Here is a 72,089-nt window from a genome sequence, read left to right as displayed (position 1 = left end):
ACATCATAAATAATTGAAAGTGGGCACCTAAACCTCTGATACATCATAAATTATTGAAAGTGGCCACATACACTAATACATCATAAATAATTGAAAGTGGCCACCTAAACTAATACACCATAAATTATTGATATGTGCCACATACACTAAAACAACATAAATTATTGAAAGTGGCCACCAACACTAATACATCATAAATAATTGAAAGTGGCCACCTACACTAATACATCATAAATAATTGAAAGTGGCCACCTACACTAATACATCATAAATAATTGAAAGTGGCCACCTACACTAATACATCGTAAATAATTGAAAGTGGCCAACTACATTAATACATCATAAATTATTGATAGTGGCCACCTACACTAATACATCATAAATAATTGAAAGTGGCCACCTACACTAATACATCATAAATTATTGATAGTGGCCACCTACACTAATACATCATAAATAATTGAAAGTGGCCACCTAAACCTCTGATACATCATAAATAATTGAAAGTGGCCAGCCTACATTAATACATCATAAATAATTGATAGTGGCCACCTACATTAATACATCATAAATATAGTGGCCACCTAAACCTATATCATAAATAATTGAAAGTGGCCACCTACACTAATACATCATAAATTATTGATAGTGGCCACCTACACTTATACATCATAAATAATTGAAAGTGGCCACCTAAACCTCTGATAAATCATAAATAATTGAAAGTGGCCACCTACACTAATACATCATAAATAATTGATAGTGGCCACCTACACTAATACATCATAAATAATTGAAAGCAGCCACATACACTAAAACAACATAAATTATTGAAAGTGGCCACCTACACTAATACATCATAAATAATTGAAAGTGGCCACCTACACTAATACATCATAAATAATTGAAAGTGGCCACCTGCACTAATACATCATAAATAATTGAAAGTGGCCACCTACATTAATACATCATAAATAGTTGATAGTGGCCACCTACATTAATACATCATAAATAATTGATAGTGGCCACCTACATTAATACATCATAAATAATTGAAAGCGGCCACCTACATTAATACATCATAAATAATTGAAAGTGGCCACCTAAACCTCTGATACATCATAAATAATTGAAAGTGGCCACCTACATTAATACATCATAAATTATTGATAGTGGCCACCTAAACCTCTGATACATCATAAATAATTGAAAGTGGGCACCTAAACCTCTGATACATCATAAATTATTGAAAGTGGCCACCTACACTAATACATCATAAAATATTGATAGTGGCCACCTACATTAATACATCATAAATTATTGATGTGGCCACCTAAACCTCTGATACATCATAAATAATTGAAAGTGGGCACCTAAACCTCTGATACATCATAAATTATTGAAAGTGGCCACATACACTAATACATCATAAATAATTGAAAGTGGCCACCTACACTAATACACCATAAATTATTGATATGTGCCACATACACTAAAACAACATAAATTATTGAAAGTGGCCACCAACACTAATACATCATAAATAATTGAAAGTGGCCACCTACACTAATACATCATAAATAATTGAAAGTGGCCACCTACACTAATACATCATAAATAATTGAAAGTGGCCAACTACACTAATACATCATAAATAATTGAAAGTGGCCACCTACACTAATACATCATAAATAATTGAAAGTGGCCACCTACACTAATACATCATAAATTATTGATAGTGGCCACCTAAACCTCTGATACATCATAAATAATTGAAAGTGGCCACCTACACTAATACATCATAAATTATTGATAGTGGCCACCTAAACCTCTGATACATCATAAATAATTGAAAGTGGCCCGCCTACACTAATACATCATAAATAATTGAAAGTGGCCACCTACACTAATACATCATAAATAATTGAAAGTGGCCACCTACACTAATACATCAAAAATAATTGAAAGTGGCCACCTAAACCTCTGATACATCATAAATAATTGAAAGTGGCCACCTACACTAATACATCATAAATAATTGAAAGTGGCCACCTACACTAATACATCATAAATAATTGAAAGTGGCCACCTAAACCTCTGATACATCATAAATAATTGAAAGTGGCCACCTACACTAATACATCATAAATTATTGATAGTGGCCACCTAAACCTCTGATACATCATAAATAATTGAAAGTGGCTACATACTCTAATACAACATAAATTATTGAAAGTGGCCACCTGCACTAATACATCATAAATAATTGAAAGTGGCCACCTACACTAATACATCATAAATAATTGAAAGTGGCCACCTACACTAATACATCAAAAATAATTGAAAGTGGCCACCTAAACCTCTGATACATCATAAATAATTGAAAGTGGCCACCTACACTAATACATCATAAATAATTGAAAGTGGCCACCTACACTAATACATCATAAATAATTGAAAGTGGCCACCTACACTAATACATCATAAATAATTGAAAGTGGCCACCTACACTAATACATCATAAATAATTGAAAGTGGCCACCTACACTAATACATCATAAATAATTGAAAGTGGCCACCTACACTAATACATCATAAATAATTGAAAGTGGCCACCTAAACCTCTGATACATCATAAATAATTGAAAGTGGCCACCTACACTAATACATCATAAATAATTGAAAGTGGCCCGCCTACACTAATACATCATAAATAATTGAAAGTGGCCCGCCTACACTAATACATCATAAATAATTGAAAGTGGCCACCTACACTAATACATCATAAATAATTGAAAGTGGCCACCTACACTAATACATCATAAATAATTGATAGTGGCCACCTACACTAATACATCATAAATAATTGAAAGTGGCCACCTACACTAATACAACATAAATTATTGAAAGTGGCCACCTACACTAATACATCATAAATAATTGAAAGTGGCCAGCCTACACTAATACATCATAAATAATTGAAAGTGGCCACCTACACTAATACATCATAAATAATTGAAAACAGCCACATACACTAGACAACATAAATTATTGAAAGTGGCCACCTACACTAATACATCATAAATAATTGAAAGTGGCCACCTACACTAATACATCATAAATAATTGAAAGTGGCCACCTACACTAATACAACATAAATTATTGAAAGTGGCCACCTACACTAATACATCATAAATAATTGAAAGTGGCCACCTACACTAATACATCATAAATAATTGAAAGTGGCCACATACACTAATACATCATAAATAATTGAAAGTGGCCACCTACACTAATACAACATAAATAATTGAGAAAAAGCATTATCAGATTGAAAGGCCATGTGATCTATTGGCATACCATGGTTTCTATCATCCATCCATAATTTATCCAGCAAATTATTCTTAATCTACAAATCACTACTTGTCATGAACAGATTTTGACCAAATTTAAACAGTGAGTCTCTGTCCCCTGGAAAAGGAGGGGCAGGGCCCAATATTGGAAGTATGGCAAATTCTTAAAAATCCTACTTCTCCTGCAAGAATGATTCAGTCTAAAGTAGGAATGTTTTGGCAGACCTTCTAAGGACAGAGGGTTGGGGTCAAATGGAAAAACAGATATTTTTTTTTGTGTTGTTTTTAGCCTGGATATTTTTATTTCCATTTCCTTTGGTTTTAAAGAAGCAATTTCAGCAAAGGAAAGCCAGGTCAGTGATCTTGGATTCTGACAGATGAAGTTTTTTCTTGACAAGAACAGAAGAAAAGATTTCTCAAATTTGATGTGCATGTTTCTCTTGGTATATAGTTATACCTAGTCAGTTTTGTGTCTGGCCAAGAAACTTTGGACCATATTGGATTTTGAGATTTGAAATTTGTTATCGTTATTTCTCAGAAGGCCCATGTTAGATCTTTCTTATAGTTGATATTTAGGATACTATTGTTAATGAATGAAAGAATAGATTTGGTATCTATTGTTCCTTTAAAAGACTTCCTTTATATAACCAAGAGGCCAACAGTGATCATGTATGACTCTAATTTCCTAGGATGAAGCCAAATCAAATTTGTATATAAAAAGAAATTATTTTGACCCATAATGCAAGGTCACAGGGGCCAAATTTGTTGAAAGAACTTCTTCTTGTGAACCAAAAGTCTAAAACCATGATATTTGTAGGTTCTAGAGAAAAAGCATGGGACAAAATTTGAGAAAGATATGACCTTAGGTCAAGGTCATTTGGGTCCAATGTCTAAAACATACTGTAACAACCACTAATGATTGAACAGAAGGCCTTCAATCCAGACACTGAAATTTCTATCATGACATTGAGATTTTCTATCTTAACATTGGGATATTCTATCTTCACAATTAGAATCTCTATCATGACATTGGATTTCTATCATGACATTGGAATTTTTTTATCATGACATTGAGATTTTCCATCATGACATTAGGATTTTCTATCATGACATTGTAATTTTCTATCATGACATTGGGATTTTCCATCATGACATTGGAATTTTCTATCATGACATTGGGATTTTCACATCATGACATTGGAATTTTCTATCATGACATTGGGATTTTCTATCTTAACATTGGGATATTCTATCTTCACAATTAGAATCTCTATCATGACATTGGATTTCTATCATGACATTGGAATTTTCTATCATGACATTGGGATTTTCCATCATGACATTGGGATTTTCTATCATGACATTGTAATTTTCTATCATGACATTGGGATTTTCCATCATGACATTAGGATTTTCTATCATGACATTGGAATTTTTTTTATCATAACATTGAGATTTTCTATTATGACATTGAGATTTTCTATCTTGACATTGGAATTTTTTTATCATGACATTGAGATTTTCTATCATGACATTAGGATTTTCTATCATGATATTGTAATTTTCTATCATGACATTGGGATTTTCCATCATGACATTGGAATTTTCTATCATTACGTTGGGATTTTCCATCATGACATTGGAATTTTCTATCATGACATTGGGATTTTCCATCATGACATTGGAATTTTCTATCATGACATTGGGATTTTCCATCATGACATTGGAATTTTCTATCATGACATTAGGATTTTCTATCATGACATTGTAATTTTCTATCATGACATTGGGATTTTCCGTCATGACATTGGAATTTTCTATCATGACATTGGGATTTTCCATCATGACATTGGAATTTTCTATCATGACATTGGGATTTTCCATCATGACATTGGAATTTTCTATCATGACATTGGGATTTTCCATCATGACATTGGAATTTTCTATCATGACATTGGGATTTTCCATCATGACATTGGAATTTTCTATCATGACATTGGAATTTTTTTTATCATGACATTGGGATTTTCCATCATGACATTAGGATTTTCTATCATGACATTGGGATTTTCTATCATGACATTGTAATTTTCTATCATGACATTGGGATTTTCCATCATGACATTGGGATTTTCCATCATGACATTGGAAATTTCTATCATGACATTGGGATTTTCCATCATGACATTGGAATTTTCTATCACGACATTGGGATTTTCCATCATGACATTGGAATTTTCTATCATGACATTAGGATTTTCTATCATGACATTGGATTTTTTTTTGTCATAACATTGAGATTTTCTATTATGACATTGAGATTTTCTATCTTGACATTGGAATTTTTTTGTCATAACATTGAGATTTTCTGTCATGACTTTGGAATTTTCATTGATGCCCGCCATCTTGAAAACACAATTTCGAATTCTTCTCTATTTTCACCAGTGCGATATAGCCAAAACTTGCATGAAATGATTATGACATGGCACAGACCAAAGTTTGTTAATTTCAGGTCAGTCTAAAATTCAACATGGCCGCAATGGCCGCCATTTTTAAAATACATTGAATACACATTTTCAACTCCTTTCAAGTTCTAACAGTGACATTCAACTGAAACTTACCTGAAATGATCGTGACATGGTCCTGACCAAAGTTTGTTAATTTCGGGTTGGTCTGAAATCCAACATGGCCGCCATGACTGCCATCTTGAAAAAACATTTTTGACTTCTTCTAAAGTTCCACCATTGCAATTGAGCCAAAACTTGCATGAAATGATCATGACATGGCACTGACCAAAGTTTGTTTATTTCGTGTCAGTCTAAAATCCAACATGGCCAACATTTTTAAAATACATTGAAAACACATTTTCAACTTCTTCTCAAGTTCTACCTGTGACATTGAGCTGAAACTTACCTGAAATGATCATGACATGGCACTGACCAAAGTTTGTTTATTTCGGGTCAGTCTAAAATCCAACATGGCCAACATTTTTAAAATACATTGAAAACACATTTTCAACTTCTTCTCAAGTTCTACCTGTGACATTGAGCTGAAACTTACCTGAAATGATCATGACATGGTTCTGAGCAAAGTTTGTTAATTTCAGGTTGGTCCAAAATCCAACATGGCCGTCATGGCCACCATCTTGAAAACACATTTTCGACTTCTTCTAAAGTTCCACCAGTGCGATATAGCCAAAACTTGCACGAAATGATTATGACATGGCACAGACCAAAGTTTGTTACTTCATACATCCTCTGAATAACAAGGGTGATGATATTTGGCCTGTAGCATGCTGAAATGAAGGTTTTGTTGAAATGAATAACCCTAACCCACTTTTAAGGTGGTGGCTAAGTGCCCTTGATTCTTAAATCCAGGTGAATAAGTTCAAAATTTGAAATCTTGTATTTTCTGTCAGATGACTGTTAAGGCCCATGGGCCTCTTGTTTTATCATGACATTGGGATTTTCTATCTTGACACTGGAATTTTTTATCATGAAATTGGGATTTTCGATTATGACATAGGGATTTTCTATCATGACATCGAGATTTTCGATCATGACACTGGAATTTTTTTATCATGACATTGAGATTTTCCTCCATGACATTGGGATTTTCTATCTTAACATTGAGATTTTCAATCGTGACATTGGAATTTTTTTTATCACGACATTGAGATTTTCCATCATGACATTTGGATTTTCTATCTTAACATTGAGATTTTCCGTCATGACATTGGAATTTTTTTATCACGACACTAATATTTTCCGTGATGACATTGGAATTTTTTTATCACGACACTAATATTTTCCGTCATGACATTGGGATTTAGGATTCCTTTATTAATGTTACCATCCTGTAGCAATAACTTACCTGTATGTAGAAGTGGCGCATTTACACAAAACATGAAAACCTTTAGCTTGGTAGTAGGCATGAAAATGAAACCGTCAAACCAGTACAAAGTCTTTGACCAAAAAATTTACTTATTCACTGCCGTTTCAAATAACAGATTAAACTATGCTGTTTGCATTGAGTGCCAGGTGATTGATGTAGGCATTTGGGCCTCTTGTCTTTTAACTTTTAGAAATAAATAATTTCATGCCGGAAATGGCTGAAGATGGAATGGTTGCCTTGGCAAGCGGTGGTGACATGGATATTATTATGGAGAGAAAAGACGGGGCAAAGATTGGTGGTGATTCGACAGAACCTGTACGGAAAAACTTCCCTGAGACTTGGATCTGGACAAATATCACGATTGGGTAAAATTCACAAACACTATCATCATCTTCATCATGTAGAAATAAAAGAGACAGAATATACTGATCCTCTGTTTATACTGACACAGTATATACTGACCCTCTGTTTATACTGACACACAGTATATACTGACCCTCTGTTTATACTGACACACAGTATATACTGACCCTCTGTTTATACTGACACAGTATATACTGACCCTCTGTTTATACTGACACAGTGTATACTGACCCTCTGTTTATACTGACACAGTGTATACTGACCCTCTGTTTATAATGACACAGTGTATACTGACCCTCTGTTTATAATGACACAGTGTATACTGACCCTCTGTTTATAATGACACAGTGTATACTGACCCTCTGTTTATACTGACACACAGAATATACTGACCCTCTGTTTACACTGACACACAGTATATACTGACCCTCTGTTTACACTGACACACAGTATATACTGAACCTCTGTTTATACTGACACACAGTATATACTGACCCTCTGTTTATACTGACACACAGAATATACTGACCCTCTGTTGATAATAACATACAGTATATACTGACCATCTGTTTATAATGACTAACAGTATATACTGACCCTCTGTTTATACTGACACACAGTATAAACTGACCCTCTGTTTATACTGACACACAGTATATACTGATCCTCTGTTTATACTGACACACAGAATATACTGACCCTCTGTTTATACTGACACACAGTATATACTGACCCTCTGTTTATACTGACACACAGAATATACTGACCCTCTGTTGATAATAACACACTGTATATACTGACCCTCTGTTTATAATGACTAACAGTATATACTGACCCTCTGTTTACACTGACACACAGTATATACTGACCCTCTGTTTATACTGACACACAGAATATACTGACCCTCTGTTGATAATAACACACTGTATATACTGACCCTCTGTTTATAATGACTAACAGTATATACTGACCCTCTGTTTATACTGACACACAGAATATACTGACCCTCTGTTGATAATAACACACAGTATAAACTGACCCTCTGTTTATACTGACACAGTATATACTGACCCTCTGTTTACACTGACACACATTATATACTGATCCTCTGTTTATAATGACACAGTATATACTGACACTCTGTTTATAATGACTACCAGTATATACTGACCCCTGTTTATACTGACACACAGTATATACTGACCCTCTGTTTATTCTGACACAGTATATACTGACCCTCTGTTTATACTGACACACAGTATATACTGACCCTCTGTTTATAATGACACAGTATATACTGACCCTCTGTTTATAATGACACAGTATATACTGACCCTCTGTTTATACTGACACACAGTATATACTGACCCTCTGTTTATAATGACTAACAGTATATACTGACCCTCTGTTTATACTGACACACAGTATATACTGACCCTCTGTTTATACTGACACACAGTATATACTGACCCTCTGTTTATACTGACACAGTATATACTGACCCTCTGTTTATACTGACACACAGAATATACTGACCCTCTGTTTATAATGACTAACAGTATACACTGACCCTCTGTTTATACTGACACACAGTATATACTGACCCCTGTTTATACTGACACACAGTATATACTGACCCCTGTTTATTCTGACACAGTATATACTGACCCTCTGTTTATAATGACACAGTATATACTGACACAGTATATACTGACCCTCTGTTTATAATGACACAGTATATACTGACACAGTATATACTGACCCTCTGTTTATAATGACACACAGTATATACTGACCCTCTGTTTATAATGACACAGTATATACTGACCCTCTGTTTATAATGACACAGTATATACTGACACAGTATATACTGACCCTCTGTTTATAATGACACACAGTATATACTGACCCTCTGTTTATAATGACACAGTATATACTGACCCCTGTTTATACTGACACACAGTATATACTGACCCCTGTTTATTCTGACACAGTATATACTGACCCTCTGTTTATAATGACACAGTATATACTGACACAGTATATACTGACCCTCTGTTTATAATGACACACAGTATATACTGACCCTCTGTTTATAATGACACAGTATATACTGACCCTCTGTTTATACTAACACATTATCTACTAACCATCTGTTGATACTGACACACATTATCTACTAACCATCTGTAGATAATGACACACATTATCTACTAACCATCTGTTGATACACACACATACATTATCTACTAACCATCTATTGATACTGACACACATTATCTACTAAGCATGTGTTTATACTGACACACATTATCTACTAACCATCTGCTAATACTCACACACATTATCTACTAACCATCTGTTGATACTCACACACATTATCTACTAACCATCTGCTAATACTCACACACATTACTAACCATCTGTTGATACACACACACATTATCTACTAACCATCTGTTGATACTGACACACATTATCTACTAACCATCTGTTGATACACACACACATTATCTACTAACCATCTGCTAATACTCACACACATTACTAACCATCTGTTGATACTGACACACATTATCTACTAACCATCTGTTGATACTGACACACATTATCTACTAACCATCTGCTAATACTCACACACATTACTAACCATCTGTTGATACTGACACACATTATCTACTAACCATCTGTTGATACTGACACACGTTATCTACTAACCATCTGTTGATACTGACACACATTATCTACTAACCATCTACTAATACTCACACACATTACTAACCATCTGTTGATACTGACACACATTATCTACTAACCATCTGTTGATACTGACACACATTATCTACTAACCATCTGTTGATACTGACACACATTATCTACTAACCATCTGTTGATACACACACACATTATCTACTAACCATCTACTAATACTCACACACATTACTAACCATCTGTTGATACTGACACACATTATCTACTAACCATCTGTTGATACTGACACACATTATCTACTAACCATCTGTTGATACACACACACATTATCTACTAACCATCTGCTAATACCCACACACATTATCTACTAACCATCTGTTGATACACACACATACATTATCTACTAACCATCTGCTAATACTCACACACATTATCTAACCATCTGTTTATACACACACACATTATCTACTAACCATCTGCAAATACCCACACACATTATCTACTAACCATCTGTTGATACACACACACATTATCTACTAACCATCTGTTGATACACACACATACATTATCTACTAACCATCTGTTGATACACACATACATTATCTACTAACCATCTGTTGATACACACACACATTATCTACTAACCATCTGTAGATAATGACACACATTATCTACTAACCATCTGTTGATACTGACACACATTATCTACTAACCATCTGTTGATACACACACACATTATCTACTAACCATCTGTTTATACTCACACACATTATCTACTAACCATCTGTTAATACTCACACACATTATCTACTAACCATCTGTTGATACACACACACATTATCTACTAACCATCTGTAGATACTGACACACATTATCTACTAACCATCTGTAGATACTGACACACATTATCTACTAACCATCTGTTGATACTGACACACATTATCTACTAACCATCTGTAGATACTGACACACATTATCTACTAACCATCTGTTGATACACACACACATTATCTACTAACCATCTGTTGATACACACACACATTATCTACTAACCATCTGTTGATACACACACACATTATCTACTAACCATCTGTTGATACACACACACATTATCTACTAACCATCTGTTGATACACACACACATTATCTACTAACCATCTGTTGATACACACACACATTACCTACTAACCATCTGTTGATACTGACACACATTATCTACTAACCATCTGTTAATACTCACACACATTATCTACTAACCATCTGTTTATACACACACACATTATCTACTAACCATCTGTAGATACTGACATACATTATCTACTAACCATCTGTTGATACTGACACACATTATCTACTAACCATCTGTTGATACACACACACATTATCTACTAACCATCTACTAATACTCACACACATTACTAACCATCTGTTGATACTGACACACATTATCTACTAACCATCTGTTGATACTGACACACATTATCTACTAACCATCTGTTGATACACACACACATTATCTACTAACCATCTGTTGTTGATACACACACATACATTATCTACTAACCATCTGCTAATACTCACACACATTATCTAACCATCTGTTTATACACACACACATTATCTACTAACCATCTGCAAATACCCACACACATTATCTACTAACCATCTGTTGATACACACACACATTATCTACTATCCATCTGTTGATACACACACATACATTATCTACTAACCATCTGTTGATACACACACATTATCTACTAACCATCTGTTGATACACACACACATTATCTACTAACCATCTGTAGATAATGACACACATTATCTACTAACCATCTGTTGATACTGACACACATTATCTACTAACCATCTGTTGATACACACACACATTATCTACTAACCATCTGTTTATACTCACACACATTATCTACTAACCATCTGTAGATAATGACACACATTATCTACTAACCATCTGTTGATACTGACACACATTATCTACTAACCATCTGTTGATACACACACACATTATCTACTAACCATCTGTTGATACACACACATACATTATCTACTAACCATCTGTTGATACACACACACATTATCTACTAACCATCTGTTGATACACACACACATTATCTACTAACCATCTGTAGATACTGACACACATTATCTACTAACCATCTGTTGATACTGACACACATTATCTACTAACCATCTATTGATACTGACACACATTATCTACTAACCATCTGTAGATACTGACACACATTATCTACTAACCATCTGTAGATACTGACACACATTATCTACTAACCATCTGTTGATACACACACACATTATCTACTAACCATCTGTTGATACACACACACATTATCTACTAACCATCTGTTGATACACACACACATTATCTACTAACCATCTGTTGATACACACACACATTATCTACTAACCATCTGTTGATACACACACACATTATCTACTAACCATCTGTTGATACACACACACATTACCTACTAACCATCTGTTGATACTGACACACATTATCTACTAACCATCTGTTAATACTCACACACATTATCTACTAACCATCTGTTTATACACACACACATTATCTACTAACCATCTGTAGATACTGACATACATTATCTACTAACCATCTGTTGATACTGACACACATTATCTACTAACCATCTGTTGATACACACACACATTATCTACTAACCATCTGTTGATACACACACACATTATCTACTAACCATCTGTAGATACTGACACACATTATCTACTAACCATCTGTAGATACTGACACACATTATCTACTAACCATCTGTTTATACTGACACACATTATCTAATAACCATCTGTTGATACACACACACATTATCTACTAACCATCTGTTGATACACACACACATTATCTACTAACCATCTGTTTATACTCACACACATTATCTACTAACCATCTGTTAATACTCACACACATTATCTACTAACCATCTGTTGATACACACACACATTATCTACTAACCATCTGTAGATACTGACACACATTATCTACTAACCATCTGTAGATACTGACACACATTATCTACTAACCATCTGTTTATACTGACACACATTATCTGATAACCATCTGTTGATACACACACACATTATCTACTAACCATCTGTTGATACACACACACATTATCTACTAACCATCTGTTGATACACACACACATTATCTACTGACCATCTGTAGATACTGACACACATTATCTACTAACCATCTGTTGATACACACACACATTATCTACTAACCATCTGTTGATACACACACACATTATCTACTGACCATCTGTAGATACTGACACACATTATCTACTAACCATCTGTTGATACACACACACATTATCTACTAACCATCTGTTGATACTGACACACATTATCTACTAACCATCTGTTGATACACACACACATTATCTACTAACCATCTGTTGATACTGACACACATTATCTACTGACCATCTGTATGTGTATACATGTAAAGTATGTGTAGATGTTTAGGTCTCAGGGTTATCTATCGTGAATTTTGCCCGTTGTCATAAATCAAGCGTTGTTAACTTTTAAACTTTTTTTTACTTCCTCTGGAAAACTTCTGAACCGATTTCAATGAAAGTTTACCAAAATCTTCCGTGGCTTAAGGTCTACCAAAAAGGTCAATTACATGGTCCTCAACTCCCAGGGGCCTGAGGGGTGGGGCCAAAAAGTGTCAAATTGACTGAAATTTCAAAAATTCAATGTATAGCAAAATCAAGCATGGATGGAAAGGCCTTCAGATGCTTTACCAAAATTGTATATTTCATGATTTCAGGGTCTCACATGTTTCTCAGGGGAGGGATAAAGTTTGTTTATTTTCTTTCAGAACTATTTCAAACTTGGTTAGATTTTATTTTGTATTAGTTAGCACAAGCTGACTGTTTGATGAGATGCACATATTGATCTTGACTGACCCCCAGGGGCTGATGTGAAGTTCCAATTGACTGAAATTTCAAAGATGTTCTACTGTTTCTGGATGGAAGATTTTATATAGGAAAATTCAAATCTTAAGTGTAATTTCTTTTAATTCAAACTTGGTTAGAAGCCTTAGCATAGGACAGCAGTTATTGTATACACAGTTTATATTTACATTATGTGTACAATGTAGTTAAAGTTATCTGACTTGTACTAACAAAATATTTCTCTGACATGTTAAAAGAACCATTGTGACTCAGGTGACCATTAAGGCTCTAAGGCCTCTCGTTTTTTCAGAAAGAAAGAACGCGAGAAAGAAAGAATTGATTGAAGTTAAAAGAATACAACCATTCAATGATTTTTTTTTACCTTTACCTTACTGTGCTAGTCATGTGCTAATTTGGTATCACAAAAGAATTTTTTATGAGGTGTGTTCATGCCAAAAAAATCAAAATTATCTGGATTCTGCTTCTTTGGTTATGATATCGATCCAAACTCCATTTTAGGTCGAATAGAATGTTTGAGGTCTTTTGGTCCTCACTGGACCTCGATAAGTTTCAGTATCACCAAAATCTGGACCAGGACAGTTCAGCTCATTATTATACCCTAAAGAGTGTCAAGCATTCTTCAGACTTTCACAGATGACAGTTCCCTCCACCACTGATGTAACCAACAAGGCGGAACTTATATGTAGCAAGGGAGATAAATTTTTGTAAACCAGAACTATCAGAAATCTGTCATTTATTTAATGTGGTGTACAAAAACATGGAACTGCAAATCACAAGATTGCTTAACCTCAGTCCTAATAGGCAGAAGCTACAGCGACGTCACATGATGTGATGAATCCTAACTTCCTGAACCATAATGAATCTGTCAGTGGATGAAGAAATGGAGTACAAACACGTCAGTGGATGAAGAAATGGAGTACAAACACGTCAGTGGATGAAGAAATGGAGTACAAACACGTCAGTGGATGAAGAAATGGAGTACAAACACGTCAGTGGATGAAGAAATGGAGTACAAACACGTCAGTGGATGAAGAAATGGAGTACAAACACATGACCACCCAGACCTGAAATGACCTGGTAACAACATTGGCCACAACAATGAGGAATTTGAAGAATGTTTTTAATGTCATCAATATAAGCTTGGTGAGCTTTTCTGATCAGTCTTCGAAGTCCCCTTACATTTTCACATTTCCGACTTCTATTGAAAACTGCTGCATCAACTGCAATCAAATTTTATGAAAATATTCCATAGGTAACATTGTGAATTCTATGATTCCCATCCCCCATGGACCTGAAGGCAGGTGCAAAGGGGGATAATTCACTAATAGTTCAAAAACAGAGCTTGTAGGAAACCAAAATTTGGATCATCATGAAAGGGAAAGTCCCAAAATGCTTTGTCATCTAAATAGTAAATTTCATAAACCTTGCATTCCCTGTTACCCTCTAGACAGGGGTTAAGTCTATACAGGAAAACATAACACATTCTGGTAATTGATTTACAAGGCTAACCACTGGTCACTGGATATGTCTACAATACTGACCACTGGTCACTGGTTATGTCTACAATACTGACCACTGGATATGTGTACAATACTGACCACTGGTCACTTGATATGTCTACAATACTGACCACTGGTCACTGGATATGTCTACAATACTGACCACTGGTCACTTGATGTGTCTACAATACTGACCACTGACCACTGGATATGTCTACAATACTGACCACTGATCACTGGATATGTGTACAATACTGACCACTGGTCACTTGATGTGTCTACAATACTGACCACTGGTCACTTGATGTGTCTACAATACTGACCACTGGTCCCTGGATATGTCTACAATACTGACCACTGGTCACTGGATATGTGTACAATACTGACCACTGGTCACTGGATATGTGTACAATACTGACCACTGGTCACTTGATGCGTCTACAATACTGACTACTGGTCACTGGATATGTGTACAATACTGATTACCGGTCACTTGATGTGTCTACAATACTGACCACCGGTCACTTGATATGTGTACAATACTGACCACTGGTCACTGGATATGTGTACAATACTGACCACTGGTCACTTGATGTGTCTACAATACTGACTACTGGTCACTTGATGTGTCTACAATACTGACCACTGGTCACTAGATATGTGTACAATACTGACCACTGGTCACTTGATATGTCTACAATACTGACCACTAGTCACTGGATATGTCTACAATACTGACCACTGGTCACTGGTTATATGTACAATACTGACCAATAGTCCCTGAATATGTCTACAATACTGACCACTGGTCCCTGGATATGTGTACAATACTGACCACTGGTCACTGGATATGTCTACAATACTGACCACTGGTCACTGGATATGTCTACAATACTGACCACTGGTCACTGGATATGTCTACAATACTGACCACTGGTCACTGGTCACTGGTTATATATACAATACTGACCAATAGTCCCTGAATATGTCTACAATACTGACCACTGGTCCCTGGATATGTGTACAATACTGACCACTGGTCACTGGATATGTCTACAATACTGACCACTGGTCACTGGATATGTCTACAATACTGACCACTGGTCCCTGGATATATATACAATACTGACCAATAGTCCCTGAATATTTTTTTTTTTTTTATTGTTTTTTTATTGTTTTTTTTTTTTTTTTTTAAAGTTTTCAAATATAATACATATATAAACATATTATCATAAACTTTCGCACAAACTTACATACACTTACATAGTGTTGTACAGGTGATTACCTAATTATGATCAATGTCTAAACAGGAAACACAACCTATTATAACTAATCAATTATGAAATTTCAACCTTGATGATCGGTTTCAAAATAATAACCAGTGATGTTAGGTTTACTGTTAATATCCGATCATCGATGATGGAATCTCAAAACTGATTCCCTATACTACACTTACATGGACATACACACACAGATGCTCACATACCATTCGCTCATGAGACAAAAAGACAAACAAGACAGACAGAATAGGAAAGGGTAGAAAAAAGGAAAGAGGAAGGAGGGTAGAGAGGAGGAGGTACTGTTTTCTTCATACACACACACATATATATATTGTATAATGTATTCTGCATGTAAATAAAGAATATTGAAATTATAACAGCAAATCAAGAGTCGTCGGCGGAGTTAACATTATGATTAATAATTACAACAAAATAAATATACATGTACAGAGATAATTAGAGCCAGTGAAATAATATCAAGGTTAAGAACTTATAAGTCTAATAAGGGCTTCCATTTTCTCCAACCTAACTCAAATTGCATTTTAATATGATTCTTTTGACTATTATTTATATATTTTTGAACTACAAAATTATCTTTAATTTCATTAATGAGAGCATTTATATTCAAAGAGTTACTAATGTGTACATACTGGTCACTGGATATGTGTACCCTGAATATGTCTGACTGACCACTGGTCACAATACTGACCACTGGTCACTGGATATGTGTACAATACTGACCACTGGTCACTGGATATGTGTCTACAATACTGACCACTGGTCACTGGTCACTGGTGTATACTGACCACTGGTCACTGTCACTATGTGTCAACTGGATACTGACCACTGGTCACTGGATATGTGTACAATACTGACCACTGGTCACTGGATATGTCTACAATACTGACCACTGGTCCCTGGATAGGTCTACTATACTGACCACTGGTCACTTGATGGTCACTATGTGTCTACAATACTGACCACTGGTCACTGGTGTGTCTACAATACTGACCACTGGTCACTGGATGTGTGGTCACAATACTGACCACTGGTCACTACTGACCACTGGTCACTTGATGTGTCTACAATACTGACCACTGGTCACTTGATGTGTCTACAATACTGACCACCGGTCACTGGATATGTCTACAATACTGACCACTGGTCACTTGTCTATGTGTGTACAATACTGACCACTGGTCACTTGATATGTCTACAATACTGACCACTGGTCACTGGATATGTCACTTGATGTGTACAATGTGTCTACAATACTGACCACTGGTCACTGGATATGTCTACAACTACTGTGGTCACTGGATATGTGTACAATACTGACCACTGGTCACTATATGTCACTACAATACTGACCACTGGTCATGGTCCCTGATATATGTCTACAATACTGACCACTGGTCACTGGATGTGTCTACAATACTGGTCCTGGATATGTGACCACCGGTATGTGTACAATACTGACCACTGGTCACTGGATATGTGTACAATACTGACCACTGGTCACTGGATATGTCTACAATACTGACCACTGGTCACTGGATATGTCTACAATACTGACCACTGGTCACTGGTCACTGGTTATATATACAATACTGACCAATAGTCCCTGAATATGTCTACAATACTGACCACTGGTCCCTGGATATGTGTACAATGGTCCCTGGATATGTGTACAATACTGACCACTGGTCACTGGATATGTCTACAATACTGACCACTGGTCACTGGATATGTCTACAATACTGACCACTGGTCCCTGGATATATATACAATACTGACCAATAGTCCCTGAATATTTTTTTTTTTTACAATATTGTTTTTTTATATATACAATTGTTTTTTTTTTTTTTTTTTTTTTTTTTTAAAGTTTTCAAATATAATACATATATAAACATATTATCATAAACTTTTGCACAAACTTACATACACTTACATAGTGTTGTACAGGTGATTACCTAATTATGATCAATGTCTAAACAGGAAACACAACCTATTATAACTAATCAATTATGAAATTTCAACCTTGATGATCGGTTTCAAAATAATAACCAGTGATGTTAGGTTTACTGTTAATGTCCGATCATCGATGATGGAATCTCAAAACTGATTCCCTATACTACACTTACATGGACATACACACACAGATGCTCACATACCATTCGCTCATGAGACAAAAAGACAAACAAGACAGACAGAATAGGAAAGGGTAGAAAAAAGGAAAGAGGAAGGAGGGTAGAGAGGAGGAGGTACTGTTTTCTTCATACACACACACATATATATATTGTATAATGTATTCTGCATGTAAATAAAGAATATTTAAATTATAACAGCAAATCAAGAGTCGTCGGCGGAGTTAACATTATGATTAATAATTACAACAAAATAAATATACATGTACAGAGATAATTAGAGCCAGTGAAATAATATCAAGGTTAAGAACTTATAAGTCTAATAAGGGCTTCCATTTTCTCCAACCTAACTCAAATTGCATTTTAATATGATTCTTTTGACTATTATTTATATATTTTTGAACTACAAAATTATCTTTAATTTCATTAATGAGAGCATTTATATTCAAAGAGTTACTAATGCATCTGGTAATAGTCCCTGAATATGTCTACAATACTGACCACTGGTCACTGGATATGTGTACAATACTGACCACTGGTCACTGGATATGTGTACAATACTGACCACTGGTCACTGGATATGTGTACAATACTGACCACTGGTCACTGGATATGTGTACAATACTGACCACTGGTCACTTGATGTGTCTACAATACTGACCACTGGTCACTGGATATGTCTACAACTGACCACTGGTCACTGGTCACTGTACAATACTGACCACTGGTATATGTGTACAATACTGACCACTGGTCACTTGATGTGTCTACAATACTGACCACCGGTCACTTGATGTGTCTACAATACTGACCACTGGTCACTTGATGTGTCTACAATACTGACCACCGGTCACTTGGTGTGTCTACAATACTGACCACTGGTCACTGGATATGTGTACAATACTGACCACTGGTCACTTGATGTGTCTACAATACTGACCACCGGTCACTTGATGTGTCTACAATACTGACCACTGGTCACTGGATATGTCTACAATACTGACCACTGGTCACTGGATATGTGTACAATACTGACCACTGGTCACTTGATGTGTCTACAATACTGACCACTGGTCACTGGATATGTCTACAATACTGACCACTGGTCACTGGATATGTGTACAATGTGTGGTCACTTGATGTGTCAATGCTCACTTGATGTGTCTACAATACTGACCACTGGTCACTGGATATGTTTACACAACTGATCACTCTAGATATTTGTATTATGTACAAACCAAGCAGTAAACTGTTGTATTAGACTTCCATTGATAAAACAAGCTTCCACATCGGGATAAAATACACTCAGCACCTGTACACAGGCATGTTTTATGTTAAACATTGGTTTACATCTGACCATTTTGATGCCCCTGGAAGAGAGAGCATCCAGTCAATCTATCTGTCATTATTTGTCCAGTAATAAAAACTACAAGAGGTATTTACGTAAAGTTTTATAGGTAGATTGATCTCATCTAGGAGAAATGCAGTACATAATAACCATCACTCTCTCTTGCATATTTTAGGAGTTATTGGCCTTTTGTTAATTTTCGTACTTAATTTCTGTCCAGAGCATAACACTCAAACTATATAAGGTATCAACATAAAACTTCATAGGTAGTTCAATCTAAACAAGGTCAAGTGCAATGCACAAGTATTTGCCCATGATCATTTTTCATACTTAAATTTTGTTCCAATCAGCTAGCATAAACCCATTAGACTGAAGTTGATTTACCAATAATAGAATGGTTTGGTGGTATACTGGTTACCATTCTCACCCTTCACCATGTGACTGCGGTTATATTTACCAATAATAGAATGGTTTGGTGGTATACTGGTTACCATTCTCACCCTTCACCATGTGACTGCGGTTATATTTACCAATAATAGAATGGTTTGGTGGTATACTGGTTACCATTCTCACCCTTCACCATGTGACTGTGGTTATATTTACCAATAATAGAATGGTTTGGTGGTATACTGGTTACCATTCTCACCCTTCACCATGTGACTGTGGTTATATTTACTGAATGGTGTGGTGGTATACTGGTTACCATTCTCACCCTTCACCATGTGACTGAGGTTATATTTACCAATAATAGAATGGTTTGGTGGTATACTGGTTACCATTCTCACCCTTCACCATGTGACTGTGGTTATATTTACCAATAATAGAATGGTTTGGTGGTATACTGGTTACCATTCTCACCCTTCACCATGTGACTGTGGTTATATTTACCAATAATAGAATGGTTTGGTGGTATACTGGTTACCATTCTCACCCTTCACCATGTGACTGTGGTTATATTTACCAATAATAGAATGGTTTGGTGGTATACTGGTTACCATTCTCACCCTTCACCATGTGACTGCGGTTATATTTACCAATAATAGAATGGTTTGGTGGTATACTGGTTACCATTCTCACCCTTCACCATGTGACTGTGGTTATATTTACCAATAATAGAATGGTTTGGTGGTATACTGGTTACCATTCTCACCCTTCACCATGTGACTGTGGTTATATTTACCAATAGAATGGTGTGGTGGTATACTGGTTACCATTCTCACCCTTCACCATGTGACTGTGGTTATATTTACCAATAATAGAATGGTTTGGTGGTATTCTGGTTACCATTCTCACCCTACACTTTTTAAGAATAGTTGATGGTGACCATCTACAGAATCGAAGCACCATAAATGGTTGATATTGACCATCTACAGAATCGAAGCACCATAAATGGTTGATAGTGACCATCTACAGAATCGAAGCACCATAAATGGTTGATAGTGACCATCTACAGAATCGAAGCACCATAAATGGTTGATAGTGGTCTCCTACAGATTCAATACAAAAGGGTCAACATGGATCATTTTAACATATTTTGTAGCCCATCATTCCAGCATGCTGCAAACCAAATATCAGAACCCAACACCTTTTGGTAATTGAGAAAATTGATGTTCAAAGATTTTTACACATTTGACCTCAGTGACCTTGAGCTGTGGTCAAAGTCGTTGACTAGATCAAATTTGTAAGCCATTTATCGAAACATGCTACAGGCTAAATGTCAGCAACCTGAGCTTTTTGTTGATGAGACATCATTCGAAGAATTCATCACATTTTACCTTGAAACTAAGTCAAGGTCGTTCATTTGAACAAATTTGTAAGCTCTTTATCCAAGCATGCTACAAATATAATGTCAACCCCTTCAGTCTTTTGGTCATTGAGAAGTGGTTTGAAGGTTTTAAACACATTTGACCCCTGTTACCTTAAAAATGGGTCAAGGTCATAAATTTAAAGAAACTTTGTATTCCTCCATCCTGGCATGTTTCAATTTTAATATCAGTGCCCTGGGCGTTTTGAAGAATGTGAAGAAGTTGATGTGATGTCAATTCTGTTTGTTATCTTAGCTCAACTGGTCCAAAGGAATAGTGATCTTATGCCATACCACTGCATCTGTTATCTATCCATGAACTTTTCCCCTAAAAATCGCTACTACTCGTAAACAACTTAGTCAGCAGATTTTGACCAAAATTGGTTGGAAGCATCCTTTGGAGAAGTGGAACAAATTTTGTATAAATGATGGATCCAGGTCCTTCTGTAGGATTCATTGGATTTTGCCCAAATTTGGTCTGATGCATATTTTGGGTGAAGGGGAATTAATTTTGTATAAATGGAAGGTTTTGCCCCCATGGGGTGGGAATGATTGAGTCAGATAGGGGAAACAGAGCAAATTCTTTAAAATCCTACTCTGCCCGAAATAATAAGTGGATATGGCCCAAATTTGGTATTAGGCATTCTTTGGTGAAATGGGGTAGGGGAGGGGGCGGGAGAAGCGAGTTCCAATAGAGGAAATCAATAAAATTCTTTAGCTTCTAAATTACTTTCTACACCTGTTTAGGAATGAATGGATATTGCCCAAATTTTTTGAAAAACAAATTGTCTTTGCACTTGGGGCAGGAGTTTCGAGGGCCCAATGGGAGTGTAGAATTCTAAAGAAAGAATCCTTCTTCTTTAAAAATGTCAGGATCCTGTTCCAATTTGTTCTGAAGCTATTTAGGTGAAGGAGGCTTTTGTATTAATAGTATTGCCGACCCTCTGGAGGCAGAGTGATGGGGTCCTAAACAAATTAATATCAACCGGTCAAGCAGAACCAGGACAGGGATACAGGCCCTATGGGCCTCATATCTTTATAAGGACTTTTCAATAACAGCAGGCCAAGAGTCACCATATATGACTTGTAGCTTCCTGAGAAAAAGCTCCAGTTTTATGTAAAGAAATTATGTTGATCCATGGTTCATGGTGACAGGGATCTAATTTGTTTATAGATTCTATAGATGAAGGTTGACAAGTTTTTTTGAAAAGAAATGTTTTTGATCCATATTCAAAGTTACAAGGTGAAATTTGTTGAAATACCCGAAGAACTTACTGAATCATTCTTTTTATTTATCTAAATTGACTGAAAGTTTAAAAAGTGCCCTTGATATTCAAGGTCACAGAAGTCAAATTTTCCTTCCAGAAAAGAATTCATTAGTGACAGACTGTATATATTAAACTTTGAACATTATAAAATATATTTCATTATATCAAGTTATTTACGTTTTTCTGTTAGTCCATCATTCCAGATTTGGTTTCTGTATCATTACTTAGGCCTACATAGACTTAGATAAGATTTTGGATGTATGATGAATACACATTAAGAATCTAGGCATTGTTTGATTTTGCTAATTTCCAGCAATTTTCTTCAAAGTTATGGCCCTTTCTTGACTGTGAAAAGTTTGGTTTCCACACCGTAACTTTAGAATGTCTCAATAGAATTGATTTATATTTTGCATGTATCTTTAGATATTAGAAGTATTGGTCACAAAAATCTCCATCATGTGTTAATTTACACTATTTTCCACTACAGGTTGATTTTATTTTGACAGAGTTAAGCCCCCTTACACTTAGAAAATTTCAGGCAATTTATAGCTTCTGCTCGTTATCTCAGTCAGACATTTTGAAATGAAATTTGATAAATGTATTGTGTTTTATGGAAAAGCACAGATCATGATTTTAGTTGAGTTAAGTAAGACAATATTAAATATAGTTATGCCCCCTGGACTTCGAAAATTTCAAAAGTTCACATTTTCAATTTTGTCCCTCTGGAGGCGTTCATCTCATACTGATATTTCTAGTTTTTCAAATTAGTTTAAATTAATTGGACTTAGTATTCCTATTCTGAACGTTGATGATGTTGGGGATATAAAAGCATTGAGTACCAGGTCAGTGATGCAGGCCCATTGGGCCTCTTGTTTGAAGGTACTGAAGAATAGATATATAAATGGTTAACAGAATTTTAAGTTCCATCTTGTTTGTGATACTGGTCGAACGATCATTCATCACATACTCTCGGTAAAACCCACAAGTCTTTTATGTTTCAACTTCAAGCTTGCAAACTTGATGGAAATTCCGTGGTAGGCATATCACTTTTGAATTGTAGAAGAAGTTGGGCGACCTGAAAATGACTTGGATGATGGTAGGGTTTTCATGGCAATGGCACCCGACATAGAGCAACAATTTAAAAGAAAGGAATCTGAGGAGTCAGATAGTGATGTTGATTCGACAGAACTTGTACGGAAAAACTTTCCAGAGACTTGGATCTGGACAAATATCAAGATTGGGTAATCTTTATCGTATAAGGAACAGGTTAATCAGGTTCAAATAGTCTATCATTTTGTATTATATGAAGCTTGACATGTTTAATGTTTGTATTATATGAAGCTTGACATGTTTAATGTTTGTAATTATATTGGTTGATTCTGTTTTTGTTTACCTTGTTCTCAGTTGGGAACATGACACAATGTACAAAAGTGGTCAGTATTCTGTATTAGTACATGTTACAGGTAGGTACAGTACTGGTGAATATTAAGGGGTCAGGATTACCTGTACAGGTAATAATTGAATGTTAGGATTACCTGTACAGATAAATATTATGTGTCAGTATTAATATACAGATAAATATTATGTGTCAGTATTACTATACAGATAAATATTATGTGTCAGTATTAATATACAGATAAATATTATGTGTCAGTATTACTATACAGATACATATTATGTGTCAGTATTACTATACAGATAAATATTATGTGTCAGTATTACTATACAGATACATATTATGTGTCAGTATTACTATACAGATAAATATTATGTGTCAGTATTACTATACAGATAAATATTATGTGTCAGTATTACTATACAGATACATATTATGTGTCAGTATTAATATACAGATAAATATTATGTGTCAGTATTACTATACAGATAAATATTATGTGTCAGTATTACTATACAGATACATATTATGTGTCAGTATTACTATACAGATAAATATTATGTGTCAGTATTACTATACAGATACATATTATGTGTCAGTATTAATATACAGATACATATTATGTGTCAGTATTAATATACAGATAAATATTATGTGTCGGTATTAATATACAGATACATATTATGTGTCAGTATTAATATACAGATAAATATTATGTGTCGGTATTAATATACAGATAAATATTATGTGTCGGTATTAATATACAGATACATATTATGTGTCAGTATTAATATACAGATAAATATTATGTGTCAGTATTAATATACAGATACATATTATGTGTCAGTATTAATATACAGATAAATATTATGTGTCGGTATTACTATACAGATAAATATTATGTGTCAGTATTAATATACAGATAAATATTATGTGTCAGTATTACTATATAGATAAATATTAAATGTTAGGTTTACCTGTGCAGGTAAATATCATGTGTCAGTAATGCATTATGTTAATTATATAGCTTACTTGGAACATCAGGTAAATTATATCAGATTTGTCTGTTATGTTTTTACTATATCATGCAATCTGGGCTATATACTGTTATTGTTAATCCTTATATAATATGTAATGTGGATATATATAATATAGTTACACACTGATGGGTTGTAAAGTCAATAAAATGAATGTCTTACCTGTATAGATAAATATTTAATGCCAATATGTTGAGGATCTGACAGATCTCTCTTTCGCCGTTTTTATCTGTGAAATTTAATATCATTATTTAGGTCGAGTGGGATGAACACTTCCAATTTTCCGTTACCCGATACAATCACTTCATGGGATGTTAGTGCATTTGCAATGAACAGTCAAACTGGTATTGATCTGGATCAAAGTCCCCCGTCTGTGAGTATGTGATGTATTGTACCATGTCATTGCTAGGAATCACAAATACTCCATGTACACAAGGTTTCCAATCAGAAATCAGTGACTCAAAAGGTGAAGTGATCAAATTATTTACCCTTAATACTGTGGATTCATTTTCTTTCGTGGGGGTCCAATTTTCGTTGTTTTCGTGGATGAGCAAATCCACGAATTTAAAAACACAACGAAATATGAACTACTTACTAAAGTAATTTTGGAATTTGACCAAGTAATCTTTGCCGACACCGGAAACGTCCACCGGTAATGACAGAAGCCCCGTAATTAGTCGGGAGTCGGGTAGCCCAGGAACGTCAGGCTTTCGCAGATTCAATTTCCCGGATTTTAACCACTGTGTTAACGACATGATGGATAAGATACATAATGATATGTTCATCACTGTGATTTCTTTATACTATCGTCAGTGAGTTGTGTTTTTACTTCATAATTGTTTCTGCAGATCTTGTTTACACACCTGTTTACACACATGGTCCAATCGATACGCGTGGTGTTTTCATATGACTGAGGTACACCGACTGATCAGCACACAATGTTTATCCACTGAAAACAATTGTTTCTGATAATTACCGATTGATTACACGCCTGGATATATACTGATTTGTGGTTTGATATTAATGCGAGACACAGGACGCCATCTTGGAAAAAAACGTTCTTTTATTCTTGTCATCAGTGTTAATTCCTGTGAACATAGCCTTAATACAAACAGAAAAAATTTCGACTGGAAGCAAAAAGAGAAAATTCTAACGTTTTTATTTTTTCCCACAGAATCAAAAATCCACGAATTTATGAGTCCACGAAACTGTCTAATTTGTAGAAACAACGAAAATTGAACCCAACGAAAATAAATGAATCCACAGTAGGTTATTATATGGTGTAACTTTATGTTATATGTAAGTAGATTTTTGTGTATTATAACCTGTAGGAAAATTTGTGTCGGATGTTTCAAAGCCTGCACGATATCAACTTTATGACAAATGACCAGTGACAGAGTATTTGTACCCTGAGGTATACAGTGTTCGAGTTTGTAGTTAAATTATTAGATAATGTTTAGCAGTGCCATTTGACAACTTATAACAATGTACATTTGTGAGGTTGTGAATATTTAATGTACAAAAATGATGATGAAATTATTGCAGATATTATGTTGAGCGGATGTCTAATTCATACCTGCATACCACTTTATTGTCTGACCTAGGGAAAACTGATTCAACCAGGTTTCATTTAAAAATCATCTTGGATGTGTAATTATGAATTTATGTTACAGTTGACTGTGATGAAGAATATGTTTGTAAGCCTGGATCTACCTTTCTCTGTTAAAAATGGAGAGAAGTTCAAACTTAATATATATGTTTTCAACTACTTCAACAATCCTCTGTCAGTAAGTGTTGTTCCAATCAACTGAATTCTGGTTAATATCACAGTGTTTTACCTCTGTGAAGATAGATAAATATGATGTGTACACCTTATTTCTGGTTAATATCACAGTGTTTTACCTCTGTGAAGATAGATAAATATGATGTGTACACCTTATTTCTGGTTAATATCACAGTGTTTTACCTCTGTGAAGATAGATAAATATGATGTGTACACCTTATTTCTGGTTAATATCACAGTGTTTTACCTCTGTGAAGATAGATAAATATGATGTGTACACCTTATTTCTGGTTAATATCACAGTGTTTTACCTCTGTGAAGATAGATAAATATGATGTGTACACCTTATTTCTGGTTAATATCACAGTGTTTTCCTTTAGTGAAGATAGATGTGTTGCAGTCTGTCACCTTGTTCCAGGTTGATGTGACCTTAGCAGACTCTGATGACTTTGCCGTTGTTTACTTAGATTTGAAAGGAAACGAGACGGAAAAACATCAAGCTTACACAAAGTCTGATATTCAGGTACCAGTTATATGACAAGTTCAAAGGTCAAACTCTATAAAGCATGCAGAATTTGATTGAAATATTGTGTCAATTCTGCAGTAAGCCCAGGGATTTTGATGAAATTGGCCATAAGAAAGGTTTAACTTAGATACATATAGAAGATAAACTTAAGAAATAGATGATTTGGAAAAATATGTTTTATTTCATAAATTTGTTGTGTGACATATGTAGACCATGGAACAAGCCAGCTCATAAATCAGTGCATTAAGAATATTTCATAACATGGCTGCCCTTCATACTTATAGGTAAATGATCCTTGGTTGATTGGGGCAGCTTGTCTTGACTCGGCTCAGCTCGGCTCGGCTCGGCTAGGCTAGGGTTTGATATGCATCTTCAGATGCTCAACAATTATCAAATTTACAGTTACCTAACAATATAGCCATAACATTATAGATTTAGTAATGTCACAGTATACAAGGGGAGGTAACTATTATTTAAGACTATATAGTTCGCCTTGAATAATTTGATAAAAATATCTTTCTATCTCTTGTCTTTCTAGCACATCAGAAGGAAAAAATTTAAAAGCAATAAGATAGACTGTTCATTAGATGTTTAGACGTGATAGCATATAGTCACCACCACGTCCATCTGTCCATGTTTGTCTTTCTGTCCCTCCTGTCATGGCTGCAGTTTAACTTTATTTGCCAACAGTTAAGCAAGGATCATGAAACTTGATGTGCTGTTTACCAAATCAGGGCCTGCAACCCCTTAATTACAGAATTATAATTGACCTTTGGTAAAAAATTTGGCCCAATAAATTTTGTTTTCGGGGAGCATTCATCAGTTTCACTGGTACTCTTGTTTAACCAACAAGAAGTGTAAGGATAGAGATTTCAGCCCCATCATGATTTATTATACAGTATAAACAGCATGAAGAAATTGCTATAAGCACAGTTAGCATTTTATTATTTTTAGATCACCTGGCCCAAAGGGCAAAGTGAGCTTATGCCATAGCCCATCGTCCGTCGTCGGTCAGTCGGTCCGTCCTGCGTCCATTAACTTTTCATATAAACAACTTCTTCTGAAATACCGAAAGGCGTAGAGTTATCATATTTGGCTGGATGGTTCCTGTGATGAAGCCCAACAAAGTTTGCAAAAAGAAATGACCTTGACCCATATTCAAGGTCACACAGGTTAAATGTGTTAAAACATTTAAATGACTTCTTCCAAAATACTGGAAGGCCTAGAATCATTATATTTGGCTGGAAGGTTCCTTTGATGAAGCTCAACAAAGTTTGCAAAAAGAAATGACCTTGACCTATATTCAAGGTCACAGAGGTATAATGTGTTAAAACATTTAAATGACTTCTTCCAACAGCCCAACAAAGTTTGCAAAAAGAAATGTCCTTGCCCCATAGTCAAGGTCACAGAGGTCAAATGTGTTAAAACCTTTAAACGGTTTCTTTCAATATACCAGAATGCCTAGAATGATTATATTTGGCTGGAAGGTTCCTTTGATGAAGCCCAACAAAGTTTGCAAAAAGAAATGACCTTGCCCCATAGTCAAGGTCACAGGGGTCAAATGTGTTAAACCTTTAAATTACATTTTCTGATGATCCAAAACATCTAGGATAGTGATATTATTCCAAAATAGGTTCTCAATGATGCCCAGTAATATTTGAGAACATAAATGACCTTGACCCATATTCAAGGTCACAACAGTCAAATATGTTAAACCTTTGAACAACTTCTGATTAGGCTAAAGGCTTAGGATCATAATATTTGTCCAAAAGGTTCCCTTAATGGTGCCCACATAGTGTGTGAAAAAATAGCTTGACCCATAATGATATTTAAGGTCATTGGGGTTAGATTTGGTAAAATAGTTAATCAACTTCTTCTGATTAACCAAAAACCCATCATATTTGGCCAGTAAAGGCTTATATACAAATGTCTTATTTTGGACTACTAAGGGACAGAACCCATATGGAGTAATTTGTCATATTGCTTTAAGCATCTACTGTAGAACATATGCACAGATATTGTACTGTTGGTCATAAAGATACAGGTGAGCAATACAGGCCCTCTGGGCCTCTTGTTTAATTATTATTTCCAGTTTGAAAGGTGCTGAAAAAATCACTTCTAAAATATATTGCATGTTTACAGTATAAAGCAAATACATAAAAGACCTTTTTGTTCATCAGACTTAATCCTGTGGTTTTTGTCATTGCAGGTTCCTTCCAATAGTTCTAACGGCTTCATTGTCTGGATTTCCCCAAAGAAAATTGGCAACATCAAACTACATGTCACAGCAGTATCACCAAAGAAAACTGACATCGTGGAACAAACTTTGTTGGTTGAGGTTCGTATCTTAATACTTTTTGTAATCATTTTGTTAACCAATTCAAAACAATCCTGATATTTGTTCCCAGTGTCAAAATGTTTTATCCAGATTAAAGTTAGGAGATAACTCTGCAGGGATTTGTTATCTGTTACTTGCTACAGCAAAAGACATACTCCAAAATCTTGTAACTAAGCCACCTAGTCACCAACATTATTTGCAACATTTCTATTCTTTGTGATTGGTACTTAAACAGTTTAAAAACATGAAATTGTTAATTAGGGAGAAAATATGTTTAAAATTTGAGTACGGAAAAACTCCAGTTGGTGGAAAATGGTTCAGATATTAATAGGCCTGTTTGCTAAAATTTGTATTTCTTCACATCCAAATTGAAACCTTTTTATCGGGTTACTACACTTACTGCTGATTGTACTATTGGAACACCTAGCATGTCATGTTCTAGTGTTTTTGGAAATGTTTCATCATTTTTTTCAAATATAAGCCTTAATCTGTAGATAAAACCACCCTTAAATTATAAACAAGATATCTACCTTGAAAACAAGCTGGTCCTGAAATAATCTATCAAAGTCTTTAACAAAGAATATAAATCCCATGTTGTGTTAAAACTAAGGGGATATATCCTTTCAGAATTAGACCATTTTCTGTTAATACAGTTTGTCCAATTTACACCAGGGGTTCTGCAGCAACTTTAAACATTCTGCTTCAGTTTCAGCCTTACAATTAATATACAAGGGTTATTCCCTTGATTATGTCCATGACTTGCTCTGAACTTGTTTACTGCACTAAAAATATTCAGATGGTCTTTATGGAAAATTTTGGGGAATGTTTTACATGACGTACTCAAGAAACTTGTGTATATTCAAAATGTCAAATCTTAGTACCTTAAAATTCTTGTAAGACCTGGACTGATAAAACAAATAATCAGTTGTCTTTACTTCATTATTACTATGATAACCTGATGCTGCAGGGTAGAGATTGAGAAAGGTTTAATGGCATTTAGGTGTTCAAGGTATTTACAGGGTGGGGGTTGAGTAAGGTTTAATGGAATTTAGGTGTTCAAGGTATTTACATGGTGTGGGTTGAGTAAGGTTTAATGGCATTTAGGTGTTCAAGGTATTTACAGGGTGGGGGTTGAGTAAGGTTTAATGGGTGGGGGTTGAGTAAGGTTTAATGGAATTTAGGTGTTCAAGGTATTTACAGGGTGGGGGTTGAGTAAGGTTTAATGGAATTTAGGTGTTCAAGGTATTTACAGGGTGTGGGTTGAGTAAGGTTTAATGGAATTTAGGTGTTCAAGGTATTTACAGGGTGTGGGTTGAGTAAGGTTTAATGGAATTTAGGTGTTCAAGGTATTTACAGGGTGGGGGTTGAGTAAGGTTTAATGGCATTTAGGTGTTCAAGGTATTTACAGGGCGTGGGTTGAGTAAGGTTTAACGGAATTTAGGTGTTCAAGGTATTTACAGGGTGGGGGTTGAGTAAGGTTTAATGGAATTTAGGTGTTCAAGGTATTTACAGGGTGTGGGTTGAGTAAGGTTTAACGGAATTTAGGTGTTCAAGGTATTTACAGGGTGGGGGTTGAGTAAGGTTTAATGGAATTTAGGTGTTCAAGGTATTTACAGGGCGTGGGTTGAGTAAGGTTTAATGGAATTTAGGTGTTCAAGGTATTTACAGGGTGTGGGTTGAGTAAGGTTTAATGGAATTTAGGTGTTCAAGGTATTTACAGGGTGGGGGTTGAGTAAGATTTAATGGAATTTAGGTGTTCAAGGTATTTACAGGGTGGGGGTCGAATCAGCACTAAAACTGATTTAAGTGTATTTTCTGCCAGTACAACAATAGTTGGAATGATCATGGTTGACACTTTAGATTCTCATTGGTTACGATGATGGGCACCTTGATGTGAGTTTAAAAATTTGGGTATTTAATTATAAAATAGATATGAACATACACTTATCAATATTCCTGCTTGGGTTCTTCATAAAGAACTAACAAATGGTATGTAAATCCTGACACATTATGAATGGGCAAGTGCTTCGCTGAAATACTTTTGACCTCCATTCCCCTTTTGCCTAAGAAACAATATCACAGTCACATGAACAGTTCTTGAATGAAGTCATAAAGTTTCTCTTGTTTAGATAGTTACCCAAACTATAAAATTTCATTTTATTTAAATTTTTGACTGACTTTTGTTTCTCAAAATTTTTTTTAAAATACATCACCCATTTCAAACACCATAGGAAATATAGTTCTAATGCCTGTGGTCATAAGCCAATCACAGTCAGGTAATGAACTCAAGTCTTCATCAGCCAATCACAGTCAGGTAATGAACTCAAGTCTTCATCAGTCAATCACAGTCAGGTAATCAACTCAAGTCTTCATCAGTCAATCACAGTCAGGTAATCAACTCAAGTCTTCATCAGCCAATCACAGTCAGGTAATCAACTCAAGTCTTCATCAGTCAATCACAGTCAGGTAATCAACTCAAGTCTTCATCAGCCAATCACAGTCAGGTAATCAACTCAAGTCTTCATCAGCCAATCACAGTCAGGTAATCAACTCAAGTCTTCATCAGTCAATCACAGTCAGGTAATCAACTCAAGTCTTCATCAGTCAATCACAGTCAGGTAATCAACTCAAGTCTTCATCAGTCAATCACAGTCAGGTAATCAACTCAAGTCTTCATCAGCCAATCACAGTCAGGTAATCAACTCAAGTCTTCATCACCCAATCACAGTCAGGTAATCAACTCAAGTCTTCATCAGTCAATCACAGTCAGGTAATCAACTCAAGTCTTCATCAGCCAATCACAGTCAGGTAATCAACTCAAGTCTTCATCAGCCAATCACAGTCAGGTAATCAACTCAAGTCTTCATCAGTCAATCACAGTCAGGTAATCAACTCAAGTCTTCATCAGTCAATCACAGTCAGGTAATCAACTCAAGTCTTCATCAGCCAATCACAGTCAGGTAATGAACTCAAGTCTTCATCAGCCAATCACAGTCAGGTAATCAACTCATGTCTTTATCAGCCAATCACAGTCAGGGATGGTGATGGGGAATTATCAGTATGTTAAATAGGTGATAAAATAAACTCTTTATAAAAGATTTAGTTGTCTAAAAGATCCATTAATATTTATATATTTGTATTTACAGCCAGAGGGAATCACAGAAACAGGAGCTATTTCTATGGCTATAAAACATGATGTGGACAAAACTGCTGAGTTCACCATACCAATTGCATTACCTGAAGGGACTGAAGTGGTGGCTGGATCAAGATCAAATTATGTATCTCTGACAGGTACAAAACACCTAAACTCTAATGGGTACATAATACCTTAACACTGACAGGTACATAATACCTTAACTCTGACAGGTACATAACATATTAACACTGACAGGTACATAATACCTTAACACTGACAGGTACACAATACCTTAACACTGACAGGTACATAATACCTTAACACCGACAGGTACATAACATATTAACACTGACAGGTACATAATACCTTAACACTGACAGGTACATAACATATTAACACTGACAGGTACATAATACCTTAACACTGACAGGTACATAACATATTAACATGGACAGGTACATAATACCTTAACACTGACAGGTACATAACTTATTTACACTGACAGGTACATAATACCTTAACACTGACAGGTACATAACATATTAACACTGACAGGTACATAATACCTTAACAATGACAGGTACATAACATATTAACACTGACAGGTACACAATACCTTAACACTGACAGGTACATAATACCTGAACACTGACAAGTACATAACATATTAACACTGACAGGTACATAATACCTTAACACTGACAGGTACATAACATATTAACACTGACAGGTACATAATACCTTAACACTGACAGGTACATAACATATTAACACTGACAGGTACATAATACCTTAACACTGTACACAATACCTTAACACTGACAGGTACATAACACCTTAACACTGTACACAATACCTTAACACTGACACTTACATAACATCTTAATACTGACAGATACATGTGGATATCAGCTGTCGTTTGATTAAGAATCTTCGTGTTACAGGAGACGTTATGGGGCCAACCATTGAGAACCTGGATTCACTGGTCAGACAACCTTGTGGTTGTGGAGAACAGAATATGATTACTCTCGTTCCTAGCATTTTTGTCAGGAAATATATGGAAGCTGTGAAAGATTTTGTTGATCAGTCACTTGTGGATCGTACAAACAAGTACATGGAATCAGGTAATACCAGAGATTACCTGTAAATAATCTATATCTCACCTGATCCAAGGAATCAGTTAGTTTGGCCCAGTTACAGCATTAAACATTCATCTATCATGCTGCATCCATCACTGTGCGCCATCCATAAACTTTTCTTTTGAAACACTACTCCTGCTTAATGTGATTTCAACCAAATATGGACTGAAACATCAATGGGGGTTTCGTCCCCAAATGGTCCCGGGGCTGAGGCCCCAAAAAGTAGTTTGACAATACATCCTTCATACATAAATTGATTTCCTTCAAATACAAGGGACATAAGTGCAGGGCCACAAAAGTGGAAATTAGAAAATAGTTGGTTTACACAAATTACTATCTTAATTTAAATGCTTTACAACGCCTCATATATGTGAATGAAAAAGCCCACTGAGTTAGATATTCTCACTATCCAGGGCTTAAAGCTGAGGTTTAAATGTGTGATATCACTCAACCTTTGTCATGAATTGATAACTTTTATATTTCTTCACATCGGACTTACAGGCTACCAAAGGGAGTTAAAATACAAGCACAATGATGGTTCATTCAGTGCTTTTGGAGAGAGTGATCCATCTGGGAGCTCTTGGTAAGTTTCATAGTTTTTGTTGTAAATGAATATATACTTAATCACCTGCTGTTTACTTGATGGTTTGAGAACGTGATTTACTTCATTGGACTGACCTAAGATTTACATGCCGGTGTCATCATTAAAGTAGAAATGGAAAGTTTGATTCTCCTGGTATAATTTCAGAGGTTGTGTTTAGGTTTTGTTCATGTTTTGCCCCCATTTCATCAAAACTTGGTTTGAATTTCTGTCAGTGTTTTCTGATATCATGTGTGTACTCTTTATGCAAACAGAATGAATGTTTTTCTGTTGCACCTGTACGTAATGAAACATTTCTGGTGTCATATCAATGGAAAAGCATCATTACAGGTACTACATTGAAGAGTAAGGGAGACAACTATGATTCACCTGGTATGTGTTTCAGGCTGACCGCATTTGTGGTGAAATCTTTTGCTAAGGCAAAAACATATATATCAGATGTTGTCGATGAGGACCTGATTTCTGCAAGTGCTGTTTGGTTATTGAATCAGCTAGATGAACGAGACCACACCTTTCACGAACCTGGTCGAGTGATTCACTCCGAAATGATGGTATATATCATGTGACAGAATTAGATGTTATTTATTTTAAGAATGTTGAATATTTATTTCTTTATTAAATTGTAAAACCTTAATTAATTAGTTTCAGCTGGGTTTCCTTCATACTAAATTTTAGTATGATTATGGCTGTTCGACTTTGGGCTTTATTTTTGTTGTGTGAGCAATTATCACACCGCATGATGCTGGAAATATATCCTATTGATATTTGATGAAATTTTACTGATTAAAAAATATAGGAAAATACTTTCTAAAAACTATTTATAGAAATATACAGACTTAAAACTATAACTAGAAATATACTGACTAAAAACTATAACTAGAAATATACTGACTAAAAACTATTTATAGAAATATACTGACTAAATAGAAATATACTGACTAAAAACTATTTTTAGAAATAAACTGACTAAAAACTATTTATAGAAATATACTGACTAAAAATTATTTATAGAAATATACTGACTAAATACTATGTATAGAAATATACTGACTAAAAACTATTTATAGAAATATACTGACTAAAAACTATTTATAGAAATATACTAACTAAATACTATTTATAGACATATACAACTTATAGAATAAAATCATTTTACTTGAGTGTATGAACTAAAAAGGTGTGAGGGTTCTCGGGATGGATATGATAAATTTGTGTTGCGTAGCCTCACAACATATGTTATTTCTTAACAGATCATATGTTCATGTTGTGTTTGCAGGGTGGCAGCAATACAAAGTCCACTTTGGCTGCATATATTTACTCTAGTCTGAAGGAAGGCGTGGCAGAAATGACCTTGAGAACTCCAGTAAGTTCCTAAGGACTCAATCACATGTCTTACCCATTAGATTGATAACTTGCATTAGTATTAAGTCACCTGAATATGCAGAAATGAAGTTTTAAGGTCATCTGACACAAAGGGTCAAGATGACCTATTGCTAATGTACATCATCCGTCGTCATGCACCATCTGTCGTCATGCACCATCTGTAAACTTTTTTTTTTAAAACACTACTCCTGCTTAACACCTTGGCAGATTTCAACAAAATTTGGTCTGAAAGATCATTTGGGGTGGGAAATTATTTTTTAAATTCAGAAAGTTGACTTGACTCCGAGGGACTGTGGGGCAGGGCCCCAATTGGGGAGGTTAGACAAAACCTTGCTTCAAAATGCTATGTATATTTAATGCCTTGGTAGATTTCAACCAAATTTGATCTGAAACATTCTTGCAGGTGGGTTGTCATTTCATGAATTCAGAAAATTGATTTGACCCCTGGGGGGCCTAAATGGGAAAGTTAGTCAATGATTTTGCTTCAAAACACTATTCTTCCTTAATGCTTTATTGGATTTATACCAAATGTGGTCTGAAATATCATCGTGGGAATTCAACACTATCTGCAAATTCTGTGGTTTGTTCATTCATTCAACAATTATCAGATGACCATTAAGTTCCATGGCCCTCTTGTTCATTTGTTTTTATTCACAGTGGTTCATTATTAAAAAAAACTTGTATTTGCAGAATCTTGATATCAAATTGGCTCTTGTCCTGAGTGCAATGGAAGCTGACTACATGCTGAATAAAGATACTTGGGTAGCTCAACGGAAGTACTTTCAACTGGCAATACTGGCATATGCTTTTGCCTTGGGGGAGAGTTCCTTAACATCTGATGTTCTGCAGAAACTTGAAGATCTCTCTCAGGATCAGGGTTATTAAGTTTGATTAAATTATAGCTCTCTCAGGATCAGAATTAAGTTAAAAAAGATTTGTTGAAGGATCAGAATAGAAACAATTAAGTTTGCGGAGGAATACCTCAGGATCAGAGTAATTACATGTGATTGGTAAAAATCTCTCAGGATCAGAGTAATTATGTGTGATTGGTAAAAAACTCTTAGGATCAGAGTAATTACATGTGATTGGTAAAAATCTCTCAGGATCAGAGTAATGTGTGATTGGTAAAAATCTCTAGGATCAAAGTAATTACGTGTGATTGGTAAAAAACTCTTAGGATCAGAGTAATTACGTGTGATTGGTAAAAATCTCTCAGGATCAAAGTAATTACATGTGATTGGTAAAAATCTCTCAGGATCAGAGTAATTACGTGTGATTGGTAAAAATCTCTCAGGATCAGAGTAATTACGTGTGATTGGTAAAAATCTCTCAGGATCAGAGTAATTACGTGTGATTGGTAAAAATCTCTCAGGATCAGAGTAATTACATGTGATTGGTAAAAATCTCTCAGGATCAAAGTAATTACATGTGATTGGTAAAAATCTCTCAGGATCAGAGTAATTACATGTGATTGGTAAAAATCTCTCAGGATCAGAGTAATTACATGTGATTGGTAAAAATCTCTCAGGATCAGAGTAATTACATGTGATTGGTAAAAATCTCTCAGGATTTGAGTAATTATGTGTGATTGGTAAAAATCTCTTAGGATCTGAGTAATTACATGTGATTGGTAAAAATCTCTCAGGATTTGAGTAATTATGTGTGATTGGTAAAAATCTCTCAGGATTTGAGTAATTATGTGTGATTGGTAAAAAACTCTTAGGATCTGAGTAATTATGTGTGATTGGTAAAAATCTCTTAGGATCTGAGTAATTACATGTGATTGGTAAAAATCTCTCAGGATTTGAGTAATTATGTGTGATTGGTAAAAATCTCTCAGGATTTGAGTAATTATGTGTGATTGGTAAAAAACTCTTAGGATCTGAGTAATTACATGTGATTGGTAAAAATCTCTTAGGATCAGAGTAATGTGTGATTGGTAAAAATCTCTTAGGATCTGAGTAATTATGTGTGATTGGTAAAAATCTCTTAGGATCTGAGTAATTACATGTGATTGGTAAAAATCTCTCCGGATCAGAGTAATTACGTGTGATTGGTAAAAATCTCTCAGAATCAGAGTAATTACGTGTGATTGGTAAAAATCTCTAGGATCAAAGTAATTACATGTGATTGGTAAAAATCTCTCAGGATCAGAGTAATTACATGTGATTGGTAAAAATCTCTAGGATCAAAGTAATTACATGTGATTGGTAAAAATCTCTCAGGATCAGAGTAATGTGTGATTGGTAAAAATCTCTTAGGATCAGAGTAATGTGTGATTGGTAAAAAACTCTTAGGATCTGAGTAATTACAGAGTAATTACATGTGATTGGTAAAAATCTCTCAGGATCAGAGTAATTACATGTGATTGGTAAAAATCTCTCAGGATCAGAGTAATTACATGTGATTGGTAAAAATCTCTAGGATCAGAGTAATTACATGTGATTGGTAAAAATCTCTCAGGATCAGAGTAATTACGTGTGATTGGTAAAAATCTCTCAGGATCAGAGTAATTACATGTGATTGGTAAAAATCTCTAGGATCTGAGTAATTATGTGTGATTGGTAAAAATCTCTTAGGATTTGAGTAATTAAGTGTGATTGGTAAAATCTCTCAGGATTTGAGTAATTATGTGTGATTGATAAAAATCTCTCGGGATCAGAGTAATGTGTGATTGGTAAAATCTCTCAGGATCAGAGTAATTATGTGTGATTGGTAAAATCTCTCAGGATCAGAGTAATTACATGTGATTGGTAAAAATCTCTTTGGATTTGAGTAATTATGTGTGATTGATAAAAATCTCTCAGGATCAGAGTAATGTGTGATTGGTAAAATCTCTTAGGATTTGAGTAATTACGTGTGATTGGTAAAAATCTCTCTGGATCAGAGTAATGTGTGATTGGTAAAAATCTCTTAGGATTTGAGTAATTAAGTGTGATTGGTAAAATCTCTCAGGATTTGAGTAATTATGTGTGATTGATAAAAATCTCTCGGGATCAGAGTAATGTGTGATTGGTAAAAATCTCTCAGGATCAGAGTAATTATGTGTGATTGGTAAAAATCTCTTAGGATCAGAGTAATGTGTGATTGGTAAAAATCTCTCAGGATCAGAGTAATTATGTGTGATTGGTAAAAATTTCTCAGGATCAGAGTAATAACGTGTGATTGGTAAAAATCTCTAGGCTCAGAGTAATGTGTGATTGGTAAAAATCTCTGAGGATCAAAGTTATGTGTGATTGGTAAAAATCTCTCAGGATCAGAGTAATTATGTGTGATTGGTAAAAATCTCTTAGGATTTGAGTAATTACGTGTGATTGGAAGAAATCTCTCAGGATTTGAGTAATTATGTGTGATTGGTAAAAATCTCTCAGGATCAGAATGAATAACTGTGAAAAGATCTCTAAATATCTGAGTAATCAGCTTTGATTTATTAAGATCTCTCAGGATAAATAGGTGATTAAAACAATCCTTCAGGATTATGGAAATTAAATGCAATGAATGAAGATCTCTCACAAGCTCTATGTAATTACAAATAATTACAGAAATCTCTCAGGATTATTTAGTAAAAAAAGAAGATCTTTCTCGATCAGGGTTATTAACTTAAATTAAAACAACCTCTCTCAGGATCAAAGTCAATTAATGTATCATTGTATGGTTTCATTATGCAGGTAAAATATGAGGTAGAAATTATGTAATTTACAGATGATATGATGTACTGGAGCACAGCCACACAGTCAGTCTATAAGGACAACGGTCGTCTGTACCGCAGTCTGCCTTCAGGACCATCAGACATAGAGACCGCCTCCTATGTCATCCTAGCTTACACCAAGATGGACAATGTTATAAAAGGTCAACGTGTCCTCAGGTGGCTTATGTCACAGATTAATGGAGCGGGTTCCTTCAAATCTACCCAGGTGTGGACATAGTCTTCTGATTTAGATAACGAAATGTCGAAATGTCATACAGCTATTTCAGTGATAGAATGATATATGTGTTTTTATTGAATGCATTTCCTTATGTTTTCTTTTTTAGAATGGGGGCAAAAAGTGATAATCATCCATCTTGTCACCTCTTCTGCCACCTCCCCTGTCACCTCCTATCCTGTCACTTCCCATCCTGTCAACTCCCATACTGTCAACTCCCATTCTGTCACCTTCCACTCCCATCCTGTCACTTCCCATCCTGTCACCTCCCATCCTGTCACGTGACAGGATCTGTCACCTCCCATCCTGTCACCTCCCATCCTTTCACCTTCCATCCTGCCACCTCCCATCCTGCCACCTCCCATCCTTTCACCTCCCATCCTGCCACCTCCCATCCTGCCACCTCCCATCCTGTCACCACCAATCCTGTCAGCAACCATCCTGTCACCTCCCATCCTGTCACTTCCCGTCCTGTCACCACCCATCCAGTCATCTCCTATCCTGCCACCTCCTATCCTGTCATTTCCCAACCTATGACCTTCCACTCCATCCTCCCACCTCCCATCCCGTCACCCCCTCCCCATCCTGTCACCTCCCATCCTGCCACCTCCCATCCTTTCAGCTCCCATCCTGCCACCTCCAATCCTGTCAACTCCCATCCTGTCAACTCCCATCCTGTCACCTCCCATCCTGTCACCTCCCATTCTTTCACCTCCTATCCTGTCAACTCCCATCCTTTCAGCTCCCATCCTGCCACCTCCAATCCTGTCAACTCCCATCCTGTCAACTCCCATCCTGTCACCTCCCATCCTGTCACCTCCCATTCTTTCACCTCCCATCCTGTCACCTCCCATCCTGTCACCTCCCATTCTTTCACCTCCCATCCTGTCAACTCCCATCCTGTCACCTCCCATCCTGTCACCTCCCATTCTTTCACCTTCCATCCTGCCACCTCCCATCCTGTCAACTCCCATCCTGTCACCTCCCATCCGGCCAACTCCCATCCTGTCAACTGCCATCCTGTCACCACCCATCCTGTCATATCCTATTCTGTCACCTTCCTCTCCCATCCTATCACCTCCTATCCTGTCACATCCTTTCCTGTCACCACCCATCCAACCACCTCCCATCCTCTCCTCCCATCTTCTCACCTCCCATCCTGTCACCTCCAATCCTGTCATCTCCTATTCTGTCACCTCCCATCATTTCACCTCCAATTCTGTCACCTTCCACTCCTATCCCGTCACCTCCCATCCTGCCACCTCCCATCCTGTCACATCCCATCCTGCCACTTCCCATCCTGTCACCTTCCTCTCCCATTCTGCCACCTCCCATTCTGTCACCTTCCATCCTGTCACCTTCCACTCCCATCCTGTCACCTCCCATCCTGTAACCTCCCATCCTTTCACCTTCCATCCTGCCACCTCCCATCCTGCCACCTCCCATCCTGTCACCACCAATCCTGTCAGCAACCATCCTGTCACCTCCCATCCTGTCATTTCCCATCCTGTCACCACCCATCCAGTCATCTCCCATCCTGCCACCTCCTATCCTGTCATTTCCCAACCTATGACCTTCCACTCCATCCTCCCACCTCCCATCCCATCACCCCCTCCCCATCCTGTCACCTCCCATCCTGTCACCTCCCATCCTGCCACCTCCCATCCTGTCACCTCCCATCCTTTCACCTCCCATCCAGCCAACTCCCATCCTGTCAACTGCCATCCTGTCGCCTCCCATCCTGTCACCACCCATCCTGTCATATCCTATTCTGTCACCTTCCTCTCCCATCCTATCACCTCCTATCCTGTCACATCCTTTCCTGTCACCACCCATCCAACCACCTCCTATCCTCTCCTCCCATCCTCTCACCTCCCATCCTGTCACCTCCAATCCTGTCATCTCCTATTTTGTCACCTCCCATCATTTCACCTCCTATTCTGTCACTTTCCACTCCTATCCCGTCACCTCCCATCCTGCCACCTCCCATCCTGTCACATCCCATCCTGCCACCTCCCATTCTGTCACTTCCCATCCTGTCACCTTCCTCTCCCATTCTGCCACCTCCCATCCTGTCACCTCCCATCCAGTCACCTTCCACTCCCATTCCGCTACCTCCCATCCTGCCACCTCCCATCCTGTCACCTTCCACTCCCATCCTGCCTCCTCCCATGCTGCCTCCTCCCATCCTTTCACCTTTCACTCCCATTCTGCCACCTCCATCCTGCCAACTCCCATTCTGTCACCTTCCACTCCCATCCTGCCTCCTCCCATCCTGTCACCTTCTGATCCCATCCTGACACCTCCCATCCTGTTACCACCCATTCTGTCAAGTCCCATCCTGTCACCTTCCACTCCCATCCTGCCATTTCCCATTCTGTCACCACCCATGCTGTCATCTCCCCTTTCACCTCTCATCCTGTCACCACTTGTTCTGTCACCTCCCCTGTCACTTTTTTTCACCTCCGTGTCACCCCCCCCTGTCAAATCCCATCCTGCCAATCCCATCCTGAATCAATGTCCTATCTTGAAAACCTCTCAACAGATTTGTTTCATATTTACTCCCATAGTAACATAACATCAAGTTTACACTTCTTCATTTTAAAGTGCTCAAGGATAAAGGGCGAAAGGTCATATGTGACAACTTAAGCAAATTCATCAAACAATCAAGATACTTACATATGCATAGTAGTAGACATTATTATATAATGTCACAGTCACTGTACCACCTTCTCCTAATAGTGTGACAGTTTAAAAGTTATTCCTCCTGAAATTACATCAATTTTTTTCTATACAACTTGAGTTATTCCCCCAGAAATTACTATATTTTTATGTACAACTTGAGTGATGCCCCCTGAAATTAACATTTTTTCTGTACAACTTGAGTTATTCCCCCTGAAATTACTAAATTTTTCTGTACAACTTGAGTGATGCCCCCTGAAATTGCTATATTGTTCTGTACAACTTGAGTGATGCCCCCTGAAATTAACATTTTTTCTGTACAACTTGAGTGATGCCCCCTGAAATTAACATTTTTTCTGTACAACTTGAGTTATTCCCCCTGAAATTACTAATTTTTTCTGTACAACTTGAGTGATGCCCCCTGAAATTGCTATATTGTTCTGTACAACTTGAGTGATGCCCCCTGAAATTAACATTTTTTCTGTACAACTTGAGTGATGCCCCCTGAAATTGCTGTTATTTTTCTGTACAACTTGAGTGATGCCCCCTGAAATTAACATTTTTTCTGTACAACTTGAGTGATGCCCCCTGAAATTGCTATATTTTTCTGTACAACTTGAGTGATGCCCCCTGAAATTGCTATATTTTTCTGTACAACTTGAGTGATGCCCCCTGAATTTACATATACATTCAGAATATCATTAACAGTGTATTATAATTACTATAAGCCAGAACATAACATCCATCAGAGAAATAAATACAATTTCATTTTTCTGAATTAGGATACAGTGATAGGACTCCAGGCTATTGCAGCAATATCCATCCTGATTGGAAAGAGCAGTGCCGGGATGAACCTCACTGTTGACACAGATGGGATCTTAAATAAGATGCTTGTTGTCAACGATGATAACAAATTTCTCTACCAGAAGGAAAAGGTTTGCATGGAGTTAACATTGTTTCATAGATCAGGTGTTTGTATATATGGGGACAAAAATAACACCTAGGTAGGTTTATAATCACTAAGATATGATGTTGTATTTCCCTGAATGGCAGTTTGATTCAATTGTATATGGAAGAGTTACTGCCCCTCGTTGTTTTCATTATGTTCGCCTTGTCTGGAGATCTCCTCTCACAGTTTTCGACCAATTTCTTTTTCAAACTTGCCAAGTTGCTTTAATGTGAGATTGTGATCTCTTGAATAACAATCAGATTCACCAATATTTCAAAAAATTATTGCTCTTTTTTCTTTTCAGCATTTCTTTCAGTTTTCCACCTATCTCTTTAAAAATTGCAGGATTTAATCTATCATTACAACATATAGCACTGTTTTCTGTCAACTTTTTGACTTATAGTTACCATTTCCATTTTTGTGTCCCTTTTCATAAAACAAATCAATGTGTGAGCATTTTTATACAGCTCAACTCTGCAGTACTCTTTTTCAACTAATTTTATATTGAATTTGCAACAGTAACATTTATTTTATCGACATTTCAAATTGATACCAGTCATCTTATTCAGAAAAGGCATGAAAAATTGTAAAAACTCCAAGAAAAGGACATTTTTATTTATTTTTGTGTTTACAATTTTTAAACAGCTGCCAGATGATATTATGGAGGTGCCTTTCACAGTAAGTGGCAGAGGTGTTGCTCTTCTCACGGTAAGTGTACAGGAATTTTTTTATCTTTATTTGCCCTTAATATTTATTGACCACACTCTCTCCCCTTGAATGAATAACAATGTCATTAAACATTTTTACAAACTTTGATAAGTCCTGTTAGAGAGAATAACTGATTACGCATTATTTCGAATTAAAACAGACATGAAAAATCTCCAGTTGAAGAAATTCTCCAATTCTATATCATATTTTTTCTTCTTTAACTTCCTTTCCAAATTCAGTTCACTTCTCATTAAGTTCTTTAGGCTCTGCTTTCGTTCCAATTTAAGATTGGGGACCAATTATTAACTTTAGTCTGAAAGTAGAAAATCTTGTTTTGAGTTGACAAAACTGGGGCCTATTTATCCATATTCAAAACAATATCTTTTATATACATTTTTTGTGCATCTAACTGCTGATTTTTATCGAAAATACTTGTTACTGTCACTTTACATACATTCATACTTTTAAATCACTATCTTTCGTTCCTTATAAAGGGTCTTTGGTGTCCATCAGCTGAAGGGATTAGCGAGACACCTAACTATTCTCATATTTAAATTCATTACTTTGTATCTGTTTCATGTTCAATGTATGTGATGTAATTTATGTAATATTTGTGTCTTGATAAAGGGGCAGATTGCCTTGAAAATTTGACAATTCGTTTGTCAGTACTGTCCTTATTTCTTTATTGATCATATACATAGGTAAAAGGGACAAAAAGTATTGAACTTTTTGCGAGTGTGAAAAAAGTACATAAAAGGTATAACTTTTTGTGGGTAATAAAAAACATACAAAAAGCTACAAAATAGTACCCTAACATTCATATATAAATCATTTTTGTAAAATGTTTTTGATCTTTTATCATTTGACTACCATGTCAATGTTTAGTCCTTTTTCTTTTATTTTCCAAAAATGATTTTCACTCAATGCAACAGAACACATGGATCAGTTGTATTGAAATATGATAGCAATTCCTGCAATGTCATGGTTATCAACACCAGTAGATAAATCATTTTACATTTAATGTCACTTGAAGCTGTAATCCTTTTCAGAGTAGTCCATCTTGATATATAGAGTCACTTTTGTCTTTCTGTCCTGAGCCAAAATACAGCTTATATTTTAAGACACTGATTGGGTGGTTGGGTGGCACAGTGGTAACGCACTTGCCTTTCACCTAGTCGTCCAGGGTTGGACTCCTGGAACGGACATGAAAAGGTAAGTGTCACCTGTCCGACCACGTGGTTTTTCCATGGGTAATGTGTTTCCTCCCACAATAAGACCTTGCACTTACATCCGGGCCAACAAGAGTGATTAGTATAAGTTGATATAACTGGTTTTGCAATTGTCATAAAATAAATAAAGTTTATAGTTTCTTATAGTTATAGGGAGATGCTGAAATTAGATTTAAAGCCCTCCTCCTCCTTTCTGCCTAAGTAGATTTCAACAAGCTTTGGCATGATTCATCAGTTAGGGTAAACAATCATTTCTCAAATTCAAAAATTTGATTTGACCCCTAGGGACTTAAGGGCGGGCCCCCAAAGGATATTAAGACAACATTTTACTTCAAAATGCTACTCTTTATTAATGCTTTAATGGATTCAACTTTCTCTCATATCCTGCCATATTGGATAGAGTTTGCCCATGTAAGATAGCTATGTAAGAAAATTCTATCTTACATGGGCAAACACGTACGCGGAGTAATCTGTGTTCAGGGGAGCCAACTCTTACAGCGTCGTCTGCTTGTTTACATTGATCTGTCAGCTGTCATCTGTCATCGTCATGTCAACAAACAACCTTAACAGTTACTAGGCCTACATCTGATGTCACAGTGTGTTTACCATCGTCATCACAACAAGAAAACACGGTTAACACCTACAATCCTGTATCACAGAAACAATCTGAAACTCGCATCGAATCCTTGTTTGCTGGTTCTCACATTGAAAATTGCCAAATATCCGTAAATATCACCACAAATGTTCTACCACCCAAACGTCGTCGAATCATGGTGATTGAGAGCGACAGCGACTCGGAATAGGAGATCGTGTGACATCACGCCTTGAATTTATGAATGGAATTCCTTTGACTATGGTGACGTCATGTCAGCGTCACAGTATTTTGAGAAAATGTTAAAACAGTGAAAAGATACATTGATATATTTCTTAAAATGATCAAATATGTGATTTTGATGATAAAACTATATGTTGAATTATAAAAATCTGTTCCTTGTTGATTTCTTTGAAGTATTTGATGGAACAATTTCTTTTCGCGGATGTTTACTTACACATACTATATAATCACACAGAGATCATTTTTGGTTTTTTTCATCTGCGAATAATATATTCATCCTGCAATATATCGAAAAATGGTTTGAAATTTGACAGCAAACTGAAAGTTTGCAGAATATGGGTATGATCATTAAGAATATCTAGTTCGTTTTTTGTAAAAACCTCGGATTGAAAAAATGAAACACATGAAGGTAATGGCCGACAGTCCTTTTCCCAAAATTTTGGTAAAGATATGAGAGAAAAAGACTCATTATGTGTGTATGTAGGATAGGGATATTCCACCCTCGGGGTTACAAAATATGGTCAAACCCTCGTAGAAGCTGTTGATTATTTTAAAGACATTAATCATGTCTCCTCTTAACCTTTGATAAATTAATGTAGGAAGTCCTAGATTTTTAAGTCTGACACAATAAGGTAAATCCTTTAAGCTTGGGACCAGTTTAGTGGCTCGCCTCTGGACCCTTTCGAATGATTCAATATCTTTCATTTTATACGGACTGCACACACTTGAAGCATATTCTAAATGTTGCCTTATTAGCAATTTGTTGGATATGGAAAGAGAATATTAGGTCTTTGTCAATATTATCTTTTTCTGTTGTGGTATTTTCCAGTAGAATTGGATTGCTTTCTCCTGACATATAGTAATGTCTGGTTTGTTTGGCTTTGATGGGTAAAACCTTACTTTCATTTCAGCAATAATTACCATAACTTTAGTATGCAAATACAGTATCTACACCCATCTTTGTATCCCAACAACAAAAGATTTAAAAAAAAAAACCATCCCGCCCTCCCTATGATCCATGAGCCATCACGGCAGGAACGCAGAGTGATCTACCTTCCTCTTACCTTTATGGCTGCTGACGATTGCGGAGGTGTCTGAGCTCAGTGCTTTTCTTACTCCTTCTCTTTGTACCGCTATTGTCGTTTGAGTATATTGTTACTCATTTAGTAGTCTGTAAACCCATCTCCCAACTTATATTGTGAAATTAAGTATTGTCATTTGTTTATTTTGACCGTATTTCCGGCCGTTTTTTCCTCCACGTATTCGAGTGCGTGACTACTTGTCTCGTTGCTCGGATTTTCGTGAAGTTGGAATTTGTTTTCTTGCTGCTTTGTCGGCTGTGTTGTACGACCGTTTTCTTTTGTGCAGTGCAATCTTGCTGCGTACGGTAGGCTTTGTGCTCTCGTTCGTAGTTTTTTTATTGTTCGAAAACTTTGTATCCGGCCGTGTTTTTCCTCCACGTGTTCAAGTGTGTGACTACTTGTCTCATCACTCGGATTTTCGTGAAGTTGAAATTGTTTTCTTGCTGCTTTGTCGGCCGTTTTGTACGACCGTTTTCTTTTTTGCACTGCAATCTTGCTGTGTACGGTAGGCTTTGTGCTCTCGTTCGTAGTTTTTTTTTATTGTTAGAAAAGTTTGTTGTCCTTGTTTTCATTGTTACGATTTTTTATTGTTTCGATGATGGATAATAGTGCCAGGTTTACGTCGGGAGTCAGCGCATGGATGTTCCTATTTCTATGGATAATGGGACCCCCATGATGCCTGTCCCCTTTGTCGACCTTGCAGCCAGACCTCGCAATGTGAACTTTGTTTGCACATGGAGTCTGCTGCTTAGGCTCCCATGTCTGTCGGGCTAACTTCCCGCCAGAAGAGGGATTCGTCCTCTTCTTCCGGTAAGGGAAGTAAGCTTTTTAAGACCTCCTCCCCAGGTTCTGAACCAGTAGGTGTTTTGGGCGTTCCTGCTGGGGGTGCTCTCATTCCACCGAGCTCTGCCCTTCAGCAGGGGATGGCTCCCCCTGTCCAGGTGCGTCCTGGAGTAGGAGGGGAGGGGGGAAGCCCAACCCTGACTTGGCGCAGTCAAGAGTCGAATTGGCCAGTAGCTCTCGATAGCCGGTGGTGTTACCGTCGGAAAGGGACTTCCGGTCGAGGTCTCTGATTCCTTCAGGGACCTCAGCGCACCAGGTGGCATCATTGGTGGGGGCCGCTTTGACTCAGGACCTGTGCCTTCGGGTATAGGGTCAGGGGCCACAGACTTTTTGTCTGTGGCTACACACTAATCCTGGTGTCAGCGCGGGGTCTGTTTTCCCACCCTCATAGGCTTCTGGCTCTGGGACTTTCCGCCCCAGTCCAGATTTCCCAGTGCAGGGTTTCCCAGGGGGTTTCCCCCAAGGGTTTGGCGCTTCAGGCCAGGAGTCCGGTTTCTGGTCTCCCTTTCCCCGGGCTCAGGGAGCAGGGGTGCCTGCGGGCACTTATTCCTGGGTTGCCCAGGCCAACCTGCGGATGGTTTTGGGTACCAACAGTTACTCAGCAGTTACGGGCTTAGCCGTACATGTCTGGGTTTCCACCTGGTGGGAGTGACGGTTCATCCTGGTCCTTTGGACAGGGTGTCCAGTCCCAGACTCAGACTGGCCATCTTGGCAAGTTCTGGGGTCACTCCCGGCCCGCTGGACCATTCCCATTCCCTCAGGGGTTTGGTTTTTACCCCATGGGTCTTCACTCGTGGAACCCATAGGGGTTGGTCTCTCCTCTAGAAGATGTTATAGCAGTGCCAAATCCCCCCAATGTTCTGCTACTTCGGGGGCCTTGTTGGCCGTCCTATAAAGGTTTGCCGGACCTTAAGGACTTCCGCCTCCAGCGCGGACCCGTCGGTCTCCTGTTCCAAGGGGTGGGCTTCGGGTCTCCGACCCAAGCCTACAGCTACGGCTGTTAGACGCGCTGCATCTAAACGCCATATAGAGGAGTTCCCCTCTCCGGAGATGGCTCCTCTGGCTGCCCCTGTTCCTCCAAAGGGGACTTCGGTCTTTCGGGGATGCAGGTCCTCAAGGCCAACATTTCCCGGATTCTCAGGGCCGAGGTTTGCCCACCGCCTCAGCATTGTCGGCGCCTGAATCCATTATCATGTCCAGTAACCATACCGTTTCCGCTTGTTGAATGCCCCCTTCCAAGGCTGTACCTTGTTCAGGGGAGCACTTCCTTGGGTTCAGAAGGACATGAAGGAGGACTCAGTTGCCTCAGCACTTCTGGTGAAGAGGTTTCAGGCTGAGAAGGCCAGTGCCTCACAGGGGTCAGTGCCTCCTAAGAAGAAGGCGAAGTCTTCGGCTGCTCAGTTTTCTGCACAGCCCAATTCCCAACCTCACTTCAACGGCAACAAGGGGAAGGGTAGGAAGGGTAAGAAACCTCCTGGGGCAAGAAGAAGGGTTCCTGACTATTTCTGCTTCTTGGCCGCGAAAGGCGAAGGGTAATAGCCGGGTGGACGGCGGTTCTCCTGTTCCGGGCTCATGTCCTTCTCCCGCAGGCTCAGGCTCCGGGTTGGCAGACGATTCGCTGGTCTTGCAGGGGCTGGATCTGCCCCATCCGGAACTCCCTGTGGGCGGACGTCTCTCTGCTTTCCTTCCCCAGTGGTAGGATATTACAGATGATGCTTGGGCTTTTGTCGGTGGTCAGGGAGGGTCTAGGTATTCCCCTTCTTCAGGATCCGTCCCTCGCCTCTCGGCCGTTTTTTCTTTCCTCCTCCAGGGGATTCAGAAAAGGCTCGGGTGCTCCAGGAGGAAGTAGGTTCCTTCATCTGAGGACTTCGTCTTCCTGGGGAACCGTTTTGACATGGTTCGGGGCTTAGACCTTCCACCTCTGGAGAAGTTCGAGAAGGTCAGGGCTCTGGCTCTGACTTTCATCGCTTGGTCGCTTGTCCAGGTATATTGGTTCCTCAGTTTTCTGGGGTATCTCAACTCCCTGGCAGATGTGGTCCCCCTAGGGAGGATTCACATCGGACCTCTCCAGATGTTGCTCCTGTCCAACTGGGTTCCGTCATCCAGGAGGCCTGAATCCCGCTTACCCAGTCGGTCAGGGAGTTCTCTTGCTGGTGGACCATTCAGGAGAACGTTTTCCACGTGGTGCCTGTGACCAAGCCTGTCCCCTCTATGATCCTGTTCACGGATGCGTCCATGACAGGAATGGGAGCTTACCTCGACGGCCAATGCCACTCAGGGAAGTGGTCTGGCGAACAGCTATCGGAGCACATCAGTGAACTCAAGATGAGGGCTGTTCTTTTGGCTCTGCAGTCCTTTAGGGGTATCCTGCAGTCCAAAGTTTGGCTACCGACAAAGTTGTCGCGTATCCGGAGAGACAATTGCCACCAGGTCTCATGTTCTGTGTGCCCTCTCCATCCGCATCCTTTTTCTCTGCTAGGACATGCAGTTGACCATAGTGGTCAAGCATCTTCCTGGCAGGCTGAATGTGTTGGTGGACACTCTCCAGGCGCCGCCAGCCGGTGTTGATGGAATGGCAGCTGTGTCCCTTGATTTTCAAGGGGAATTGTCAGGCATGGGACAGACCTCTTATAGACCTGTTTGCCACTTCCCTGAACATTCAGCTGTCAACCTTCGTCTCCCCGGTCCCAGACCGTAAGGCTTTTGCTGTGGACGCCCTTTCTCTGGACTGGGACGGGATGTATGCATATGCATTCCCTCCCTTCAACCTGGTGGGCAGGGTGCTACAGAAGTTATGGGAGCATCACTGCTCCTTACTTCTGAGAGCCCCTCTGTGGCCGAGGCCCTTGGCTCTCCCCACCAGACCGAATCTCCTTTGCCAGCCTTGGCCCAGAACAACACACTCTTGACCAGAGATCCTCTACCTTCACGCGTTGAGGCTATTTCTGAAAGCCACGCCAAGGCAGGCTTTTCTCAAAAGGTGTCAGATTGCATTGAGCGATCAATCAGGGCTTCCTCTTCTGCCGTCTACCAGTCACGTTGGATGATCTTCTGTGATTGGTATGTCGGCAAGGAGGCTTATTCGTTGATTGCGGACTTCCTAATCTCTCTGTTTAGGTACCGCTATCTGGCACCTGGCACTAGGGTGGCTCAAGATCCCATCTGTTTTGCCCATCAAACAGGGACAAGATATCTCCTCCCAGTTGGTTTCCAGGTGGGTTTGCTAGGTGATTTAGTATGCTTATGAGCATTTTGATGATCTAGCTCGGGCGAGAGTGAAAGTGCGGGCTCACGAGGTCAGGGCCCTTGCTTCATCCTGGGCCCTTCTCTCAATGGGTCCTCCTTTCCGTGGTATGTCTTTCTGTACGGCGGCATGTAGGTACACCTGCTCTTTCACGGAGAGGTCCCTTCCTTCTCTTTGGCACTCTGTTCTCCCTCCCTACTACTTTGGTTGTGCTGAAGGGGCTGCCTGGCTTCTAGTCACCACTACAGTAAGACGAATTCGCATACTAAAGTTATGGTAATTATTACTGAAATGAAATTGAGGTTTATTAATGTAAAACCAATTTTCATGATGTAATACTTACCATAACTTTATGGAGTCCCACCCTATCCTCCCCTCTTCCTTATCTGCCTGGCTGCCCCTCTGTGGAGTACGCCATTAAGGTTATTAGAGGAAGGGAGATCACTGCGTTCCTGCCATGATGGCTCATGGATCGTAGGGAGGGCGAGATTGTTTTTTTTTTTTTAATCTTTTGTTGTTGGGATACAAAGATGGGTGTAGGTACTGTATTTGCATACTAAAGTTATGGTAAGTATTACATAATGAAAATTGGTTTTACATTAAAAAACCTCAAATTTATGGGAGTGGAATTTTAAGAGCCAAATAGTGGACCATATTTCAAGTTTATTGAGATCATTTTGGACTACTTCTCTATCATCATCGTTTTTAATCTGTCTCAAAATTTTTGTTTCATCTGCAAAAAGCAGTGGAATTTGATTTATGTATAAATACTACTGGCCCAAGGACCAGTTAACAATCTGGTTATTTAAACCATAACTTGTTAGTTTCCCAGCAAGCCTGCAATGTTGCACCTTATCAAAGGCCTTCATAAAATCTGTATAGGTAACATCTATTTCTCCGCCGTTACCTAGTATTTTTGTCCACTCTTCCATCAGTATCAACAACTGGAGTGTTGTTGATCGTTTTGAGATAAATCCGAACTGCTTATTACTGAAAAGCTTATTTCTTATCATGTGATTTACAATAACGTCACAGAATATTGTCTCCATTGTTTTCCCAATAATGCTTGTAAGGCTCACAGGTCGGTAGTTACCTGGTTCAGTCTTAGACCCCTTTTTAAAAATCGCCGTGATGTTGGCCTGTTTCCATGCCGACGGAACAATGCCATCATTTAAAGACTTATTAAATATAACATTTAGTGATTTACATGTCGCAGCATATAATTTCTTTAGAGCTTTTGGGTGCATAGAATCAGGACCTATGGACTTATTTCCATCTAATTTAGATAGAGCATTACAACTTTTTCTTCTGTACATTGTAGTATTTCAGTTTGTGGTTCAATAGGTCCTTCCATACTCATTATTGGGATATCTCCTGTAGGTTCTTCTGCAAATACACTGCTGAAAATATTTGCTAATACTTCAGCTTTGCCTTTGTCATTGGTAATTAATTTAGAAGGATCTCCATCTATACCATTTAAATCTGAGATTCCGGTTCATACTTTTCTTTTTGAATTGATGTACTTCCAGACTTGTTTTGGATTTGCTTTTGCATTACTAGCAATAAGACATTCTGTTTCTTTGCATGTTTTTCTAAGTAAGGTTTTCACTTGGTTCCTCAGTATATTCCCTGTATTTAGTTTCCGACCTAGTTTCCAGATACCTTTGCCATGCTCTGTGTTTTTTATTAATTTTCATTCCAGTGGATTCCTTCAGCAGTATTTTTGAAAAAGCTTGACCATTTCCGTATATTTGTTTGGCTTCATTTTTGGAATTAATTTTTCAATATTTGAATGAAATATTTCAGTAGATCAGTTGTGAATCTACATCACCAGTCATTATTTCTTGCCAGTCTACTTTCATTAGTTCTTCACTCATTTTTTCGTAGTTCCCTCTGTTATAATTTCTGTGGTTATTTACATAAACCAGGCAGGTATTATTCCAAATAAATTGAAACTTAATGACGAAATGGTCACTGTTACCTAATGGAATGTCAGAAAATATATCTTTTATCATCTCCTCTTCATTAGTTAAAATAAGGTCCAATGTACTTGGCTCACTACCTACCCTCATTCTTGTATGGCATTTAACGTGTTGTATTAGATAATTGTCCCAAATACATTCTATAAACTGTTCACATTCTGTATCGTTTTTTGCTGTTAACATTTCCCAATTAATTTTTGGAAGGTTAAAGACTCCTATCATTAGAATATACGAAAACGTTTTGCTTTCTTTGCCTATCGAGAAAATAAGTTTATATAACTCCTTTACCTTTATATCATTGTTACTGGGGCTTTTATATATACAACCTAACAAAAGTTTATCATTTCTGTTTAACTTGATTTTGACCCATGTACTTTCCTTAAAATTTGTACTCATATTAACCTCTATAGCATTTAGGTCTTCCTTAACATAAATAGCAACCCCTCATACCTGTGCTATCATTTAAAAATAAATATGCCTGTAGCATGCTAAGATGAAGGGCTACCGACTTAATTAATATGAATGACATTGACCTACTTTCGAGGTCACATGTATGAAATGTGTTAAAATGTTTAAATGACTTCTCAATAACTAAAAGGACCAGGGTGCTGATATTAACCAACTTTCAAGGTCACAGGGATCAAATGTGTTGAAATGCTTAAACAACTTCTTAATAACCAAAAGGCCAAGGGTCTTGATGTTGGGCCTGTAGCTTGCTTTTTCAACATGATATCAATATGATTTCAAGTTTGCAGAAAATGTCTTGATGAACCAACAATGTCTTCTATGTAAGCTGTAGAGTAGTTGAGCAATTTATTTTAGGCCTATTTTTCTTTTTCATATAAACATCTTTATAGACAGATGACCATTATGGCCAATGGGCCTCTTGTTTTTCTTTTAAGAATTTTCAGACAAAATCAAATTACCCAGGTTATGATACGATTGATACTAGGATAAATGAAAATGTTGAACATGCGTATATTAACATGTATAACAATCAAAGAAGGGGTGTGGAAATTCAGCATTCAAAATGCTTTAAACACATGTCACTGTGAAGATTCTGAAGGGATATACGATTTATTCTTTAGGGAATAACATAATACAGAACAATTTCAAAAACTGTGAAATTCTGTTTGATCCAAAAAGTGAAGTCCAAGAACAATAAGAATAATCCATGTAAGAAAATTTGTGTAACTGCCTTCTGGGGCCTGAAGAGTGGGGCACAATGGTACATGGAAATAAAGTAGATTCTTTGAAATCCTATCCCTCCTGTAGAAATCATTGGATTTTGACCAGATTTGGTCAGAAGCATCCTTTAGGGAAGTGGAGCAAATTTTGTATAAACTATGGGTTTCTTCCCTTTGAGGCTTGAAGAGTGAGACCCAATAGGGGAAGTAGATTAGATTCGGAATGGTTGGTTTTTGTCCGAATTTGGTGAAGCAAAGTTAATGTCATGATAAATAGTATACAGTTAATCTTGACAAATAGTCTGTGGTTAATATCATGACAAATAGTCTGTGGTTAATATCATGACAAATAGTCTGTGGTTAATATCATGATAAATAGTCTGTGGTTAATATCATGATAAATAGTCTGTGGTTAATATCATGATAAATAGTTTGTGGTTAATATCATGACAAATAGTCTGTGGTTAATATCATGACAAATAGTCTGTGGTTAATATCCTGATAAAAAGTACACAGTTAATATTATGACAAATAGTCTGTGGTTAATATCATGACAAATAGTCTGTGGTTGATATCATGATAAATAGTCTGTGGTTAATATCATGATAAATAGTCTGTGGTTAATATCATGATAGATAGTCTCTGGTTAATATCATGACAAATATTCTGTGGTTAATATCATGACAAATAGTCTGTGGTTTATATCCTGATAAATAGTCTGTGGTTAATATCATGACAAATAGTCTGTGGTTTATATCCTGATTAATAAAAATTCAAAAAAGTTTAGGAATGAAAAAAACATGAAGTAGGCCTATGAGTAAAGTATACCATTAAAATGAATGTTACGAATGGTTGGGCACATGTGACAGTATGATGTGTGGAACATCAATTCAAATTCAATTCAAATGAGTTGATTGTGACCAGCTTGTCAATAATTGAATAAATTCATTCCTTTTTTATACTGCTTATTATCACTAGACGCAACTGATATTTGCAGACACAAAATATTTCATGTGAGGAATAAAACTATTAATAGGTTATGTTACTTGTGTGAATAAAACTGTACTTAGTAACATTGTTCAACAAGAAAATAATCTCCTTGTCATGACATCTACAGTATGGTAGATTTGTTTACATGAAGGGCTGTTCACAAACATCATAGATTTGTTTACATGAAGGGCTGTTCACAAACATCATAGATTTGTTTACATGAAGGGCTTTTCACAAACATCATAGATTTGTTTACATGAAGGGCTTTTCACAAACATCATAGATTTGTTTACATGAAGGGCTTTTCACAAACATCATAGATTTGTTTACATGAAGGGCTGTTCACAAACATCATAGATTTGTTTACATGAAGGGCTTTTCACAAACATCATAGATTTGTTTACATGAAGGGCTTTTCACAAACATCATAGATTTGTTTACATGAAGGGCTGTTCACAAACATCATAGATTTGTTTATAACCGGGTACTACTCTCAACAACCATGAAAGGTCATCATTTCCACACAAAGGATTCAAAATAAAGCTAGACAAAGAATCCATGTAAAACTTATTATAAGTTTAATTTTAAAAACAGTCTTCATTTATATCTACAAAAATGTTTCAACCCAATCAATGAATTGGTTATTTAGTTTGGATCAAAATGAAGAATATACATAATACAATACATGTTCTTGTCAAATTAGGATTACTGTAAATTTGCGCAAATAGTGCACACTTTTTTAGGCAAAAACTGTTGTGTCAAAAGAGGGGTGTGTATTATACACAGGAACATGCCATTCTAGGGGTTATCATTCTCTAGTTCTCTGTCCGCCATATTGGATTACCTCCCTTAACATAAGTATTTTTTAATGTAAATTATGATAAATAAGACAGTGAAATGCTTTTACAGTCACATTTGGTGCAGCTTTTAACTTGCTATTTAAACAGAACGGTAAAGAAAACAGCTTGGTTACAAAAAGACAATAACAAGAAATGTACAGGGAACATACTTTTGAGGTACTTGAATGCATTGACCTAATTTTATTGTTAGATAATCACTTTCTCATCATTGCTCTGTGTTTGAGTTTTTTCTTTCATTTTAATGAAAATCTAGTCTTTTAGAATTGTCATTATTTTTTTAAGGAAACAAAATCAGAGAAAATTATTTCCTCCTTATTTTAATAATTGCTGGGGAGGGGATATTTACAATAGTATCATACTTACTCAGCATTATAAAACATATATAATCACCTTCTTATCAGGTAAGGTTAGATAACGATAACCTTTTCTAAAAGGTACAAAAAGATTTTTTTTAAAGTTATGCCTTTTTGTACTTTGGTACAGATATTTAATTGATTACCAGGTATTTTGGTACAGATATTTAATTGATTACCAGGTATTTTGGTACAGATATTTAATTGATTACCAGGTATTTTGGTACAGATATTTAATTGATTACCAGGTATTTTGGAACAGGTACTTAATTGACTACCAGGTATTTTGGTACAGATATTTAATTGATTACCAGGTATTTTGGTACAGATATTTAATTGATTACCAGGTATTTTGGTACAGATATTTAATTGATTACCAGGTATTTTGGTACAGATATTTAATTGATTACCAAGTATTTTGGAACAGGTACTTAATTGACTACCAGGTATTTTGGTATAGATATGTAATTGATTACCAGGTATTTTGGAACAGGTACTTAATTGACTACCAGGTATTTTGGTACAGATATTTAATTGATTACCAGGTATTTTGGTACAGATATTTAATTGATTACCAGGTATTTTGGTACATATATTTAATTGATTACCAAGTATTTTGGAACATGTACTTAATTGACTACCAGGTATTTTGGTACAGATATTTAATTGATTACCAGGTATTTTGTTACAGATATTTAATTGATTACCAGGTATTTTGGTACAGATATTTAATTGATTACCAGGTATTTTGGTACAGATATTTAATTGATTACCAGGTATTTTGGTACAGATATTTAATTGACTACCAGGTATTTTGGTACAGATATTTAATTGATTACCAGGTATTTTGGTACAGATATTTAATTGATTACCAGGTATTTTGGAACAGGTACTTAATTGATTACCAGGTATTTTGGTACAGATATTTAATTGATTACCAGGTATTTTGGTACAGATATTTAATTGATTACCAGGTATTTTGGTACAGATATTTAATTGATTACCAGGTATTTTGGTACAGATATTTAATTGATTACCAGGTATTTTGGTACAGATATTTAATTGATTACCAGGTATTTTGGTACAGATATTTAATTGATTACCAGGTATTTTGGAACAGGTACTTAATTGATTACCAGGTATTTTGGAACAGGTACTTAATTGATTACCAGGTATTTTGGAACAGGTACTTAATTGATTACCAGGTATTTTGGAACAGGTACTTAATTGATTACCAGGTATTTTGGAACAGGGACTTAATTGACTACCAGGTATTTTGGAACAGGTACTTAATTGATTACCAGATATTTTGGTAAAGATATTTAATTGATTACCAGGTATTTTGTAACAGGGACTTAATTGATTACCAGGTATTTTGGAACAGGTACTTAATTGATTACCAGGTATTTTGGAACAGGTACTTAATTGATTACCAGGTATTTTGGAACAGGGACTTAATTGATTACCAGGTATTTTGGAACAGGGACTTAATTGACTACCAGGTATTTTGGAACAGGTACTTAATTGACTACCAGGTATTTTGGAACAGGTACTTAATTGATTACCAGGTATTTTGGAACAGGGACTTAATTGATTATCTGATATTTTGGTAAAGATATTTAATTGAATACCAGGTATTTTGGAACAGGGACTTAATTGATTATCTGATATTTTGGTAAAGATATTTAATTGACTACCAGGTATTTTGGAACAGGGATTTAATTGATTACCAGGTATTTTGGAACAAGTACTTAATTGATTACCAGGTATTTTGGAACAGGTACTTAATTGATTACCAGGTATTTTGGAACAGGGACTTAATTGATTACCAGGTATTTTGGAACAGGGACTTAATTGACTACCAGGTATTTTGGAACAGGTACTTAATTGACTACCAGGTATTTTGGAACAGGTACTTAATTGATTACCAGGTATTTTGGAACAGGGACTTAATTGATTATCTGATATTTTGGTAAAGATATTTAATTGAATACCAGGTATTTTGGAACAGGGACTTAATTGATTACCAGGTATTTTGGAACAGGTACTTAATTGATTACCAGGTATTTTGGAACAGGTACTTAATTGATTACCAGGTATTTTGGAACAGGGACTTAATTGATTACCAGGTATTTTGGAACAGGGACTTAATTGACTACCAGGTATTTTGGAACAGGTACTTAATTGACTACCAGGTATTTTGGAACAGGTACTTAATTGATTACCAGGTATTTTGGAACAGGTACTTAATTGATTATCTGATATTTTGGTAAAGATATTTAATTGAATACCAGGTATTTTGGAACAGGTACTTAATTGATTACCAGGTATTTTGGAACAGGTACTTAATTGATTATCTGATATTTTGGTAAAGATATTTAATTGAATACCAGGTATTTTGGAACAGGGACTTAATTGATTATCTGATATTTTGGTAAAGATATTTAATTGACTACCAGGTATTTTGGAACAGGGACTTAATTGATTACCAGGTATTTTGGAACAGGTACTTAATTGATTACCAGGTAGTTTGGTTTTTGTTGTTTTTATCAACCATCTGACTGGTCAACTGTGGTTTTTGATTGGCCAAAATTTTTAAATAATCAAATTTCTTTAATGACTATAGTATAGGTATATTTGCTAGTATTTTTTGGCCACAAACATCAATGATATGCATGCAATCAGTTTTGTTTTTTTGTTTTGTTAAATCTATCAAAGCGGAAGGGCATAGAGGTTTGGTATGGGGGCTGTAAAAGAAAGTCCATTACTTTTAAAGGACCAAACCAAATGAAGATCTATTCATTTAGATGAAAAACATTCATTATAATACATTAGTTATATACATGGCTGTCATTTCAAAGTACTAAAAGAGATCCAAGTAAACCTGAAAAGATCTTTTAACTTGTGGCTGTAAAGATCACTCTCAGATCTCATTCAGCTAATTTTCAATTCTGATTGTGGCTGTCTTTTGGTATAAATTTGTGTGTTTATTTTTTGTTTAGCTGAATTGGAAGTACAATGTTATGAGACAACCATTGAACAGCGTACCGACGTTTCATATCAAGGCAAAGACCACCTTTGTCAACAGCAATGTGTTTGATGTTGAGATCTACATCCGGTAAGAGACAGTCACAGTCAGATCAGAGCCATTATCTCACTTTTATACCTCATTTGTTTACAGCAATTAATCTGTAGGAACCACAATGGCCAACACATTACCTCTTTGTAAAAGAGACAGGGAAGTGGGCTTATTACAGGACCCCAGTGGTCAATTATATTACCTCTTACTCAAACAAATGGGGGTTTGGCTTATTACAGGACACCAAGGGCCAACACATGACTTATTACACAGAGTAAAGGGAGGGCTTTGTATATCTTAACAATGAACTTTTTTTATTAACTTATTGGATTATTTGAGCTGATCACCAGCCATGGATAATATTGTCGGATAAGTGTGTAAACACAGAGTAATTTGTATAGTATAATCAGTTTTATGTGTTTAATTCATCACAGTCAAGGGCAGATAATCTACTATAATTTTACTGTCAAGGGCAGAAAATCTGTTATAAAATTGCAGTCAAGGGCAGATAATATATTATAAAATCACAGTCAAGGGCAGATAATCTGTTATAAAATCACAGTCAAGGGCAGATAATCTGTTATAAAATCACAGTCAAGGGCAGATAATCTGTTACAAAATCATAGTCAAGGGCAGATAATCTGTTACAGAATCACAGTCAAGGGCAGATAATCTGTTACAGAATCACAGTCAAGGGCAGATAATCTGTTACAGAATCACAGTCAAGGGCAGATAACCTGTTATAAAATCACAGTCAAGGGCAGATAACCTGTTATAAAATCACAGTCAAGGGCAGATAATCTGTTATAAAATCACAGTCGAGGGCAGATCTGTTATAAAATCACAGTCAAGGGCAGATAATCTGTTATAAAATCACAGTCAAGGGCAGATAATCTGTTACAGAATCACAGTCAAGGGCAGATAATCTGTTACAGAATCACAGTCAAGGGCAGATAACCTGTTATAGAATCACAGTCAAGGGCAGATAACCTGTTATAAAATCACAGTCAAGGGCAGATAATCTGTTATAAAATCACAGTCGAGGGCAGATCTGTTATAAAATCACAGTCAAGGGCAGATAATCTGTTATAAAATCACAGTCAAGGGCAGATAATCTGTTACAGAATCACAGTCAAGGGCAGATAATCTGTTACAGAATCACAGTCAAGGGCAGATAACCTGTTATAAAATCACAGTCAAGGGCAGATAACCTGTTATAAAATCACAGTCAAGGGCAGATAACCTGTTATAAAATCACAGTCAAGGGCAGATAATCTGTTACAAAATCACAGTCAAGGGCAGATAACCTGTTATAAAATCACAGTCAATGGCAGATAACCTGTTATAAAATCACAGTCAAGGGCAGATAATCTGTTACAGAATCACAGTCAAGGGCAGATAATCTGTTACAGAATCACAGTCAAGGGCAGATAACCTGTTATAAAATCACAGTCAAGGGCAGATAATCTGTTACAAAATCACAGTCAAGGGCAGATAATCTGTTATAAAATCACAGTCGAGGGCTAATCTGTTATAAAATCACAGTCAAAGGCAGATAATCTGTTATAAAATCACAGTCGAGGGCTAATCTGTTATAAAATCACAGTCAAAGGCAGATAATCTGTTATAAAATCACAGTCAAGGGCAGATAACCTGTTATAAAATCACAGTCAAGGGCAGATAACCTGTTATAAAATCACAGTCAAGGGCAGATAATCTGTTACAAAATCACAGTCAAGGGCAGATAATCTGTTATAAAATCACAGTCAAGGGCAGATCTGTTATAAAATCACAGTCAAGGGCAGATAATCTGTTATAAAGTCAAAGTCAAAGCAAATTAGATCTTGATGTACAGAACATCAGCTCAAGACTTATATAAAACAAGAAAAGGGCTTTAATGTATCAGAAAAAATATTCAGTTGTTTTGTCCTTTTTTGGCTTGATAAAAAATTGTTGTGCATTGTCTGTTTTTTTGATAAATCTGATAATCAAAATGGCTAGCAGGAGGCCATCTTGGATATTGTCAGTTATCATTATTTGGTTAACTCAATTTATCTGCTTGTTTGCTGACTGATAATCATCTCACAGGCAACTGTGGTCATTGCAAGTCAAGTACTCCTTTTAGGAGCTGGTGGTTACGTCACTAAACATTATACTGCAGATACCTCTCATGTAATTTAGAGTGATGGGAGTATCATACCAAATGACAGAAAAGATCATTTCTCAGAGAACCATTCAAATTTGTTTGGAGTGTTGAACCACCCAACTCCAATCTTTACCTGAGGTTATGTATGTTACATCCAATTTTCTAATGACTGTACTGTTGTTGTCTATCCCCCACTGCTAATTCTTGACGACTTTCTGGATTATTCTCAACGTCATGTGTAGTAAGATCTTTGGTCACATATTTTACATGTTCAGGTTAGGAACTTATTGGAAATCAAACTCAAATTTCATATTTAATTTTCCTTCCCTGACATGTAATGCTATCTTGAATTTTGAAGAATTAATTTATTATCATGGTTTTTTTTTAAAAAAGGTAATGAAGATATCATTTTTAAATTGTGTATGCCAGTTTCCTATTTGTAACAATATTGTCATTTGATTATTTCTCTAGTCAATACAACAAAAAGTTAAACAGCAATTACAGGAATGACAAGAAATAAAAAACATCTAATTTTTCATTATATTAATTAATAATTAATTATATAATAATAATAATGCGCCAAGATCACTCGAGGATCTCCTGTAACCCACAAAGCTGAGTCCATTTTTATACTAGATCCTTTTCTTTGGGTTTGTAGATTGTTGGTTAGTAGCAGTATTGGACAAATGGCTTTGGTAACGTACAAGGCTCCATCAGGTTTTGTAACAAACACCGACACAATCCAAGGAGCAGATCGTGTGGAGAACAAAGATGGAAAAGTGATCATCTACGTGAGCAACATGCTGGTACGAGCTAAATCACAATCATCACACTTATATCCATAACACAATATTTTCATCACCCAAAAAAGCCTTCAAAGAACAGAAGTTCTCATAACACATCCAGTTGAAAATTTGAGTGTGACATTTCGATGACTTCACAGTCACCTTTTAACCTATAACCAACCTAAAGAAAAGGTTCCAAAAAAGGATATTTATTATTTTTCAAATGACAATTTTCTGATTTCAATGATGGGGCTGAAATAAGGTAGAGGTTTCTCTGTTAAGTATGACTGAAAAATAAATTGATATCTGATGTTGATCATTCAGTCATCAAACATCGTATGTGATTTAGAGTGATGTGGTGGCAATCTTGAAAGTCTTACAATTACTATTGATTAATGAACATCTAACTGTCCAGGTGGCCCCTCAATATCCTTCTCACCACCAACTCAAATTTGACCTCCCCTATGACCTTGGTGACGCCAAGGTCAAATGTTGTTTATTATCACATAGATCTGTGTTTTTGTGACAATTTCTTGTCTGTTGTAAACTTGAAACATAATGTTCCTGTCAATATCAGATGAGCAGAAAAGAGTTTCGTATACAGTCGACCCGAGATAAGGATGTGGCAAGCGTCAAGGACGAATTTGTTTCGGCTGAAATGTACTACAAACCAGGTACGTAAATGTTACAGTATGATGGTCAGAAATGCTTTCTTATACTTAAACAGAGGCTCACAAAAATGGAAAATACTTTGATTCATATCAAATATTTTCATAAAAATTCATTACCTTCATTTAGAATGAGTTAACAGCTTGGTTCAATACTAATTTAGAGTGCCCTATCTTGGCAAGATGTTAATGTTCTTTATATGTGATGTATATATATATTGCTTTGTTGTCTTGGTCTTGTGAAAGGAACTTGTTGACTCCTGCAGTTAAATATTGTGTAGTATATATAATCATACTTGACAGATTAGGTTTTATATATATATTTGAACATGGTAACACAGCTGATAAAGACAATTTTTGACTTGTGCTCTATCAGGGCCTCAAACTCAGACCAAATCACCTAGTCAAGAAATTTGACAACTGCCTAACCGATTACACCACCCCAATATCCCCCCTAAAAAATGTTTATATATATAACCTAAGAAAAATATATGTTTTCCATACAATTATCATAGATTTACATATCCCTGTTACAAGATTTTTCTGGCATGTTGTTACTATACAAAGATTGTACAAAAGACAAGCAAGAAAATAGCACCTTTTAATACATTAGGCATTAGAATTAGGTACGAGTCAAACAATAAAACTGCATCATACAGCTTTTTTGGCCTTCAACGACTTGTCAGTTGTTGGTGCTAAGGCCTTAATTTTGAACACTAGGAGATAGCTGAAAATTGATGAAAAGAAAAGTCAAAATCTAGATGGGGTGGTGGTGCAGAAGCCACATATTTCAATAAATTTCTTAATTTTCATATATCAAATAATTTTATTAAGCATCAGGTACTAGGACTATAAGTCTACCAGCAGTGTTAACAAAACATGACACACAGGTTAACCAGCAGTGTTAACAAAACATGACACACAGGTTAACCAGCAGTGTTAACAAAACATGACACACAGGTTAACCAGCAGTGTTAACAAAACATGACACACAGGTTAACCAGCAGTGTTAACCAGCAGTGTTAACTAAACATGACACACAGGTTACCCAGCAGTGTTAACAAAACATGACACACAGGTTAACCAGCAGTGTTAACAAAACATGACACACAGGTTAACCAGCAGTGTTAACCAGCAGTGTTAACAAAACATGACACACAGGTTAACCAGCAGTGTTAACAAAACATGACACACAGATTATGACATATATCAGAGATTATAAGTCTACCAGCAGTGTTTACAGTACAGTATATGACAAAGTTTATATCTTAATTAAGCCAAACTCTATAGGCTGGATCGATGTAAATCTATTAGATACACACTTAATAGTTATATACTATCGTAATTTAAGGTGTTTTGTTTACAAAGATCCACACGTGACCAGCCTTAGTGTAGACATTCATTATATATATCTCCTATCTGTAAACATGAAGTGGACGTCTTTTTTTGTCATAACGACAACTCATCTAAAATCTCATACCAGCAGAAAGGTTTTTATTAGCCCACCATCATCAGATGGTGGGGTATTCAAATCGCCCCGCATCCGTGGTCCGTCATCCACCCGTTGAGCCGTCCGTAGTCAATTATCACTATTTCAGGAAAAGTACTGGATGGATCTTTCTCAAATTTCATATGCAGTTTCCCCTTGGTCCCTAGTTGTGCATTGTACCTTTTTGGACTGATCCAAAATCAAGATGGCTGACAGGCGGCCATCTTGGAGTTTGAAAGTAAAAGTTTGTTACCGCTATTTCTGGGAAAGTACTGAATAAATCTGTCTCAAATTGCATATGCAGGTTCCCCTTGGTCCCTAGTTGTGCATTGTACCTTTTTTGGACTGATTCGAATTCAAGATGGCTGACAGACGGCCATCTTGGATTTTGGAAGCAAAAGTTTGTTATCGCTATTTCTTGGAAAGTACTGGATGGATTTTTCTCAAATTTCATATGCAGGTTCCCCTTGGTCCCTAATTGTGCATTTTACCTTTTTAGACTGATCCAAAATCAAGATGGCTGACAGGCAGCCATCTTGGATTTTGAAAGTAAAATCTTGTTACCGCTATTTCTGAAGAAGTACTGGATGGATACTTCTGATATTTCATAGGTATTGGTTTCCCTTGGTCCCTAGTTGTGCATTGTACTTTTTTTGGACTGATTTGAAATCAAGGTGGCCCACAGGCAGCCATCTTGGATGTCGACAGTAATACAGGACAAGCATATTTTCTTCGATATTCTATCATATTGATTCAAGACTATGTCCATTATCCACCTGTAACTGACTGCTATCTAATAATACTTTGGGATCTTTTTTAAATGATATTTGCTAATAGGTGCTTAATAAAAATATCTTGTGCCATCATTGAGTACATTCAATGAAGACCAGTTCATGAACATTTACAAAACCTGTATCAAAAAAAATAAATAAACAAATCTTCAAGAACTGAAAACAGATCTTCAAATGGTGGGCGCCAAGATCCCACTGGGCTCTCTTGTTTTCATTACACTGGAGACCTTGCTGGATCCAGACCTGTTACAAATATACCACTGACCAGCAATTCTTGTTGGCCGAGGCACACCACTAGCTATTCTCGAAGGTGTGAAACTATAGGATAGAAAGACTAATTAATGCCAGGTCCAGTGTCACTTCGAAAACTGTTGGATTAATGACTACTTTTATAATCACAGATCAATTCTAGTCAATTTAAGGGACTCCATTGATCTATTGAAGCTATATATGAATACTCTAGCATCTGTATTTCTGTCCAATCAGGTTCAAGGTCCATGGTGAAATATGAAATCCCAGAGGAAGTGAAGTTGAGTGCCTGCCAGTTAAGTAAAGGTGAAAATGACGTATGTCCTCTACCAGGAAATCCTAGTGGCGCACCGGTTACCACTCCTACCAAGCTTCTCCTCACCCTGATGTCCATCCTGATGTTGCTAACAAATTTAAACTAGAATAACCTCCCCCTGAACATCTGGTAAACTGTAATAATGCAGAAAGAGTAATTAGAAATGTTTAGACAATTTCTCAGTCAGGAGTTCTAGTGTATTGTTGCTGTATTTTGAACAAGGTGTGATTGCAACATTTTCAACTTCAAAAAAATTAACTTGAGCTTTTGAAATTCCTTGTCATTTTAGCCCCCAGAATTGAAATTTAAATCTTCACAGATTTATGATATATTGAAACAATTAAAGTATTTTCAAAACTTTTATCACAAATGTATACTTTTCAGTAAGGGGCTGTAGTTGTAGAATTTCTGTATCATAGCACTGAATGGATTTTCAGATTTCATTGAAGAAACTTTTTGATAACGGATTTTCTGTCAATGTACATGGTTGAGGTGGGCTGGACCCAAAAGGATTAGTCAGAACTTATAATAGGGGAAGAATGAAACTATCAGTAGATATGTTTACCTTGATTCTGCTGAGGAGAAAAAAGCATACAAAATGTTACAGGAAAATAATTTTAAAATCTTAAAATCGTCTGTGTGTGGAATTCAGAACAAAGTAGTGGATATGAGCTTCTGTCTTTCATTATTTCCATGCAGTTGTTGTCCATGATGCACAGTGCTTAAGGTCAACAGAATAGTTGAGTGATTTTTTTTATCCAAAAAAGGTCCAGTAAAGTTTCAAACAGTTCTGCATTTTGTTTTCACCTCTGTGTGATTTTTTGTCCCAAGTCAGTATGAGAAATGACAGTAAATGCTTGCAGTCATAAAGTTTTTTAATTCTTTACATTCCTTTAAGCATTCCTTTTGTGTTTTTCTTACTTTCGTTTTTCACCCTAGCCTATGCGAAATCAATATTTTTATTTAGAAAGATTTCATTTTTTCTCCCTAAAATCATTTAGCAACTTGAGTTCTCGATGTTTTTTGATGCCTACTGAAATATATACCCATGAATCCCTCATATGGTATTTTCTGTACTTATGTTTTATTTTTATAGGTAGAATATATATGTATATGTAAATTTTTCATATTTCTTTTATCACATTTATAGTGTCACTTGATTAGAGGGTTTTTTTACCAATCTAAGAGGAAACAAGTATCTTTTTTGTAGAATATTCTACATCTTTGGTGTTTCAACTCTTTACAATTTTCCTTATACCTAAATAATAAGTTTAATTGGTGATTTATCCAAGCTCCACTTACCATCTGATTGAATATCACCAAGAAATACGTCAAACCTCTCAGTACTTTCAGTACTTTGATCTTGAATTTTAGATTTTGTTGTTTTCTGTGACCTTGGGTCTTTTTGTACATATTACACTTGTATGATCCCTTTACATGTTTTTGTGAGCAATAAGTTTGCTTATCAGGTCAAATACAATGATAAATTTGTCAAACAATTAAGACGACTGTGTCAATCGATCAACATCAAATACAAAGAAACCAAACCAGTGGAAGGTTATTGATATAAAGAGACTCTCTGTTCACCAGGAAAAATACAATTCAATGGTAACTTTTAAGTTTTGGAGTTTTAATTTACATAAAAATGGTGATTACACTAAAATTTTTACATTTTTAATGTGCAACTCAAAAATGGAATATTGATGTTTTATATTATTACAGATGATTGGCTTTTGGTGGTACATATATTGGGAGAGGAATACTGTTTTGCACAGCTTTAGGTGTAGAGATATATAGAGGTATATCTTACCATTATTCATATTTTGTGGTTTGTCATGATTTTTATTGAGAAGGCTCAGATTGTTTTAAAGTGTGGCTCAATTAATTTCCTGACTAAAAAAACACCATACACATTAGTGGCAGTAAAATTTCATTTCAGCTAAATTGAAATTAAATGCATGTAGGTAGTTGTTTTGCTTAAGCAACAATTATCTCAAATTTCCATATCTTATATAGACTTTTTTGTGTTGATTTAATCATTTTTTTTCTTAAGTAACTTTTTAAAAGTAAAATCGGAGCTCTTTACTCTGTTGTTGACAGGATGACATCTAGGCATCAGAGTATTTAATGGTATGTTGGTGTTGGATTTTATTCTCATCTCCAAGTACTTTTTATTTCTTGTCTCAAACCCTTTTCTTTTTTTTTTCTTATCATATTTTTAACTTTTGGCAAAAAATATCTTCTTTTTTTTCATTGTCATTCAAATTGTAAATAAATTGTTAAATTCACTGATGGCTATTTAAAACAAAATTAATTTCTTAAATTTTTATGAAAAAAGATATCTGATATTTGTTCATGCTTTGAAAAATATCAATAACTCAAAAACAATTTTTTGGGGGACAAAGTTAAAGATTATAAAGAATTGAAAGTTTATCTTGCAATATTTATCTAAAAAATCCATTTTGAAATTTGAAAATTTATTTCAAAATTCAAATATTTCTGCCTTAAAAGGAATATTTTACATAACTAAATTTGATGAACTTTAGACAATCATGAAGTTGTAATGATAACATGTCTCCAAAACATAGGTAGTTTTTTTATGCAGTTTGATCGTAATTCATGCACTTTGTTATGAACATTCTAGACAATTTTCTTGAAATGTTAGCTAAAGATGAAAATTAGACAATAATAGCATATTGTGACTGCATAGTCAGTTTATATTTTTAAGTGTGGGAAAATAACAGCAGCTTATAAAATAATAAATATTAGACATTATGATTTCCAGTAACTAAATATTTGTAATGTGAAAAATTAAAGCCCTAAATAAATTGATAAAAGTTAAACAATAAAATGTTTAAGAGACTGAATAATAAATCTCTGCATGTCCATGATGTCATCTTTATATTCACTACTATAATTGGTATACATGTACAGCTGTTGACCATATTTGGTATACATGTACAAGTGTTGACCATATTTAGTATACCTATACAAGTGTTGACCATATTTGGTATACCTGTACAAGTGTTGGCCATATTTGGTATACCTGTACAAGTGTTGACCATATTTGGTATACCTGTACAGGTGTTGACCATATTTAGTATACCTATACAAGTGTTGACCATATTTAGTATACTATACAAGTGTTGTCCATATTTGGTATACCTATACAAGTGTTGACCATATTTGGTATACCTGTACAAGTGTTGGCCATATTTGGTATACCTGTACAAGTGTTGACCATATTTGGTATACCTATACAAGTGTTGGCCATATTTGGTATACTTGTACAAGTGTTGACCATATTTAGTATACCTGTACAAGTGTTGACCATATTTAGTATACCTATACAAGTGTTGACCATATTTGGTATGCCTATACAAGTGTTGACCATATTTGGTATACCTGTACAAGTGTTGACCATATTTAGTATACCTATACAAGTGTTGGCCATATTTGGTATACCTGTACAAGTGTTGGCCATATTTAGTATACCTGTACAAGTGTTGACTATATTTGGTATACCTTTACAAGTGATGACCATATTTAGTATACCTGGACAAGTGTTGACCATATTTGGTATACCTTTACAAGTGATGACCATATTTAGTATACCTGTACAAGCGTTGACCATATTTGGTATACCTGTACAAGTGTTGGCCATATTTAGTATACCTGTACAGGTGTTGACCATATTTTGTATACCTGTACAAGTGTTATGCTAAAGAAACATTACTACTCAAAAGTCCAACTGTACAGAAGCTTGTGATATTGTCCTAAAAACAAAGTAAGTTTTCTTCAAATTTCCTTGTATACATTTTTTCAGGTTTAACAGTCATAAAAATTCTTTGATTTATTGGAATGTTCATCATACACCATGTATTGATATGTGTTGTGTATTTACATCTATGTTTTTAATGTGATGAGAGGAGGTAGGTTTCTTTATTGTCAGTTTAGCTCTTGATCACTCACAAAATAAAACAAAATTATAATATTTGTGGGAGTTTAGCATCATTCATAATTATTTTTCCTTCTTTTTTTTTCATGAAAACAAAAATTGATTTTGTTGTCAATTTGTATTATGACCATGAGATTATTTCTAATGTTTGCATCCTAAGAATGATGCTTTCTGGAATGTGATACCAGAAAAGTTTTATTGAATTACAGTTTAGATAAAATAATGTGTGAAATTCAGAAATCAAACTTTTGAAATCAAGAAATAATTTGAATCAAATTTTGTGATATAAATCTTTTAAAATCTTTATCAAATCATGTGTTGTGATTGAATTTATGATATTGTACAAATATTGGATGTTAAAGGGCAGATTATACTGCCATATTTCACCATTAAATATGATACTTTGGTGTATGTATTCACTTCACTGTTTTTTACTCGGATCTTTACAATCTATAATCAGGAATTTGAGCAGAATAGTGCACAAACAATTATACCCTGGCTTGGCATTCATCTAAATGATTTTGAAATATTAATGAACACACAATTAAAAATCACGATATCCAAAGAATACGGGTGTCTGGAGATCACCTGAAATGATTCAACATTGACCTTTTGAAAGGGATCCAGAATTTTGAACTCTAGTTTTATGGTTTACAGAATGATCACCACAGATTTTATCCAAAGTAACAAAGGAGGTGGCAGTGATTTTAAGAGCAATTTTCTATCATTAAGATTG

General features: G+C 36.2%; 1 protein-coding gene across 1 annotated transcript; it reads left to right on the top strand.

Annotated features, from left to right (window-relative positions):
- The first annotated feature begins 36,075 nt into the window (after positions 1-36,075).
- Positions 36,076-68,551, top strand: LOC132563065 (CD109 antigen-like). Its single transcript, XM_060227826.1, has 10 exons — positions 36,076-36,173; positions 36,899-36,985; positions 37,696-37,882; positions 40,708-40,919; positions 44,393-44,545; positions 45,205-45,267; positions 60,875-60,990; positions 63,756-63,903; positions 64,460-64,556; positions 67,317-68,551. The coding sequence occupies exons 1-10, from the start codon at positions 36,168-36,170 to the stop codon at positions 67,499-67,501; spliced, it is 1,254 nt and encodes a 417-aa protein (XP_060083809.1). The 5' UTR covers positions 36,076-36,167; the 3' UTR covers positions 67,502-68,551.
- The last annotated feature ends 3,538 nt before the right edge of the window (positions 68,552-72,089 follow it).

The sequence above is a fragment of the Ylistrum balloti genome, unplaced genomic scaffold (assembly GCF_031769215.1).
Source record: "Ylistrum balloti isolate Yb309-2 unplaced genomic scaffold, AGI_CSIRO_Ybal_v1 Utg371574, whole genome shotgun sequence".
In the NCBI taxonomy this organism is placed as follows: Eukaryota; Metazoa; Mollusca; class Bivalvia; order Pectinida; family Pectinidae; genus Ylistrum; species Ylistrum balloti.
This window is presented reverse-complemented; position numbering and strand designations above follow the sequence as displayed.

Excerpts from the sequence above, each read along its gene's own strand:
- LOC132563065 (XM_060227826.1), top strand. Across the intron at positions 40,920-44,392 it reads GTTCCTTCAAATCTACCCAG|GATACAGTGATAGGACTCCA; the intron begins GTGTGGACATAG and ends TTTCTGAATTAG. Across the intron at positions 44,546-45,204 it reads TTCTCTACCAGAAGGAAAAG|CTGCCAGATGATATTATGGA; the intron begins GTTTGCATGGAG and ends ATTTTTAAACAG.